Genomic DNA, 69,487 nt, shown 5'->3' on the forward strand with positions numbered 1-69,487 from the left:
TGATTTGCTGCGGTCCATTCCCTGTGAGTGTCACTCTGAACTTCCTGAAAGATCTAGAAACACCAGTGGTGTCCCCCGGGGCTGGGTGCTGGGGCCGGTTCTCTTCAACATCTTCATCGATGATCTGCAGGAGGGGATTGAGTGCTCCCTCAAGCACTTCAGAGACGACACCAAGCTGGGTGGGATGTTGATCTGCTGGAGGGCAGGAAGGCTTTGCAGAGGGATCTGGACAGGCTGGATCGATGGGCCGAGGCCAATGGGATGAGGTTCCACAAGGCCAAGTGCCGGGTCCTGCCCTTGGGTCACACCAATCCCATGGATGCTCCAGGCTGGGGCAGAGCGGCTGGAGCTGCCCCAAGGAAGAGGACCTGAGGGTGTTGGTCGACTGTGGGCTGAACATGAGCCAGCAGCGTGCCCAGGTGGCCAAGGAGGCCAGCAGCCTGTGTCAGGAACAGCGTGGTGAGTAGGACTCGGGAGGTGACCGTCCCCCTGTACTGGGCACTGGGGAGGTCCCACCTCAAGGGCTGTGTCCGGTTTTGGGCCCCTCACCACAAAAAAAGACCTTGAGGTGCTGGAGCGGGTCCAGAGAAGGGCAACGGAGCTGGTGAGGGGTCCGGAGACCTTCTGAGGAACAGCCGAAGGAGCTGTGGGTGTTCAGTCTGGAGAAGAGGAGGCTGAGGGGAGACCTTCTCGCTCGCTCCAACTCCCTGAAAGGCGGGTGTAGCCGGGGGGGGGGTTGTCGGTCTCTTCTCCCAAGGAACAGGCGATGGGACGAGAGGAGACGGCCTCAAGTTGCACCAGGGGAGGTTCAGATTGGATATTGGGAACAATTTTTCCACAGAAAGTGGAAAATAATGTTGAGGAAGCACAAGAGCCCCGCAGCACAGCCCGAGGCCCGCCGTGGCCCGTCAGGCAGACACCTTTCGGGGGGGGGGGCTCAGGTGGGGGGGGCTCAGGCAGGTGACGCACGGGAGGGGCGGTCTCTCCTCTGGCAGCCGATTGGCTGGGTGGGGCGGCGGGAGAGCCGCGATTGGCGGAGAGCCGCACTGGGGGGCGGGGCGGGGCGGTTTGAAGGAGCGCGGGGGGAAGATGGGGGCGGTGAGGGCCGGGTTCCTCGCGTTGCGGGGTGTGATGGCAAGGCGGGGGCTGGAGCGGGAGAACCAGAACCCGCGGCAGCGGCAGACGGAGCTGGGACCCGGCGGAGGGAGGCGCAGCGCTTGGCAGAGGACAAGCGGCGTCTGAAGGAGGAGGTGGAGGAAGGGGGGCGAGCGGTGGCCGAGGCCGAAGGGCAGGCCAGGGCGCTGGCGGCCGCGCTGCAGGAAAGGGAGGTGGGTCACGGAGGGGGGAGATCTCCCTGCTTTCCTCCAGCAAAATGAGGAGACAATTAAAAAAAAAGACACAACATCCGTGTCTTTTGCCGTGTGCGGCCGGTGTTGCCCGAGGAGCAGGAGCACCAGAGGGGGCTGGAGCATCTCCAGTTCCCCCCAAGGACAACACTGTGCTGGTGCCCAAATAGGCATTTCTGTCCCCAAAACAGGTGCTTCCCTCCACACCCCCCCAAGGCAACTTCAACACAGCTGAATAAATGTGGGGGTGCAGAGCCCATGGAGCATGGGGGTGTTTTGGGGTGCAGAGCGCAGGAGGATGGGGACCAGGAGGTGGTGAGTTTGGGGTACCCCCAAAGCACCCCCGGCCTGAGGGGTGGAAGGAGGCAAACATCCGGATGGGGGGGGATGCGGAGGGGTGGGTGTTAAAATGGGGAGGGCCTGGCCTCTCCAAAAACCCACAACCCTCCCATCCAAAAACAGCCTCCCAACTCCCAGCCCCTCCCCAAGCCCCTCAACCCAAACTGAGACCCCCCCTCAGTACCTCAGAACGCCCCCAGTCCTCCTACAGCCCCCCTGTGCCTCCCCAAACCTTCCAGAGCCCTAATCCCCCCAGTGTCCCCACAGGTGCCCCACCAGCAGCACCAGCCGCCGCCCCCCGCCCCAAGCGCCCCCCCTGGGACCTGAAGGGGCAGGTGTCAGACCTGCGGGCTGCGCTGGGGGACAGCCGCCGGGTGAGAGCGGGGCTGGAGCAGCAGGTCCAGGAGCTGCGCCAGCGCCTGGAGCAGCAGGAGAAGGAGCTGCAGGAACAGCAGCAGCAGGGGACCCTCCTCACCCTCCGCCTGGAGTGAGACCCCCCCCGCCCCCCACCCCGGGAATTGGGGTGTCACTTCCCCCCCCTAACACGAGGTGTGCGTGTCCCCCAGGAGCACGGAGAAGGAGCTGACGAGCTGCCGGGATGAGAGAGATCAATGGCGGAGGGAGGCGCAGCGCTTGGCAGAGGACAAGCGGCGTCTGGAGGAGGAGGTGGAGGAAGGGGGGCGAGCGGTGGCCGAGGCCGAAGGGCAGGCCAGGGCGCTGGCGGCCGCGCTGCAGGAAAGGGAGGTGGGTCACGGAGGGGGGAGATCTCCCTGCTTTCCTCCAGCAAAATGAGGAGAAAAATAAAAAAAAAGGTGGTTTTCTGCTCCGATTGCTCTCAGCCCCAAAGCGCCACCCGGGAGCGGGGCTGTCTCAGCACCCCGCAGTCGAGGCTGGTTTCTGTGTGTGTGCGTCCCCCCAACCAGGGCTGCTTTTCCACCCCTGCGGAGCCAGTCTTTCCCCCTCCTGTGTTAACCGAGGGCTGTTCTCCTCCCCCCCCAGGTCCAGCTGCAGGTGACAGAGGGGCACCTGCGGGCGGAGGCAGCGCTGGCAGCCGAGCTGCGAGTGGAGGCAGCCGCCCAGAAGCAGAAGGTGGAGCAGCAGGGGGAGCAGCTCCACGGGCAGGAGATGGAGCGTCGTCGTCTCCATAATCTGGTCCAGGAGCTCAAGGTGAAGCCGGGAGGGGGTCTGGGGGGGGGGTGGGAAATCATCTGAATCCCCCGCCCCGTACCTCCAAAATCACGGCTCTTCCCCTTCTGCAGGGCAACATCCGTGTCTTTTGCCGTGTGCGGCCGGTGTTGCCCGAGGAGCAGGAGCACCAGAGGGGGCTGGAGCATCTCCAGTTCCCCCCAAGGACAACACTGTGCTGGTGCCCAAATAGGCATTTCTGTCCCCAAAACAGGTGCTTCCCTCCACACCCCCCCAAGGCAACTTCAACACAGCTGAATAAATGTGGGGGTGCAGAGCCCATGGAGCATGGGGGTGTTTTGGGGTGCAGAGCGCAGGAGGATGGGGACCAGGAGGTGGTGAGTTTGGGGTACCCCCAAAGCACGCCCGGCCTGAGGGGTGGAAGGAGGCGAACATCCGGATGGGGGGGGATGCGGAGGGGTGGGTGTTAAAATGGGGAGGGCCTGGCCTCTCCAAAAACCCACAACCCTCCCATCCAAAAACAGCCTCCCAACTCCCAGCCCCTCCCCAAGCCCCTCAACCCAAACTGAGACCCCCCCTCAGTACCTCAGAACGCCCCCAGTCCTCCTACAGCCCCCCTGTGCCTCCCCAAACCTTCCAGAGCCCTAATCCCCCCAGTGTCCCCACAGGTGCCCCACCAGCAGCACCAGCTGCCGCCCCCCGCCCCAAGTGCCCCCTGGTACCTGAAAGGGCAGGTGACAGACCCGTGGGCTGCGCTGAGGGACAGCCGGGGAGCGACGGTGGGGCTGGAGCGGGGGAAGTGGGAGGCCCTCTGTCTGAGATGAGTCCCCCCAGCAATCGGGGTGTCGTGTCCCCCCCCCAGGAGCCTGGAGCTGGAGCTGGTGACCTGGCGGAGGGAGGCTGAAAGTTTGGCAAAGGAGAAGCGGCTGGAGGAACGCAAGGAGGGAGCTGGCGGCTGCGCTGCAGGAGAGGGATGTGTGTCACGGGGCGGGAGTTCTTCCTGCTTTCCTCCAGAAAAAGTAGGAAAAAAAGATGGTTTTTTGCACTGATGGCCCGGTTTGAGGCAAAACAGAACCAACTTCCTGGTCAGTAATTTTACTTCTCAACTCGGCCTCTTCCGACTCTCTGAAATTAACAGTGTCTTGTGGAGAAAACCGCTGGTTCTTGGAGCGCCCGGAGCAAGGTCTGTGCGTCACGCCAAGGGCCGAGGAGCAGAGAGGCTCCTGCTTCCACTTATTGCTGTCACAACCAAGGGCATCCCATTTCGTCATTGGCCCCATTGGAGGGTCAGAAGCGGGAAAAAGCGTGGAAGGGTCCCACTCCCAGGGAGGAGGGGGACAGGAGAGGTGACCCCAGACTGACCAAGGGGGTGTTCCATCCCATCTGCCCCACGCTCAGGATAAAAGCTGAGGGATCAAAGGGTCAGCTCTTTCTCCAATGGCCGACGTCCGAGGAGGACCCTGTCTGTTCATCTGCCTTTGATCCCGATCCGTGCCTTCCTGACCCCAGAGCTGGAATCCGGTTCCCACTTGTCGCTGAGTCCAGTCTGGGGCTTCCCAGGGGCAGCAGCAGTTGGGACATCAGCAGGAGTGGTTCCACGGGCTGGAGCTGGAGCTGGAAATTCTATGATTCTATGGAGCGGTGCCGCCTCCACCATGTCATGCAGAAGCTCAAGGTGAAGCCTGGGGGAGGGTCAGCAATCATCTGAATCATTCAGAAATCATGGAGGTCCTGGTGGAAAACAGGATGGCCGTGAGCCAGCAATGGGCCCTTGTGGCCAAGAAGGCCAATGGCATCCTGGGGGTCATCAGGAAGAGCGTGACCAGCAGGTGGAGAGAGGTCATCCTCCCCCTCTCCTCTGCCCTGGGGAGGCCCCGTCTGGAGCACTGGGACCAGTTCTGGGCTCCCCTGTTCAAGAAGGACAGGGAACTGCTGGAGAGGGTACAGCAGAGGGCTACAAAGATGCTGAGGGGCCTGGAGCATCTCTCTGATGAGGAAAGGCTGAGGGACTTCTTTAAACGTTTAAACTTTGCAGTTTTTCTACTTCAAAAGCAGCAAGCTCAAAAAATAGGATAGCTACCCAACTCCAATCTAGTACATTACCGCTCCTGCAGTAATTATATTTTCATTAACAGCCTTTATCTTGATGTAGCACAACAAAGCCGAGTTCCATCCTCTTTCCCAAGGTCGAAACGATGCACAACCCAAGCACTAAAAATAATAATTGTGTGAGCCGATGCAGGCAGGACGCAGGAACAACCACAAAAACACAGCTTAAAGGCAAAGAACAAATTTAACCTTGGCACCTCATGGATCGGGGAATCTCTGAGGCAGTCCCCGGGCAGAGGAAGGCAAGCAGGGGATGCAGGAGCAAGATGATGAGGGGCCTGGAGCACCTCTCTGATGAGGAAAGGCTGAGGGACTTGGGTCTTTTTAGTCTGGAGAAGAGAAGACTGAGGGGGGATCTGTTCAACGCCTATAAATACTTAAAGGGTGGGTGTCAGGAGGACGGGGCCGGTCTTTTTTCAGTGGTGCCCAGGGACAGGACAAGAGGAAACGGGCACAAACTTGAATATAAGAAGTTCCACCTAAACACGAGGAGGAACTTCTTTCCTGGGAGGGTGGCAGAGCCCTGGGACAGGCTGCCCAGGGAGGTGGTGGAGTCTCCTTCTCTGGAGACATTCAAACCCCACCTGGACACCTTCCTCTGGGACCTGCTCTGGGTGGACCTGCTCTGGCAGGGGGTTGGAGGAGATGATCTCCAGAGGTCCCTTGCAACCCCGTGTGATTCTGTGATTCCATAATGTGGTGACACCGTGGGCAGTTTTGCCCAGGGACTTACAGAAGTCGCTTTTGATGAATCTGGTTTTCAGGAATCCTTTCGTACATCATGCCGCTGCCTTTAGACACATTCAGCACAGGGAGCTCTCGAGGTTTCATCTGTAGGACACGCAGGACCTGGCAACGGGGTGTTCCTGCCCGGGGTCTGAGCTGGGAGCCGTGATTTGCTGCGGTCCATTCCCTGTGAGTGTCACTCTGAACTTCCTGAAAGATCTAGAAACACCAGTGGTGTCCCCCGGGGCTGGGTGCTGGGGCCGGTTCTCTTCAACATCTTCATCGATGATCTGCAGGAGGGGATTGAGTGCTCCCTCAAGCACTTCAGAGACGACACCAAGCTGGGTGGGATGTTGATCTGCTGGAGGGCAGGAAGGCTTTGCAGAGGGATCTGGACAGGCTGGATCGATGGGCCGAGGCCAATGGGATGAGGTTCCACAAGGCCAAGTGCCGGGTCCTGCCCTTGGGTCACACCAATCCCATGGATGCTCCAGGCTGGGGCAGAGCGGCTGGAGCTGCCCCAAGGAAGAGGACCTGAGGGTGTTGGTCGACTGTGGGCTGAACATGAGCCAGCAGCGTGCCCAGGTGGCCAAGGAGGCCAGCAGCCTGTGTCAGGAACAGCGTGGTGAGTAGGACTCGGGAGGTGACCGTCCCCCTGTACTGGCAGCACCAGCCGCCGCCCCCCGCCCCAAGCGCCCCCCCTGGGACCTGAAGGGGCAGGTGTCAGACCTGCGGGCTGCGCTGGGGGACAGCCGCCGGGTGAGAGCGGGGCTGGAGCAGCAGGTCCAGGAGCTGCGCCAGCGCCTGGAGCAGCAGGAGAAGGAGCTGCAGGAACAGCAGCAGCAGGGGACCCTCCTCACCCTCCGCCTGGAGTGAGACCCCCCCCGCCCCCCACCCCGGGAATTGGGGTGTCACTTCCCCCCCCTAACACGAGGTGTGCGTGTCCCCCAGGAGCACGGAGAAGGAGCTGACGAGCTGCCGGGATGAGAGAGATCAATGGCGGAGGGAGGCGCAGCGCTTGGCAGAGGACAAGCGGCGTCTGGAGGAGGAGGTGGAGGAAGGGGGGCGAGCGGTGGCCGAGGCCGAAGGGCAGGCCAGGGCGCTGGCGGCCGCGCTGCAGGAAAGGGAGGTGGGTCACGGAGGGGGGAGATCTCCCTGCTTTCCTCCAGCAAAATGAGGAGAAAAATAAAAAAAAAGGTGGTTTTCTGCTCCGATTGCTCTCAGCCCCAAAGCGCCACCCGGGAGCGGGGCTGTCTCAGCACCCCGCAGTCGAGGCTGGTTTCTGTGTGTGTGCGTCCCCCCAACCAGGGCTGCTTTTCCACCCCTGCGGAGCCAGTCTTTCCCCCTCCTGTGTTAACCGAGGGCTGTTCTCCTCCCCCCCCAGGTCCAGCTGCAGGTGACAGAGGGGCACCTGCGGGCGGAGGCAGCGCTGGCAGCCGAGCTGCGAGTGGAGGCAGCCGCCCAGAAGCAGAAGGTGGAGCAGCAGGGGGAGCAGCTCCACGGGCAGGAGATGGAGCGTCGTCGTCTCCATAATCTGGTCCAGGAGCTCAAGGTGAAGCCGGGAGGGGGTCTGGGGGGGGGGTGGGAAATCATCTGAATCCCCCGCCCCGTACCTCCAAAATCACGGCTCTTCCCCTTCTGCAGGGCAACATCCGTGTCTTTTGCCGTGTGCGGCCGGTGTTGCCCGAGGAGCAGGAGCACCAGAGGGGGCTGGAGCATCTCCAGTTCCCCCCAAGGACAACACTGTGCTGGTGCCCAAATAGGCATTTCTGTCCCCAAAACAGGTGCTTCCCTCCACACCCCCCCAAGGCAACTTCAACACAGCTGAATAAATGTGGGGGTGCAGAGCCCATGGAGCATGGGGGTGTTTTGGGGTGCAGAGCGCAGGAGGATGGGGACCAGGAGGTGGTGAGTTTGGGGTACCCCCAAAGCACGCCCGGCCTGAGGGGTGGAAGGAGGCGAACATCCGGATGGGGGGGGATGCGGAGGGGTGGGTGTTAAAATGGGGAGGGCCTGGCCTCTCCAAAAACCCACAACCCTCCCATCCAAAAACAGCCTCCCAACTCCCAGCCCCTCCCCAAGCCCCTCAACCCAAACTGAGACCCCCCCTCAGTACCTCAGAACGCCCCCAGTCCTCCTACAGCCCCCCTGTGCCTCCCCAAACCTTCCAGAGCCCTAATCCCCCCAGTGTCCCCACAGGTGCCCCACCAGCAGCACCAGCTGCCGCCCCCCGCCCCAAGTGCCCCCTGGTACCTGAAAGGGCAGGTGACAGACCCGTGGGCTGCGCTGAGGGACAGCCGGGGAGCGACGGTGGGGCTGGAGCGGGGGAAGTGGGAGGCCCTCTGTCTGAGATGAGTCCCCCCAGCAATCGGGGTGTCGTGTCCCCCCCCCAGGAGCCTGGAGCTGGAGCTGGTGACCTGGCGGAGGGAGGCTGAAAGTTTGGCAAAGGAGAAGCGGCTGGAGGAACGCAAGGAGGGAGCTGGCGGCTGCGCTGCAGGAGAGGGATGTGTGTCACGGGGCGGGAGTTCTTCCTGCTTTCCTCCAGAAAAAGTAGGAAAAAAAGATGGTTTTTTGCACTGATGGCCCGGTTTGAGGCAAAACAGAACCAACTTCCTGGTCAGTAATTTTACTTCTCAACTCGGCCTCTTCCGACTCTCTGAAATTAACAGTGTCTTGTGGAGAAAACCGCTGGTTCTTGGAGCGCCCGGAGCAAGGTCTGTGCGTCACGCCAAGGGCCGAGGAGCAGAGAGGCTCCTGCTTCCACTTATTGCTGTCACAACCAAGGGCATCCCATTTCGTCATTGGCCCCATTGGAGGGTCAGAAGCGGGAAAAAGCGTGGAAGGGTCCCACTCCCAGGGAGGAGGGGGACAGGAGAGGTGACCCCAGACTGACCAAGGGGGTGTTCCATCCCATCTGCCCCACGCTCAGGATAAAAGCTGAGGGATCAAAGGGTCAGCTCTTTCTCCAATGGCCGACGTCCGAGGAGGACCCTGTCTGTTCATCTGCCTTTGATCCCGATCCGTGCCTTCCTGACCCCAGAGCTGGAATCCGGTTCCCACTTGTCGCTGAGTCCAGTCTGGGGCTTCCCAGGGGCAGCAGCAGTTGGGACATCAGCAGGAGTGGTTCCACGGGCTGGAGCTGGAGCTGGAAATTCTATGATTCTATGGAGCGGTGCCGCCTCCACCATGTCATGCAGAAGCTCAAGGTGAAGCCTGGGGGAGGGTCAGCAATCATCTGAATCATTCAGAAATCATGGAGGTCCTGGTGGAAAACAGGATGGCCGTGAGCCAGCAATGGGCCCTTGTGGCCAAGAAGGCCAATGGCATCCTGGGGGTCATCAGGAAGAGCGTGACCAGCAGGTGGAGAGAGGTCATCCTCCCCCTCTCCTCTGCCCTGGGGAGGCCCCGTCTGGAGCACTGGGACCAGTTCTGGGCTCCCCTGTTCAAGAAGGACAGGGAACTGCTGGAGAGGGTACAGCAGAGGGCTACAAAGATGCTGAGGGGCCTGGAGCATCTCTCTGATGAGGAAAGGCTGAGGGACTTCTTTAAACGTTTAAACTTTGCAGTTTTTCTACTTCAAAAGCAGCAAGCTCAAAAAATAGGATAGCTACCCAACTCCAATCTAGTACATTACCGCTCCTGCAGTAATTATATTTTCATTAACAGCCTTTATCTTGATGTAGCACAACAAAGCCGAGTTCCATCCTCTTTCCCAAGGTCGAAACGATGCACAACCCAAGCACTAAAAATAATAATTGTGTGAGCCGATGCAGGCAGGACGCAGGAACAACCACAAAAACACAGCTTAAAGGCAAAGAACAAATTTAACCTTGGCACCTCATGGATCGGGGAATCTCTGAGGCAGTCCCCGGGCAGAGGAAGGCAAGCAGGGGATGCAGGAGCAAGATGATGAGGGGCCTGGAGCACCTCTCTGATGAGGAAAGGCTGAGGGACTTGGGTCTTTTTAGTCTGGAGAAGAGAAGACTGAGGGGGGATCTGTTCAACGCCTATAAATACTTAAAGGGTGGGTGTCAGGAGGACGGGGCCGGTCTTTTTTCAGTGGTGCCCAGGGACAGGACAAGAGGAAACGGGCACAAACTTGAATATAAGAAGTTCCACCTAAACACGAGGAGGAACTTCTTTCCTGGGAGGGTGGCAGAGCCCTGGGACAGGCTGCCCAGGGAGGTGGTGGAGTCTCCTTCTCTGGAGACATTCAAACCCCACCTGGACACCTTCCTCTGGGACCTGCTCTGGGTGGACCTGCTCTGGCAGGGGGTTGGAGGAGATGATCTCCAGAGGTCCCTTGCAACCCCGTGTGATTCTGTGATTCCATAATGTGGTGACACCGTGGGCAGTTTTGCCCAGGGACTTACAGAAGTCGCTTTTGATGAATCTGGTTTTCAGGAATCCTTTCGTACATCATGCCGCTGCCTTTAGACACATTCAGCACAGGGAGCTCTCGAGGTTTCATCTGTAGGACACGCAGGACCTGGCAACGGGGTGTTCCTGCCCGGGGTCTGAGCTGGGAGCCGTGATTTGCTGCGGTCCATTCCCTGTGAGTGTCACTCTGAACTTCCTGAAAGATCTAGAAACACCAGTGGTGTCCCCCGGGGCTGGGTGCTGGGGCCGGTTCTCTTCAACATCTTCATCGATGATCTGCAGGAGGGGATTGAGTGCTCCCTCAAGCACTTCAGAGACGACACCAAGCTGGGTGGGATGTTGATCTGCTGGAGGGCAGGAAGGCTTTGCAGAGGGATCTGGACAGGCTGGATCGATGGGCCGAGGCCAATGGGATGAGGTTCCACAAGGCCAAGTGCCGGGTCCTGCCCTTGGGTCACACCAATCCCATGGATGCTCCAGGCTGGGGCAGAGCGGCTGGAGCTGCCCCAAGGAAGAGGACCTGAGGGTGTTGGTCGACTGTGGGCTGAACATGAGCCAGCAGCGTGCCCAGGTGGCCAAGGAGGCCAGCAGCCTGTGTCAGGAACAGCGTGGTGAGTAGGACTCGGGAGGTGACCGTCCCCCTGTACTGGGCACTGGGGAGGTCCCACCTCAAGGGCTGTGTCCGGTTTTGGGCCCCTCACCACAAAAAAAGACCTTGAGGTGCTGGAGCGGGTCCAGAGAAGGGCAACGGAGCTGGTGAGGGGTCCGGAGACCTTCTGAGGAACAGCCGAAGGAGCTGTGGGTGTTCAGTCTGGAGAAGAGGAGGCTGAGGGGAGACCTTCTCGCTCGCTCCAACTCCCTGAAAGGCGGGTGTAGCCGGGGGGGGGGTTGTCGGTCTCTTCTCCCAAGGAACAGGCGATGGGACGAGAGGAGACGGCCTCAAGTTGCACCAGGGGAGGTTCAGATTGGATATTGGGAACAATTTTTCCACAGAAAGTGGAAAATAATGTTGAGGAAGCACAAGAGCCCCGCAGCACAGCCCGAGGCCCGCCGTGGCCCGTCAGGCAGACACCTTTCGGGGGGGGGGGCTCAGGTGGGGGGGGCTCAGGCAGGTGACGCACGGGAGGGGCGGTCTCTCCTCTGGCAGCCGATTGGCTGGGTGGGGCGGCGGGAGAGCCGCGATTGGCGGAGAGCCGCGCTGGGGGGCGGGGCGGGGCGGTTTGAAGGAGCGCGGGGGGAAGATGGGGGCGGTGAGGGCCGGGTTCCTCGCGTTGCGGGGTGTGATGGCAAGGCGGGGGCTGGAGCGGGAGAACCAGAACCCGCGGCAGCGGCAGACGGAGCTGGGACCCGGCGGAGGGAGGCGCAGCGCTTGGCAGAGGACAAGCGGCGTCTGAAGGAGGAGGTGGAGGAAGGGGGGCGAGTGGTGGCCGAGGCCGAAGGGCAGGCCAGGGCGCTGGCGGCCGCGCTGCAGGAAAGGGAGGTGGGTCACGGAGGGGGGAGATCTCCCTGCTTTCCTCCAGCAAAATGAGGAGACAATTAAAAAAAAAGACACAACATCCGTGTCTTTTGCCGTGTGCGGCCGGTGTTGCCCGAGGAGCAGGAGCACCAGAGGGGGCTGGAGCATCTCCAGTTCCCCCCAAGGACAACACTGTGCTGGTGCCCAAATAGGCATTTCTGTCCCCAAAACAGGTGCTTCCCTCCACACCCCCCCAAGGCAACTTCAACACAGCTGAATAAATGTGGGGGTGCAGAGCCCATGGAGCATGGGGGTGTTTTGGGGTGCAGAGCGCAGGAGGATGGGGACCAGGAGGTGGTGAGTTTGGGGTACCCCCAAAGCACCCCCGGCCTGAGGGGTGGAAGGAGGCAAACATCCGGATGGGGGGGGATGCGGAGGGGTGGGTGTTAAAATGGGGAGGGCCTGGCCTCTCCAAAAACCCACAACCCTCCCATCCAAAAACAGCCTCCCAACTCCCAGCCCCTCCCCAAGCCCCTCAACCCAAACTGAGACCCCCCCTCAGTACCTCAGAACGCCCCCAGTCCTCCTACAGCCCCCCTGTGCCTCCCCAAACCTTCCAGAGCCCTAATCCCCCCAGTGTCCCCACAGGTGCCCCACCAGCAGCACCAGCCGCCGCCCCCCGCCCCAAGCGCCCCCCCTGGGACCTGAAGGGGCAGGTGTCAGACCTGCGGGCTGCGCTGGGGGACAGCCGCCGGGTGAGAGCGGGGCTGGAGCAGCAGGTCCAGGAGCTGCGCCAGCGCCTGGAGCAGCAGGAGAAGGAGCTGCAGGAACAGCAGCAGCAGGGGACCCTCCTCACCCTCCGCCTGGAGTGAGACCCCCCCCGCCCCCCACCCCGGGAATTGGGGTGTCACTTCCCCCCCCTAACACGAGGTGTGCGTGTCCCCCAGGAGCACGGAGAAGGAGCTGACGAGCTGCCGGGATGAGAGAGATCAATGGCGGAGGGAGGCGCAGCGCTTGGCAGAGGACAAGCGGCGTCTGGAGGAGGAGGTGGAGGAAGGGGGGCGAGCGGTGGCCGAGGCCGAAGGGCAGGCCAGGGCGCTGGCGGCCGCGCTGCAGGAAAGGGAGGTGGGTCACGGAGGGGGGAGATCTCCCTGCTTTCCTCCAGCAAAATGAGGAGAAAAATAAAAAAAAAGGTGGTTTTCTGCTCCGATTGCTCTCAGCCCCAAAGCGCCACCCGGGAGCGGGGCTGTCTCAGCACCCCGCAGTCGAGGCTGGTTTCTGTGTGTGTGCGTCCCCCCAACCAGGGCTGCTTTTCCACCCCTGCGGAGCCAGTCTTTCCCCCTCCTGTGTTAACCGAGGGCTGTTCTCCTCCCCCCCCAGGTCCAGCTGCAGGTGACAGAGGGGCACCTGCGGGCGGAGGCAGCGCTGGCAGCCGAGCTGCGAGTGGAGGCAGCCGCCCAGAAGCAGAAGGTGGAGCAGCAGGGGGAGCAGCTCCACGGGCAGGAGATGGAGCGTCGTCGTCTCCATAATCTGGTCCAGGAGCTCAAGGTGAAGCCGGGAGGGGGTCTGGGGGGGGGGTGGGAAATCATCTGAATCCCCCGCCCCGTACCTCCAAAATCACGGCTCTTCCCCTTCTGCAGGGCAACATCCGTGTCTTTTGCCGTGTGCGGCCGGTGTTGCCCGAGGAGCAGGAGCACCAGAGGGGGCTGGAGCATCTCCAGTTCCCCCCAAGGACAACACTGTGCTGGTGCCCAAATAGGCATTTCTGTCCCCAAAACAGGTGCTTCCCTCCACACCCCCCCAAGGCAACTTCAACACAGCTGAATAAATGTGGGGGTGCAGAGCCCATGGAGCATGGGGGTGTTTTGGGGTGCAGAGCGCAGGAGGATGGGGACCAGGAGGTGGTGAGTTTGGGGTACCCCCAAAGCACGCCCGGCCTGAGGGGTGGAAGGAGGCGAACATCCGGATGGGGGGGGATGCGGAGGGGTGGGTGTTAAAATGGGGAGGGCCTGGCCTCTCCAAAAACCCACAACCCTCCCATCCAAAAACAGCCTCCCAACTCCCAGCCCCTCCCCAAGCCCCTCAACCCAAACTGAGACCCCCCCTCAGTACCTCAGAACGCCCCCAGTCCTCCTACAGCCCCCCTGTGCCTCCCCAAACCTTCCAGAGCCCTAATCCCCCCAGTGTCCCCACAGATGCCCCACCAGCAGCACCAGCTGCCGCCCCCCGCCCCAAGTGCCCCCTGGTACCTGAAAGGGCAGGTGACAGACCCGTGGGCTGCGCTGAGGGACAGCCGGGGAGCGACGGTGGGGCTGGAGCGGGGGAAGTGGGAGGCCCTCTGTCTGAGATGAGTCCCCCCAGCAATCGGGGTGTCGTGTCCCCCCCCCAGGAGCCTGGAGCTGGAGCTGGTGACCTGGCGGAGGGAGGCTGAAAGTTTGGCAAAGGAGAAGCGGCTGGAGGAACGCAAGGAGGGAGCTGGCGGCTGCGCTGCAGGAGAGGGATGTGTGTCACGGGGCGGGAGTTCTTCCTGCTTTCCTCCAGAAAAAGTAGGAAAAAAAGATGGTTTTTTGCACTGATGGCCCGGTTTGAGGCAAAACAGAACCAACTTCCTGGTCAGTAATTTTACTTCTCAACTCGGCCTCTTCCGACTCTCTGAAATTAACAGTGTCTTGTGGAGAAAACCGCTGGTTCTTGGAGCGCCCGGAGCAAGGTCTGTGCGTCACGCCAAGGGCCGAGGAGCAGAGAGGCTCCTGCTTCCACTTATTGCTGTCACAACCAAGGGCATCCCATTTCGTCATTGGCCCCATTGGAGGGTCAGAAGCGGGAAAAAGCGTGGAAGGGTCCCACTCCCAGGGAGGAGGGGGACAGGAGAGGTGACCCCAGACTGACCAAGGGGGTGTTCCATCCCATCTGCCCCACGCTCAGGATAAAAGCTGAGGGATCAAAGGGTCAGCTCTTTCTCCAATGGCCGACGTCCGAGGAGGACCCTGTCTGTTCATCTGCCTTTGATCCCGATCCGTGCCTTCCTGACCCCAGAGCTGGAATCCGGTTCCCACTTGTCGCTGAGTCCAGTCTGGGGCTTCCCAGGGGCAGCAGCAGTTGGGACATCAGCAGGAGTGGTTCCACGGGCTGGAGCTGGAGCTGGAAATTCTATGATTCTATGGAGCGGTGCCGCCTCCACCATGTCATGCAGAAGCTCAAGGTGAAGCCTGGGGGAGGGTCAGCAATCATCTGAATCATTCAGAAATCATGGAGGTCCTGGTGGAAAACAGGATGGCCGTGAGCCAGCAATGGGCCCTTGTGGCCAAGAAGGCCAATGGCATCCTGGGGGTCATCAGGAAGAGCGTGACCAGCAGGTGGAGAGAGGTCATCCTCCCCCTCTCCTCTGCCCTGGGGAGGCCCCGTCTGGAGCACTGGGACCAGTTCTGGGCTCCCCTGTTCAAGAAGGACAGGGAACTGCTGGAGAGGGTACAGCAGAGGGCTACAAAGATGCTGAGGGGCCTGGAGCATCTCTCTGATGAGGAAAGGCTGAGGGACTTCTTTAAACGTTTAAACTTTGCAGTTTTTCTACTTCAAAAGCAGCAAGCTCAAAAAATAGGATAGCTACCCAACTCCAATCTAGTACATTACCGCTCCTGCAGTAATTATATTTTCATTAACAGCCTTTATCTTGATGTAGCACAACAAAGCCGAGTTCCATCCTCTTTCCCAAGGTCGAAACGATGCACAACCCAAGCACTAAAAATAATAATTGTGTGAGCCGATGCAGGCAGGACGCAGGAACAACCACAAAAACACAGCTTAAAGGCAAAGAACAAATTTAACCTTGGCACCTCATGGATCGGGGAATCTCTGAGGCAGTCCCCGGGCAGAGGAAGGCAAGCAGGGGATGCAGGAGCAAGATGATGAGGGGCCTGGAGCACCTCTCTGATGAGGAAAGGCTGAGGGACTTGGGTCTTTTTAGTCTGGAGAAGAGAAGACTGAGGGGGGATCTGTTCAACGCCTATAAATACTTAAAGGGTGGGTGTCAGGAGGACGGGGCCGGTCTTTTTTCAGTGGTGCCCAGGGACAGGACAAGAGGAAACGGGCACAAACTTGAATATAAGAAGTTCCACCTAAACACGAGGAGGAACTTCTTTCCTGGGAGGGTGGCAGAGCCCTGGGACAGGCTGCCCAGGGAGGTGGTGGAGTCTCCTTCTCTGGAGACATTCAAACCCCACCTGGACACCTTCCTCTGGGACCTGCTCTGGGTGGACCTGCTCTGGCAGGGGGTTGGAGGAGATGATCTCCAGAGGTCCCTTGCAACCCCGTGTGATTCTGTGATTCCATAATGTGGTGACACCGTGGGCAGTTTTGCCCAGGGACTTACAGAAGTCGCTTTTGATGAATCTGGTTTTCAGGAATCCTTTCGTACATCATGCCGCTGCCTTTAGACACATTCAGCACAGGGAGCTCTCGAGGTTTCATCTGTAGGACACGCAGGACCTGGCAACGGGGTGTTCCTGCCCGGGGTCTGAGCTGGGAGCCGTGATTTGCTGCGGTCCATTCCCTGTGAGTGTCACTCTGAACTTCCTGAAAGATCTAGAAACACCAGTGGTGTCCCCCGGGGCTGGGTGCTGGGGCCGGTTCTCTTCAACATCTTCATCGATGATCTGCAGGAGGGGATTGAGTGCTCCCTCAAGCACTTCAGAGACGACACCAAGCTGGGTGGGATGTTGATCTGCTGGAGGGCAGGAAGGCTTTGCAGAGGGATCTGGACAGGCTGGATCGATGGGCCGAGGCCAATGGGATGAGGTTCCACAAGGCCAAGTGCCGGGTCCTGCCCTTGGGTCACACCAATCCCATGGATGCTCCAGGCTGGGGCAGAGCGGCTGGAGCTGCCCCAAGGAAGAGGACCTGAGGGTGTTGGTCGACTGTGGGCTGAACATGAGCCAGCAGCGTGCCCAGGTGGCCAAGGAGGCCAGCAGCCTGTGTCAGGAACAGCGTGGTGAGTAGGACTCGGGAGGTGACCGTCCCCCTGTACTGGGCACTGGGGAGGTCCCACCTCAAGGGCTGTGTCCGGTTTTGGGCCCCTCACCACAAAAAAAGACCTTGAGGTGCTGGAGCGGGTCCAGAGAAGGGCAACGGAGCTGGTGAGGGGTCCGGAGACCTTCTGAGGAACAGCCGAAGGAGCTGTGGGTGTTCAGTCTGGAGAAGAGGAGGCTGAGGGGAGACCTTCTCGCTCGCTCCAACTCCCTGAAAGGCGGGTGTAGCCGGGGGGGGGGTTGTCGGTCTCTTCTCCCAAGGAACAGGCGATGGGACGAGAGGAGACGGCCTCAAGTTGCACCAGGGGAGGTTCAGATTGGATATTGGGAACAATTTTTCCACAGAAAGTGGAAAATAATGTTGAGGAAGCACAAGAGCCCCGCAGCACAGCCCGAGGCCCGCCGTGGCCCGTCAGGCAGACACCTTTCGGGGGGGGGGGCTCAGGTGGGGGGGGCTCAGGCAGGTGACGCACGGGAGGGGCGGTCTCTCCTCTGGCAGCCGATTGGCTGGGTGGGGCGGCGGGAGAGCCGCGATTGGCGGAGAGCCGCGCTGGGGGGCGGGGCGGGGCGGTTTGAAGGAGCGCGGGGGGAAGATGGGGGCGGTGAGGGCCGGGTTCCTCGCGTTGCGGGGTGTGATGGCAAGGCGGGGGCTGGAGCGGGAGAACCAGAACCCGCGGCAGCGGCAGACGGAGCTGGGACCCGGCGGAGGGAGGCGCAGCGCTTGGCAGAGGACAAGCGGCGTCTGAAGGAGGAGGTGGAGGAAGGGGGGCGAGTGGTGGCCGAGGCCGAAGGGCAGGCCAGGGCGCTGGCGGCCGCGCTGCAGGAAAGGGAGGTGGGTCACGGAGGGGGGAGATCTCCCTGCTTTCCTCCAGCAAAATGAGGAGACAATTAAAAAAAAAGACACAACATCCGTGTCTTTTGCCGTGTGCGGCCGGTGTTGCCCGAGGAGCAGGAGCACCAGAGGGGGCTGGAGCATCTCCAGTTCCCCCCAAGGACAACACTGTGCTGGTGCCCAAATAGGCATTTCTGTCCCCAAAACAGGTGCTTCCCTCCACACCCCCCCAAGGCAACTTCAACACAGCTGAATAAATGTGGGGGTGCAGAGCCCATGGAGCATGGGGGTGTTTTGGGGTGCAGAGCGCAGGAGGATGGGGACCAGGAGGTGGTGAGTTTGGGGTACCCCCAAAGCACCCCCGGCCTGAGGGGTGGAAGGAGGCAAACATCCGGATGGGGGGGGATGCGGAGGGGTGGGTGTTAAAATGGGGAGGGCCTGGCCTCTCCAAAAACCCACAACCCTCCCATCCAAAAACAGCCTCCCAACTCCCAGCCCCTCCCCAAGCCCCTCAACCCAAACTGAGACCCCCCCTCAGTACCTCAGAACGCCCCCAGTCCTCCTACAGCCCCCCTGTGCCTCCCCAAACCTTCCAGAGCCCTAATCCCCCCAGTGTCCCCACAGGTGCCCCACCAGCAGCACCAGCCGCCGCCCCCCGCCCCAAGCGCCCCCCCTGGGACCTGAAGGGGCAGGTGTCAGACCTGCGGGCTGCGCTGGGGGACAGCCGCCGGGTGAGAGCGGGGCTGGAGCAGCAGGTCCAGGAGCTGCGCCAGCGCCTGGAGCAGCAGGAGAAGGAGCTGCAGGAACAGCAGCAGCAGGGGACCCTCCTCACCCTCCGCCTGGAGTGAGACCCCCCCCGCCCCCCACCCCGGGAATTGGGGTGTCACTTCCCCCCCCTAACACGAGGTGTGCGTGTCCCCCAGGAGCACGGAGAAGGAGCTGACGAGCTGCCGGGATGAGAGAGATCAATGGCGGAGGGAGGCGCAGCGCTTGGCAGAGGACAAGCGGCGTCTGGAGGAGGAGGTGGAGGAAGGGGGGCGAGCGGTGGCCGAGGCCGAAGGGCAGGCCAGGGCGCTGGCGGCCGCGCTGCAGGAAAGGGAGGTGGGTCACGGAGGGGGGAGATCTCCCTGCTTTCCTCCAGCAAAATGAGGAGAAAAATAAAAAAAAAGGTGGTTTTCTGCTCCGATTGCTCTCAGCCCCAAAGCGCCACCCGGGAGCGGGGCTGTCTCAGCACCCCGCAGTCGAGGCTGGTTTCTGTGTGTGTGCGTCCCCCCAACCAGGGCTGCTTTTCCACCCCTGCGGAGCCAGTCTTTCCCCCTCCTGTGTTAACCGAGGGCTGTTCTCCTCCCCCCCCAGGTCCAGCTGCAGGTGACAGAGGGGCACCTGCGGGCGGAGGCAGCGCTGGCAGCCGAGCTGCGACTGGAGGCAGCCGCCCAGAAGCAGAAGGTGGAGCAGCAGGGGGAGCAGCTCCACGGGCAGGAGATGGAGCGTCGTCGTCTCCATAATCTGGTCCAGGAGCTCAAGGTGAAGCCGGGAGGGGGTCTGGGGGGGGGGTGGGAAATCATCTGAATCCCCCGCCCCGTACCTCCAAAATCACGGCTCTTCCCCTTCTGCAGGGCAACATCCGTGTCTTTTGCCGTGTGCGGCCGGTGTTGCCCGAGGAGCAGGAGCACCAGAGGGGGCTGGAGCATCTCCAGTTCCCCCCAAGGACAACACTGTGCTGGTGCCCAAATAGGCATTTCTGTCCCCAAAACAGGTGCTTCCCTCCACACCCCCCCAAGGCAACTTCAACACAGCTGAATAAATGTGGGGGTGCAGAGCCCATGGAGCATGGGGGTGTTTTGGGGTGCAGAGCGCAGGAGGATGGGGACCAGGAGGTGGTGAGTTTGGGGTACCCCCAAAGCACCCCCGGCCTGAGGGGTGGAAGGAGGCGAACATCCGGATGGGGGGGGATGCGGAGGGGTGGGTGTTAAAATGGGGAGGGCCTGGCCTCTCCAAAAACCCACAACCCTCCCATCCAAAAACAGCCTCCCAACTCCCAGCCCCTCCCCAAGCCCCTCAACCCAAACTGAGACCCCCCCTCAGTACCTCAGAACGCCCCCAGTCCTCCTACAGCCCCCCTGTGCCTCCCCAAACCTTCCAGAGCCCTAATCCCCCCAGTGTCCCCACAGGTGCCCCACCAGCAGCACCAGCTGCCGCCCCCCGCCCCAAGTGCCCCCTGGTACCTGAAAGGGCAGGTGACAGACCCGTGGGCTGCGCTGAGGGACAGCCGGGGAGCGACGGTGGGGCTGGAGCGGGGGAAGTGGGAGGCCCTCTGTCTGAGATGAGTCCCCCCAGCAATCGGGGTGTCGTGTCCCCCCCCCAGGAGCCTGGAGCTGGAGCTGGTGACCTGGCGGAGGGAGGCTGAAAGTTTGGCAAAGGAGAAGCGGCTGGAGGAACGCAAGGAGGGAGCTGGCGGCTGCGCTGCAGGAGAGGGATGTGTGTCACGGGGCGGGAGTTCTTCCTGCTTTCCTCCAGAAAAAGTAGGAAAAAAAGATGGTTTTTTGCACTGATGGCCCGGTTTGAGGCAAAACAGAACCAACTTCCTGGTCAGTAATTTTACTTCTCAACTCGGCCTCTTCCGACTCTCTGAAATTAACAGTGTCTTGTGGAGAAAACCGCTGGTTCTTGGAGCGCCCGGAGCAAGGTCTGTGCGTCACGCCAAGGGCCGAGGAGCAGAGAGGCTCCTGCTTCCACTTATTGCTGTCACAACCAAGGGCATCCCATTTCGTCATTGGCCCCATTGGAGGGTCAGAAGCGGGAAAAAGCGTGGAAGGGTCCCACTCCCAGGGAGGAGGGGGACAGGAGAGGTGACCCCAGACTGACCAAGGGGGTGTTCCATCCCATCTGCCCCACGCTCAGGATAAAAGCTGAGGGATCAAAGGGTCAGCTCTTTCTCCAATGGCCGACGTCCGAGGAGGACCCTGTCTGTTCATCTGCCTTTGATCCCGATCCGTGCCTTCCTGACCCCAGAGCTGGAATCCGGTTCCCACTTGTCGCTGAGTCCAGTCTGGGGCTTCCCAGGGGCAGCAGCAGTTGGGACATCAGCAGGAGTGGTTCCACGGGCTGGAGCTGGAGCTGGAAATTCTATGATTCTATGGAGCGGTGCCGCCTCCACCATGTCATGCAGAAGCTCAAGGTGAAGCCTGGGGGAGGGTCAGCAATCATCTGAATCATTCAGAAATCATGGAGGTCCTGGTGGAAAACAGGATGGCCGTGAGCCAGCAATGGGCCCTTGTGGCCAAGAAGGCCAATGGCATCCTGGGGGTCATCAGGAAGAGCGTGACCAGCAGGTGGAGAGAGGTCATCCTCCCCCTCTCCTCTGCCCTGGGGAGGCCCCGTCTGGAGCACTGGGACCAGTTCTGGGCTCCCCTGTTCAAGAAGGACAGGGAACTGCTGGAGAGGGTACAGCAGAGGGCTACAAAGATGCTGAGGGGCCTGGAGCATCTCTCTGATGAGGAAAGGCTGAGGGACTTCTTTAAACGTTTAAACTTTGCAGTTTTTCTACTTCAAAAGCAGCAAGCTCAAAAAATAGGATAGCTACCCAACTCCAATCTAGTACATTACCGCTCCTGCAGTAATTATATTTTCATTAACAGCCTTTATCTTGATGTAGCACAACAAAGCCGAGTTCCATCCTCTTTCCCAAGGTCGAAACGATGCACAACCCAAGCACTAAAAATAATAATTGTGTGAGCCGATGCAGGCAGGACGCAGGAACAACCACAAAAACACAGCTTAAAGGCAAAGAACAAATTTAACCTTGGCACCTCATGGATCGGGGAATCTCTGAGGCAGTCCCCGGGCAGAGGAAGGCAAGCAGGGGATGCAGGAGCAAGATGATGAGGGGCCTGGAGCACCTCTCTGATGAGGAAAGGCTGAGGGACTTGGGTCTTTTTAGTCTGGAGAAGAGAAGACTGAGGGGGGATCTGTTCAACGCCTATAAATACTTAAAGGGTGGGTGTCAGGAGGACGGGGCCGGTCTTTTTTCAGTGGTGCCCAGGGACAGGACAAGAGGAAACGGGCACAAACTTGAATATAAGAAGTTCCACCTAAACACGAGGAGGAACTTCTTTCCTGGGAGGGTGGCAGAGCCCTGGGACAGGCTGCCCAGGGAGGTGGTGGAGTCTCCTTCTCTGGAGACATTCAAACCCCACCTGGACACCTTCCTCTGGGACCTGCTCTGGGTGGACCTGCTCTGGCAGGGGGTTGGAGGAGATGATCTCCAGAGGTCCCTTGCAACCCCGTGTGATTCTGTGATTCCATAATGTGGTGACACCGTGGGCAGTTTTGCCCAGGGACTTACAGAAGTCGCTTTTGATGAATCTGGTTTTCAGGAATCCTTTCGTACATCATGCCGCTGCCTTTAGACACATTCAGCACAGGGAGCTCTCGAGGTTTCATCTGTAGGACACGCAGGACCTGGCAACGGGGTGTTCCTGCCCGGGGTCTGAGCTGGGAGCCGTGATTTGCTGCGGTCCATTCCCTGTGAGTGTCACTCTGAACTTCCTGAAAGATCTAGAAACACCAGTGGTGTCCCCCGGGGCTGGGTGCTGGGGCCGGTTCTCTTCAACATCTTCATCGATGATCTGCAGGAGGGGATTGAGTGCTCCCTCAAGCACTTCAGAGACGACACCAAGCTGGGTGGGATGTTGATCTGCTGGAGGGCAGGAAGGCTTTGCAGAGGGATCTGGACAGGCTGGATCGATGGGCCGAGGCCAATGGGATGAGGTTCCACAAGGCCAAGTGCCGGGTCCTGCCCTTGGGTCACACCAATCCCATGGATGCTCCAGGCTGGGGCAGAGCGGCTGGAGCTGCCCCAAGGAAGAGGACCTGAGGGTGTTGGTCGACTGTGGGCTGAACATGAGCCAGCAGCGTGCCCAGGTGGCCAAGGAGGCCAGCAGCCTGTGTCAGGAACAGCGTGGTGAGTAGGACTCGGGAGGTGACCGTCCCCCTGTACTGGGCACTGGGGAGGTCCCACCTCAAGGGCTGTGTCCGGTTTTGGGCCCCTCACCACAAAAAAAGACCTTGAGGTGCTGGAGCGGGTCCAGAGAAGGGCAACGGAGCTGGTGAGGGGTCCGGAGACCTTCTGAGGAACAGCCGAAGGAGCTGTGGGTGTTCAGTCTGGAGAAGAGGAGGCTGAGGGGAGACCTTCTCGCTCGCTCCAACTCCCTGAAAGGCGGGTGTAGCCGGGGGGGGGGGTTGTCGGTCTCTTCTCCCAAGGAACAGGCGATGGGACGAGAGGAGACGGCCTCAAGTTGCACCAGGGGAGGTTCAGATTGGATATTGGGAACAATTTTTCCACAGAAAGTGGAAAATAATGTTGAGGAAGCACAAGAGCCCCGCAGCACAGCCCGAGGCCCGCCGTGGCCCGTCAGGCAGACACCTTTCGGGGGGGGGGGGCTCAGGTGGGGGGGGCTCAGGCAGGTGACGCACGGGAGGGGCGGTCTCTCCTCTGGCAGCCGATTGGCTGGGTGGGGCGGCGGGAGAGCCGCGATTGGCGGAGAGCCGCGCTGGGGGGCGGGGCGGGGCGGTTTGAAGGAGCGCGGGGGGAAGATGGGGGCGGTGAGGGCCGGGTTCCTCGCGTTGCGGGGTGTGATGGCAAGGCGGGGGCTGGAGCGGGAGAACCAGAACCCGCGGCAGCGGCAGACGGAGCTGGGACCCGGCGGAGGGAGGCGCAGCGCTTGGCAGAGGACAAGCGGCGTCTGAAGGAGGAGGTGGAGGAAGGGGGGCGAGCGGTGGCCGAGGCCGAAGGGCAGGCCAGGGCGCTGGCGGCCGCGCTGCAGGAAAGGGAGGTGGGTCACGGAGGGGGGAGATCTCCCTGCTTTCCTCCAGCAAAATGAGGAGACAATTAAAAAAAAAGACACAACATCCGTGTCTTTTGCCGTGTGCGGCCGGTGTTGCCCGAGGAGCAGGAGCACCAGAGGGGGCTGGAGCATCTCCAGTTCCCCCCAAGGACAACACTGTGCTGGTGCCCAAATAGGCATTTCTGTCCCCAAAACAGGTGCTTCCCTCCACACCCCCCCAAGGCAACTTCAACACAGCTGAATAAATGTGGGGGTGCAGAGCCCATGGAGCATGGGGGTGTTTTGGGGTGCAGAGCGCAGGAGGATGGGGACCAGGAGGTGGTGAGTTTGGGGTACCCCCAAAGCACCCCCGGCCTGAGGGGTGGAAGGAGGCGAACATCCGGATGGGGGGGGATGCGGAGGGGTGGGTGTTAAAATGGGGAGGGCCTGGCCTCTCCAAAAACCCACAACCCTCCCATCCAAAAACAGCCTCCCAACTCCCAGCCCCTCCCCAAGCCCCTCAACCCAAACTGAGACCCCCCCTCAGTACCTCAGAACGCCCCCAGTCCTCCTACAGCCCCCCTGTGCCTCCCCAAACCTTCCAGAGCCCTAATCCCCCCAGTGTCCCCACAGGTGCCCCACCAGCAGCACCAGCCGCCGCCCCCCGCCCCAAGCGCCCCCCCTGGGACCTGAAGGGGCAGGTGTCAGACCTGCGGGCTGCGCTGGGGGACAGCCGCCGGGTGAGAGCGGGGCTGGAGCAGCAGGTCCAGGAGCTGCGCCAGCGCCTGGAGCAGCAGGAGAAGGAGCTGCAGGAACAGCAGCAGCAGGGGACCCTCCTCACCCTCCGCCTGGAGTGAGACCCCCCCCGCCCCCCACCCCGGGAATTGGGGTGTCACTTCCCCCCCCTAACACGAGGTGTGCGTGTCCCCCAGGAGCACGGAGAAGGAGCTGACAAGCTGCCGGGATGAGAGAGATCAATGGCGGAGGGAGGCGCAGCGCTTGGCAGAGGACAAGCGGCGTCTGGAGGAGGAGGTGGAGGAAGGGGGGCGAGCGGTGGCCGAGGCCGAAGGGCAGGCCAGGGCGCTGGCGGCCGCGCTGCAGGAAAGGGAGGTGGGTCACGGAGGGGGGAGATCTCCCTGCTTTCCTCCAGCAAAATGAGGAGAAAAATAAAAAAAAAGGTGGTTTTCTGCTCCGATTGCTCTCAGCCCCAAAGCGCCACCCGGGAGCGGGGCTGTCTCAGCACCCCACAGTCGAGGCTGGTTTCTGTGTGTGTGCGTCCCCCCAACCAGGGCTGCTTTTCCACCCCTGCGGAGTCAGTCTTTCCCCCTCCTGTGTTAACCGAGGGCTGTTCTCCTCCCCCCCCAGGTCCAGCTGCAGGTGACAGAGGGGCACCTGCGGGCGGAGGCAGCGCTGGCAGCCGAGCTGCGACTGGAGGCAGCCGCCCAGAAGCAGAAGGTGGAGCAGCAGGGGGAGCAGCTCCACGGGCAGGAGATGGAGCGTCGTCGTCTCCATAATCTGGTCCAGGAGCTCAAGGTGAAGCCGGGAGGGGGTCTGGGGGGGGGGTGGGAAATCATCTGAATCCCCCGCCCCGTACCTCCAAAATCACGGCTCTTCCCCTTCTGCAGGGCAACATCCGTGTCTTTTGCCGTGTGCGGCCGGTGTTGCCCGAGGAGCAGGAGCACCAGAGGGGGCTGGAGCATCTCCAGTTCCCCCCAAGGACAACACTGTGCTGGTGCCCAAATAGGCATTTCTGTCCCCAAAACAGGTGCTTCCCTCCACACCCCCCCAAGGCAACTTCAACACAGCTGAATAAATGTGGGGGTGCAGAGCCCATGGAGCATGGGGGTGTTTTGGGGTGTAGAGCGCAGGAGGATGGGGACCAGGAGGTGGTGAGTTTGGGGTACCCCCAAAGCACCCCCGGCCTGAGGGGTGGAAGGAGGCGAACATCCGGATGGGGGGGGATGCGGAGGGGTGGGTGTTAAAATGGGGAGGGCCTGGCCTCTCCAAAAACCCACAACCCTCCCATCCAAAAACAGCCTCCCAACTCCCAGCCCCTCCCCAAGCCCCTCAACCCAAACTGAGACCCCCCCTCAGTACCTCAGAACGCCCCCAGTCCTCCTACAGCCCCCCTGTGCCTCCCCAAACCTTCCAGAGCCCTAATCCCCCCAGTGTCCCCACAGGTGCCCCACCAGCAGCACCAGCTGCCGCCCCCCGCCCCAAGTGCCCCCTGGTACCTGAAAGGGCAGGTGACAGACCCGTGGGCTGCGCTGAGGGACAGCCGGGGAGCGACGGTGGGGCTGGAGCGGGGGAAGTGGGAGGCCCTCTGTCTGAGATGAGTCCCCCCAGCAATCGGGGTGTCGTGTCCCCCCCCCAGGAGCCTGGAGCTGGAGCTGGTGACCTGGCGGAGGGAGGCTGAAAGTTTGGCAAAGGAGAAGCGGCTGGAGGAACGCAAGGAGGGAGCTGGCGGCTGCGCTGCAGGAGAGGGATGTGTGTCACGGGGCGGGAGTTCTTCCTGCTTTCCTCCAGAAAAAGTAGGAAAAAAAGATGGTTTTTTGCACTGATGGCCCGGTTTGAGGCAAAACAGAACCAACTTCCTGGTCAGTAATTTTACTTCTCAACTCGGCCTCTTCCGACTCTCTGAAATTAACAGTGTCTTGTGGAGAAAACCGCTGGTTCTTGGAGCGCCCGGAGCAAGGTCTGTGCGTCACGCCAAGGGCCGAGGAGCAGAGAGGCTCCTGCTTCCACTTATTGCTGTCACAACCAAGGGCATCCCATTTCGTCATTGGCCCCATTGGAGGGTCAGAAGCGGGAAAAAGCGTGGAAGGGTCCCACTCCCAGGGAGGAGGGGGACAGGAGAGGTGACCCCAGACTGACCAAGGGGGTGTTCCATCCCATCTGCCCCACGCTCAGGATAAAAGCTGAGGGATCAAAGGGTCAGCTCTTTCTCCAATGGCCGACGTCCGAGGAGGACCCTGTCTGTTCATCTGCCTTTGATCCCGATCCGTGCCTTCCTGACCCCAGAGCTGGAATCCGGTTCCCACTTGTCGCTGAGTCCAGTCTGGGGCTTCCCAGGGGCAGCAGCAGTTGGGACATCAGCAGGAGTGGTTCCACGGGCTGGAGCTGGAGCTGGAATTCTATGATTCTATGGAGCGGTGCCGCCTCCACCATGTCATGCAGAAGCTCAAGGTGAAGCCTGGGGGAGGGTCAGCAATCATCTGAATCATTCAGAAATCATGGAGGTCCTGGTGGAAAACAGGATGGCCGTGAGCCAGCAATGGGCCCTTGTGGCCAAGAAGGCCAATGGCATCCTGGGGGTCATCAGGAAGAGCGTGACCAGCAGGTGGAGAGAGGTCATCCTCCCCCTCTCCTCTGCCCTGGGGAGGCCCCGTCTGGAGCACTGGGACCAGTTCTGGGCTCCCCTGTTCAAGAAGGACAGGGAACTGCTGGAGAGGGTACAGCAGAGGGCTACAAAGATGCTGAGGGGCCTGGAGCATCTCTCTGATGAGGAAAGGCTGAGGGACTTCTTTAAACGTTTAAACTTTGCAGTTTTTCTACTTCAAAAGCAGCAAGCTCAAAAAATAGGATAGCTACCCAACTCCAATCTAGTACATTACCGCTCCTGCAGTAATTATATTTTCATTAACAGCCTTTATCTTGATGTAGCACAACAAAGCCGAGTTCCATCCTCTTTCCCAAGGTCGAAACGATGCACAACCCAAGCACTAAAAATAATAATTGTGTGAGCCGATGCAGGCAGGACGCAGGAACAACCACAAAAACACAGCTTAAAGGCAAAGAACAAATTTAACCTTGGCACCTCATGGATCGGGGAATCTCTGAGGCAGTCCCCGGGCAGAGGAAGGCAAGCAGGGGATGCAGGAGCAAGATGATGAGGGGCCTGGAGCACCTCTCTGATGAGGAAAGGCTGAGGGACTTGGGTCTTTTTAGTCTGGAGAAGAGAAGACTGAGGGGGGATCTGATCAACGCCTATAAATACTTAAAGGGTGGGTGTCGGGAGGACGGGGCCGGTCTTTTTTCAGTGGTGCCCAGGGACAGGACAAGAGGAAACGGGCACAAACTTGAGTATAAGAAGTTCCACCTAAACACGAGGAGGAACTTCTTTCCTGTGAGGGTGGCAGAGCCCTGGGACAGGCTGCCCAGGGAGGTGGTGGAGTCTCCTTCTCTGGAGACATTCAAACCCCACCTGGACACCTTCCTCTGGGACCTGCTCTGGGTGGACCTGCTCTGGCAGGGGGTTGGAGGAGATGATCTCCAGAGGTCCCTTGCAACCCCGTGTGATTCTGTGATTCCATAATGTGGTGATACCGTGGGCAGTTTTGCCCAGGGACTTACAGAAGTCGCTTTTGATGAATCTGGTTTTCAGGAATCCTTTCGTCCATCATGCCGCTGCCTTTAGACACATTCAGCACAGGGAGCTCTCGAGGTTTCATCTGTAGGACACGCAGGACCTGGCAACGGGGTGTTCCTGCCCGGGGTCTGAGCTGGGAGCCGTGATTTGCTGCGGTCCATTCCCTGTGAGTGTCACTCTGAACTTCCTGAAAGATCTAGAAACACCAGTGGTGTCCCCCGGGGCTGGGTGCTGGGGCCGGTTCTCTTCAACATCTTCATCGATGATCTGCAGGAGGGGATTGAGTGCTCCCTCAAGCACTTCAGAGACGACACCAAGCTGGGTGGGATGTTGATCTGCTGGAGGGCAGGAAGGCTTTGCAGAGGGATCTGGACAGGCTGGATCGATGGGCCGAGGCCAATGGGATGAGGTTCCACAAGGCCAAGTGCCGGGTCCTGCCCTTGGGTCACACCAATCCCATGGATGCTCCAGGCTGGGGCAGAGCGGCTGGAGCTGCCCCAAGGAAGAGGACCTGAGGGTGTTGGTCGACTGTGGGCTGAACATGAGCCAGCAGCGTGCCCAGGTGGCCAAGGAGGCCAGCAGCCTGTGTCAGGAACAGCGTGGTGAGTAGGACTCGGGAGGTGACCGTCCCCCTGTACTGGGCACTGGGGAGGTCCCACCTCAAGGGCTGTGTCCGGTTTTGGGCCCCTCACCACAAAAAAAGACCTTGAGGTGCTGGAGCGGGTCCAGAGAAGGGCAACGGAGCTGGTGAGGGGTCCGGAGACCTTCTGAGGAACAGCCGAAGGAGCTGTGGGTGTTCAGTCTGGAGAAGAGGAGGCTGAGGGGAGACCTTCTCGCTCGCTCCAACTCCCTGAAAGGCGGGTGTAGCCGGGGGGGGGGTGTCGGTCTCTTCTCCCAAGGAACAGGCGATGGGACAAGAGGAGACGGCCTCAAGTTGCACCAGGGGAGGTTCAGATTGGATATTGGGAACAATTTTTCCACAGAAAGTGGAAAATAATGTTGAGGAAGCACAAGAGCCCCGCAGCACAGCCCGAGGCCCGCCGTGGCCCGTCAGGCAGACACCTTTCGGGGGGGGGGGCTCAGGTGGGGGGGGCTCAGGCAGGTGACGCACGGGAGGGGCGGTCTCTCCTCTGGCAGCCGATTGGCTGGGTGGGGCGGCGGGAGAGCCGCGATTGGCGGAGAGCCGCGCTGGGGGGCGGGGCGGGGCGGTTTGAAGGAGCGCAGGGGGAAGATGGGGGCGGTGAGGGCCGGGTTCCTCGCGTTGCGGGGTGTGATGGCAAGGCGGGGGCTGGAGCGGGAGAACCAGAACCCGCGGCAGCGGCAGACGGAGCTGGGACCCGGCGGAGGGAGGCGCCAGCGCTTGGCAGAGGACAAGCGGCGTCTGGAGGAGGAGGTGGAGGAAGGGGGGCGAGCGGTGGCCGAGGCCGAAGGGCAGGCCAGGGCGCTGGCGGCCGCGCTGCAGGAAAGGGAGGTGGGTCACGGAGGGGGGAGATCTCCCTGCTTTCCTCCAGCAAAATGAGGAGACAATTAAAAAAAAAGACACAACATCCGTGTCTTTTGCCGTGTGCGGCTGGTGTTGCCCGAGGAGCAGGAGCACCAGAGGGGGCTGGAGCATCTGCAGTTCCCCCCTGAGGACAACACTGTGCTGGTGCTCTCCAGGCCAAATGAGTTTTTTAAGGACAAAAGGGGGGCTTTCCAGCTCCTGCTCACCCAGGGGACCCGAGGATGGAGTTGGGGACCCCTCAAAAAAACCCCTTTTTCCCCCCAGAAAAAGTCTCATCTGGGGCGCTAGTCCCGAGGCGACGTACGCTACGACTTCAGCTTTGACCGCGTCTTCCCCCCGGCTGCCTCCCAGCAGGAGATCGCGCTGCTGGTGCAGGTCCCAGATTCCCCCTTCCCCTCGAAATCTCCCCCTGAACCCCCACCACCCCCCCCGAAAATGGCAAACAGCCCCCTCCTCACCTCTCTTGCCACCTCCCCTCCCCCCACAGTCAGCGCTGGACGGGTACCACGTCTGCATCTTCACCTACGGGCAGACGGGGAGCGGAAAGACCTACACAATGGAGGGGCCGGAGGGGCGGACGAGCAGAGCAGGGGGGTGATCCCTCGCGCCGTGCGGCAGCTTTTCCAGGGAGCCCAGGAACTGGGGGAAAAGGGCTGGGAAGTGAGTTAAAAAAAAAAATATAGGCTCTATAGGGGGAGCCTTCGGGGACACTCTCTATAGGCAACCCTTTAGGGACCACCAGTTTGGGGTGACATTTTAGGGGTCACCCAGTTTACGGCCACTGGTTTGGGCCCCCCCCGCCCCCTCCCGGGCCACAAGTTTGGGGCCACGATCAGGGTTGAGCCCTTTCGGGGTCCCCCCTTTGGGGGCCACAGGTTTAGAGCCCCCAGTTTAGGCTGAGCCCTTTTGGGACTCCCCCCCTTTTTGGGGGGGCTCCCTCTGTGGCCCCAGCTTTGGGGTGACCCCTTCTCCCCCCCCTTTCTGGGGTGCCCCCAGCTGTGCTGAGCCTGGTGGACCTGGCGGGTAGCGAGCGGCTGGAGAAGTCGCTGTCGCAGGGGGAGCGGCTGCGGGAGACCCAGGCCATCAACGCCAGCCTGTCCGCCCTGGGGCACGTCATCATGGCCCTCTCCAACAAGGTAGGGGGCCTGGGGGGGTGCACAGGGGGGCCCCTGGGGCTTGCGGGGGGGGGCACTGGGGGTTCCTCAGGACCCCATCAATGCCAGCCCTGGGGCATCTCCTCATGGCCCTCTCCAACAAAGGGGGAGGCGAGGGGGGGGCACAAGGGGGCCCTGGGGGTTGTGAGGAGGTTGGGGGGGGCACAGGGGGGCCCTGGGGATCGGGGGGGCCACTGGTGGTTGGGGGGTTCCTCAGGACCCCCATTGATGCCAGCCTGCCCACCCTGGGGCACGTCCTCATGGCCCTCTCCAACAAGGTATTGGGGGGGTGGGGGAGGGCCCTGAGGGTCAGGGGGGGGCACTGGGGATGGGGGGGTGGGGCCTGGGGTTTGGGGGTTCCTCAGGGCCCCCCCCCCGAGCCCCCGCTGTCCCCACAGGAGCCCCACATTCCCTATCGCAACAGCAAACTGACCTACCTGCTGCAGAACTCCCTGGGGGGCTCCGCCAAGATGTGAGGGGGGGGAGGTTTGGGGGGGGCCAGAGCGGGTTGGGGGGTGGGAGGGTTGAGGGAGGTTTGGGGGGGCCTGGGGAGGCTGGGGGGAGTTTTGGGGGTGGGGGTGCTTGGGGGTTCTTTGTGGCTAGGGGTTGTTGGGGGGGTTTGTGGGGGGTGGGGAGGTGGTTTGGGGGGGTCTGGAGGGTGTTTGGGGTTATTGGGGGGTGGGGGAGGTTTGGGGGGGCCCCTTTGACACCCCACACCCCCGCGACTTCCCCCAGGCTCATGTTTGTGAACATCTCCCCCCTGGAGGAGAACTTCTCCGAGACCCTCAACTCCCTGCGCTTCGCCAGCAAGGTGGGGGGGGGAGGTTTGGATGGAGGGGGGGAGGGGGGGGAGCTCAAGGATAATTTGGGAAACAAGCAATGGGGAAATTTTCGGGGGGGGGGGGGGGCATTAATATGGCTTTGGGGGGATGGATGATTTGGGAAGGGGGAGGATGGTTGGGGGGGCAGAGGAGTGTAACTGGGGGGACTGGGGCAGATTTGGGGGTGAACTGTTTGGGTGGGGGGGAGTCAAGGGGGGGCCGGTTTGGGGGGAAAAGGGGTAGATTTGGGGGGGGGCTATTTTGGGAGGGCGGGGGTAGATTTGGGTGAGGTTGGAGCTGTTGGAGAAGGGGCAGGTGTTTGGGGGGGGGGGGGTGTCTAAGGGCCGTTTTGGGGGGGTCACTCAGGTGAACCAGTGCGTGGTGGGCACGGCCCACCCCAACCGGAAGTAACCCCCGCCACTTCCTGCCCCATCGCTGATTGGTTGTTCGCGTTCACGTGTCCCGGGGGAAAATGGCGGCGCCCCGCGAGGGGACCGCTGCTGCCGCCACCGAGCGCTGATCTGAAATAATTGGATTTAATAATTGGATTTAATAATTGGATTTAATAATTGGATTTAATAATTGGATTTAATAATTGGATTTAATAATTGGATTTAATAATTGGATTTAATAATTGGATTTAATAATTGGATTTAATAATTGGATTTAATAATTGGATTTAATAATTGGATTTAATAATTGGATTTAATAATTGGCGGCGGCTGCAGCGGCCAGTTGAGGGGCTGGGGAGGGACACGGGGGAAGGGACATGGAGGGAGGGAGGGTGGGCTCCCAGTATGGTACTGGGACCAGTGCCACTCCCCCAGCCCCAGTCCCTACTCCCCTCCCCAGTTCCCCCCCCCCAGCCCCAGCCCCAGCCCCAGTCCCTACTCCCCTCCCCAGTCGCCCCCCCAGTCCCTACTCCCCCCCCCAGTTCCCCGTTACCTGCCCTGCCCGCCGCCCCCACGCTAAGGGGCAGGAGCGGGGCGCAGCCGTCGTCCCCCGCGGTCTGGACCCGTTTCCGCTCGGGCGCCGCCACCTTCTCCCCGGCGGGGGCCGGTCTCCTGTCGGGGGCTCCACGCACCGGCCCGCGGGAAGAAAGCGGCACCCGCCGCGCCCCGCGCCCCTTTGAATAGCCCGGCACCGCCCCGCCCCGCCCCGCCCCGCCCCCGCGCGCGGCTCTCCGCCAATCGCCGCTCTCTCGCCGCCTCGCCCAGCCAATCGGCTGTCAGAGGCTGCCCCTCCTTTTGCGTCACGTGATGCCGCACCGGCCGCTCCCGCCAGGCCCGACTGCCGGCGCGGGGCGTGGAGATAGGCGTGGCTTGGGCGACGGGGCGGGGCCTGGGGCTGGCGGAGCAGCGGGGCGCGGAGCCGTTGGGGGCGGAGAGATAGGCGGGACTTGCTGGAGGGAGGCGTGGTCTGATTTTGGCGGAGCGGCCGGGGAATGGGCGGTGGGGGCGGAGAGAGGGGCGTGGTCAGCGCGGCGGGGGCGGGGCCTGGAGCTGGGGGGCACAAGCCGAGCCCCGGGGGTGAGTTGGGGGCGGGGCCTGCGCGGCGGGGGCGGGGCCGGGGCAGCCCCGGGGTGGGGGGGGGCCGGGGCAGTTCGGGGAGGGGGAACGGGGCGGGGGGGGCAGCGCCGTGAGGGGGGGGGGGGGCAGCGCCGGAGCAGCCCCGGGTTCCCCCTCCCCCGCCCCGGGGCTGGTGCCCGCGGGGGTCCCCGGGGTGGGGGGGGGGGGACCGGTGCCGCCGTCCCTCCGCGCCCCCCCTGTCCCCCCCGCTCGGCCCCGCCGCCGCCGGTAAGGGGGGGGGCCGGGACCCCGGGACACCCCGCGCCCCGCCGGGACCCCCCCGGTGCCAACCCCCCCCCCGGGGCAGGGGGGCTGGGGAGGCGACCTCCCTGGACGGGACCGCCTCCCTGCCTGCGTGAGCCCCCCCCGACCGGGACACCCCCCCCCCAACCGGGACAGCCCCCCCGCCCCCCAAATCGGGACCCCCCCCGAGCGGGATACATCTCCCCCCCCCCAAACCCGGGGAGCTCCTCCCGAAACGGGACCCCACTAAACCGGACACCCCCCCCAATCCGGGACACACCCCCCAGCCTGGGAGGGGCCCCCCCAAACCGGGAGCACTCAAAACGCACCCCACCCCCGCCCGCAAACCGGGACCCCCCCCATCGCTGTGTGAGCCCCCCCCGGACCGAGACCCCCTCCGATTGGGAACCTGCCCCCTCCCCCATTCCTCCATGACCCCCCCCAGGCTGGGACACCCCCCCCCCCCAAACTGGGAGCCCCCTCCAATCCAAGACACCCCCTCCAAACTGGGAGCCCCTCCCGTTCTTCCCTGAGCCCCCCCAGTCCGAGACCCCCCCAAAGTGGGACCCCCCCCAGTCCTGCATGGGCCCCCCCAAACTGGAAGCCCCGCCTATTACTCCATGAGCCCCCCCTCCCCCAAGATCTGGACCCCTCCTCAAATTGGCACCCCCCCTCAGCCCCATTCCTTTGGGGGGGGTCCCCCCAAATCCTGCCCCCCCCCCAATCCCCTGCGTGAGCACCCCCAGATTGGGACCCCCCCCCAACTGGGAGCCCCCACGTCCCAGCATGCCCCTCCCCCTGCCCCCACTGCAAGCCACCCCAAACTGGGACCCCCCCAAACTGGGACCCTGCCCCCATCCCAGCATGCCCCCCCCCCTAAAACTGGCACCCCCCCCAAACTGGGAGCCCCCTCCAATCCAAGACACCCCCTCCAAACTGGGAGCCCCTCCCATTCTTCCCTGAGCCCCCCCAGTCCGAGACCCCCCCAAAGTGGGAACCCCGCCCAATCCTGCATGAGCCACCCAGGCTGGGACCCCCCCAAACTGGGACCCCTCCCCCCATCCCAGCATGCTCCCCCCCCCAAACTGGGAGCCCCTCCCAGCCCCATTCCTTTGGGGGGGGGGGTGGTAAATCCTGCCCCCCCCAATCCCTCTCCTCCGATGCATTTTTGGGGGGGGGTGTCCCTAGCTGGTGGTCACCCAGCTCCAACCCCCCCCCCCCAACAGGCACCCAGGATGTGATGGCGAGCGAGGCGGGGCCCCCCCCCAGCCGCGCCCCCCGCTGCCCCCCCCCAGCCGCCCCCCGCTTTTGGGAGGGCCAGGACGTTCTGGCCCGTTGGACGGACGGGCTCCTCTACCTGGGCACCATCAAAAAGGTGGGTGCCCGACCCCCCTAAATGCCCCCCTCCCCCCAAATGGCCCCTCTCATTTTAACACCCCCCCCCCTTTTTTTTTTTGCCCCCCCCCCCCCCCCAAGGTGGACACAGGGCGCCGGGGCTGCCTGGTGCAATTCGAGGATAATTCCCAATTCCTCGTCCTTTGGAAAGACATCAGCCCCGGTAAGAGCCTCCTCCTAAATTAATGAACCTTCCTTTAATTAATGAACCCCCCCCTCTCCTTTAATTAATTACCCCCCCGTTGTTAATTGCCCCCCCCCCCCCGCTAGTGGCAGTGCCGGGTGAGGAACAATCCTGCTGCGTCTGCTCCGGCCGAGCCCTGAACCCCGAAAACCTCCTGGTTCGCTGCGAGAAGTGCGGCCATGGTGAGTGTGCCCCCCCCCGCACCTATTCCGGGGACACCCCCCCCCAAAATGTAACAGCCCCCCCCCCCAAAGCCTACCACCAGCAGTGCCACCTCCCCGCCGCCCACCCCGCCGGACCCTGGATGTGCCGCCGCTGCGTCTTCGCCGTGGCCACCAAGGTGAGCCCCAACGAGGGGGGGGGCGAGGGGTGTTTTGGGGGGGGGCACCACACGGGACGCCCCCTCCCCTTCATTTCCCTCCCCCCCCCCCTTCCTTGTCCCCGCAGAGGGGGGGGGCGCTGAAGAAGGGCCCCCAAGCCAAGGCGATGCTCAGCATGAAGGCGGTGCTGCCCTACCAGCTGAAGACCCTGGAGTGGGACCCCCCCCCACCTCGCCAACCGCCAGCAGTGCTACTGCTACTGCGGGGGGTCCGGCGAGTGAGTACAGACCCCCCCCCTACCCCCCCCCCCGCTTTGCAATTTCGGGGTGCCCCCCCCCCTTAAATTAATTAATTAATTAATCCCCCCCCCAGGTGGAACCTGAAGATGCTGCAGTGCCGGGGCTGCGCCCAGTGGTTCCACGAAGCCTGTACCCAGTGTCTGAGCAAACCCCTGCTCTACGGGGACCGGTGGGTCCGGGGGGTCCGATTCGACCTGGAGCGGGAGATCCTGCCCTTCGCCAGCGCCAACTGGGACGCGCTGCTGCTGGGGCCGGTACGGGGGGGGCCCGCACCCCAAAAACCACGGGCGGGGGTCGGGGGGGGTCGGGTAGGGGTGGTCTCACCCCCCCTACGCCCCTGCAACCCCCCCCCCCCGCAGCTCGCCGAGACCCCCAAAGGGGAGCGCTACGGGCAGCTGCTGGGGGCTCTCAGCGCCCACAAGGACAGGTGGGTGCCTCCCCCCCCCCCGAACCCCCAAACCCCTCCTGACCCCCCCACCCCCCCAGCACCCCTAAATCCTTCCTGATGCCCCTGAATGCCCCCAGCCCCCCACGAACTCCCCCCAAAGCCCCCCAGACCCCTGCCCCCATGTTCGCTTCTCAGCCCCCCCTCTCCCCCCCTCTCCCCCCAGGTTCATCTCAGAGCCCCCCCCAAAGCCCCCCCTCCAAGCCCCCAGCCCCTCCCAGACCCCCTAAAAGACCCCCCCCGACCCCTCCAAACCACCCCAAAGGCCCCCCCCAGCCCCCTCCCCAAACCCTTCCTCCTCCCCAGGTTCATCTCTCAGCCCCCCCAAAAGCCCCCCCCCTCCCCCAAACCACCCCAGAGCCCCCTCCAGACCCCCACAAGACCCTCCCCCCAAACCCAAGGCCCCCCCATCAGGCCCCCCCCCCAGCCCTCTCCAGAAGCGCCCCTCCCCCCCAACCCCCCCTCTCCCCCCCCCAGGTTCATCTCTCAGCCCCCCCTCTCCCCCTTGGTTCATCTCAATGCCTCCCCCCCAAGCCCCCAGCTCCCCCAAGCCCCTAAAAGACCCCCCCTTAAACCCCCCCAGATCCCCTCAAACCCCTCCTCCCCCCCCAGGTTCATCTCTCAGCCCCCGCAGCCCCCCCCTCTCCCCCCAGGTTCATCTCAAAGCCCCCCCCAAAGCTCCGAAGCCCCCCCTCCAAGCCCCCAGCCCCTCCCAACCCCCTAAAAGACCCCCCCCCCGAAACCACCCCAAAGCCCCCCCACAGCCCCCCCCCCACCCCATCCTCCCCCCCCAGGTTGATCTCTCAGCCCACCCCAGCAGCCCCCCCCCCTCGACCCCCCCTCTCCTCCCAGGTTCATCTCGGGCCGAGAGATGAAGAAGCGCAAGGGGCTCTTTGGGCTGCACACGCGGGCGCCCACCCCGCTGCCCCCCGCTTTCCTGGGGGGCCCCCCCCCTGCTGCCCCCCCCTCCCCGCTCACCGACAGCAGGTGAGCGGCCCCGGCCGCCCTCCGCCCAGTAGGTAACGGCGGGGGGGGGGCTCTGGGGGTTCCCCCCCCAACCTACCCCCTGCACCCCCAAACCTCCCCCCTGTGCCCCCCCGCCCGGGGGGGCCCCCCCCAAAACCCGGGCAGGATACGGAGGGTGTCTTACAGCTTCCCTTCAGGGCAGGGCCAGGGGGGGTCCCGCCGCCGCCCGCCCCCCCGCCGCCCGCAGGTGAGCCCCCCCCCTTCCCTAAACTAGCACCCCGATATTTTAGGGGTGCCCCCCCTCACTGCCCCCAATTTTTACCCCTCCCCAGGGCCCCCCGGCAGCTCCTACAACTTCCGACGCACTGACGCCCGCTGCCCCCCCAGGTTTGGGGGGAGTCAGGGGGCCTGGGGGGGGCTGTAGGAGGATTGGGGGGGCTCTGGGGGTTGGGGGGGCTGGGGGGGCTGTAGGAGGACTGGGGGGGTTCCGAGTGTCTTGGCGGGGGGCCTGGGGGGGGGCCTGCCACCAACTTCAGACCATCTCCTCTGCTCCTGTCATTATTCCCTTGGGAGAAGAGGCCAACACCCACCTCTCTACACCCTCCTTTCAGGGAGCTGTAGAGATCAATGAGGTCTCCCCTCAGCCTCCTCTTCTCCAAACTAAACATGCCCAGTTCCCTCAGCCTCTCCTCGTATGACTTGTTCTCCAGACCCCTCACCAGCTTGGTGGCTCTCCTCTGGCCACGCTCCAGCAGCTCAATGTCTTTCCTGTAGTGAGGGGCCCAGAACTGAACACAGCCCTCGAGGTGAGGCCTCACCAGTGCCCAGTACAGAGGCACCATCACTGCCCTGCTCCTGCTGGCCACGCTGTTCCTGAGACAGGCCAGGATGCCGTTGGCCTTCTTGGCCACCTGGGCACACTTCTGGCTCATGTTCAGCCGGCTGTCCACCAACACCCCCAGGAAGACAACAGTTCCCTGTGCTTGTAAGGGACTTGTAAGAGGGAGGTTCCCAATCAGCTCCTCGGAGACCGGTCCAGAGAAGAGCCGTTACGGATAGTTTTAATAAAGTCTGTGACATATGTATCCCGTGTGCCTTGTTTTTTAGAATGTTTTAATATACAAAGGTAATGTTCCTGGGGTCGGGAGGACATCAAGAAGCAATCTACTCCAAGTATTCTGGCGGAGCTTATCAAGAAAGACCTAATTCTGATTCGTCATGTTCAATGAAGCCCTCACGATCCCGGAGGCTCTAAAGGACTCCTGTGAGACTATACAGTATGTCTTGTTTCAGCTTTCATTTCCTAATCAAGAAGAGACAGAATCTCAGTCTAGAAAAGTTATCAAACTCACTAGGTGTGGGAAAAGCTAATTCAGTTAAACAGCAACTTTGACCCAGAATTACATGTGTACAAATTGCCACAAAATAGATAAGCTGGAGTTCAGGGCCATAAACGACTTTCCTGTAAGACCCACAGAAATGAGGAGTGAAGGCGATTGCATGTCATCAGCTTACAAAAGAAAAAGATGAAAGTTTATTTTAGCTATGAAGGAAGGGCACCAGATTCTGTTCTCCTGCAGCTTGCTCGGTTTTAATTTGTCAGCTTTGGGTTCTTTAGGATGGGGTAAACTCACAAATTCACTTTCCGAAGTATTACTTAAGAATTCATACACTGAAACTCAATTACTGAAGCATTCCTCTCCAAATTTATGTAACTACAATTCTAAACTGAGATTCTTTGGCTTTAAACCTGCGGCTGTACAACCACAGATTGCAGTGTTTTGAGAAGCTGTAGGTTTGTTACATGAAAAAACCCGATTCGGTTTTGTTTTACAAAACAAAGACTGAAGGAATAATTCAACTTCCCCGTTATCACATAAGGGCTCCAAGTTTCCCTGCAACCAGAAAACATTATGCGTAAGAACAATTCTCAGTGGCGCTGGGAGGTAGATAAAGAGCTTTGGATAATTATTCACACCAAAATAACAGCTTTCTAAACGTCCACAAATTTTTTATCCCGGGCTATAGACAAAACAAACCAAAAAAATGCCCCACGTTCCTAATTGATTTCAGGTTCAGCAAGATGTTTTCAGTGGAAAAACATGTCCTCTGCTGCTTCTGTACCCGAGGTAGAACCTCTTCACACCAAGCTCCATGCTGGCACTCGGTGAAGTCACTGCAGATGGTGACACTGAACCGCAGAGACCAGGGCTGGCCTGTCGCTGCCCACAAGAAGGATGCCTCGGATGTCACCCCGATGCTCCCATCGCCCCAGAGAAACAGAATGTTTTCCTTCCTTGCCTTGCCCAAATTCTTCTGAGATCGGCACTGGTGAGGCCCCACCTCGAGGGCTGTGTCCGGTTTTGGGTCCCCTACCACAAAAAAGACATTGAGGGGCTGGAGCGGGTCCAGAGAAGGGCAACGGAGCTGGTGAGGGGTCTGGAGAACAAGTCCTGTGAGGAGCGGCTGAGGGAGCTGGGGGCGTTCAGCCTGGAGAAAAGGAGGCTGAGGGGAGACCTTCTCGCTCTCTACAGCTCCCTGAAAGGAGGGTGTAGCCGGGGGGGTTCGGTCTCTGCTCCCAAGTCACAGGCGATGGGACAAGAGGAAACGGCCTCAAGTTGCCCCAGGGGAGGTTCAGACTGGACATTAGGAAAAATTTTGACACTGAAAGGGTTATCAAGCCTTGGAATGGGCTGCCCAGGGAAGGGGCTGAGGCACCATCCCTGGAGGTGTTCAAAAGACGGGTTGACATGGTGCTGGGGGACATGGTTTAGTGATGGTTTTTTTTGTCAGAGTTAGGTTGATGGTTGGACTAGATGACCTTGAAGGTCCCTTCCAACCTGGGTGATTCTATGATTCTACTTTTTGGTCGGTTTTGATCTGCAATGCAACTGCACGGTTTTTCCAGATTTTGCCTTCTCGTTTAGCAGAGGCGAGGGGGGGCTCGTGCAGTGACTGTGTGGGACACCGATGGGATGAGCACAGGTGACTGTCACATCGATGGGCCCCGCTATGGGTCGACAGGGACTATAAATGACCGTTGTGCCCCACTGCAATGGGGGACCCCTCCCCACCACCCACCCTCACCCTTGCCAAGGCCTGAGAATCGCGGATCAATGGGACGCCGGTGACTCCGGAGGATCATCGAGCCGTCCTGTGGACCCACCATCGTGGTGGTGATAGACTATTTCTTGTCTTGCAGCTCTCCCAAATTCTGCTTCTCCTTTCCTCCTTTCCTCTCCCTCTGCCTTTTCTCTATTGCTGGCATCATTTTTTAGGTACCAACAATAAAACTACAGTAAAGAGCATCAGACCTCATTTGTGTCTCAATCGCGCCCCCGGAATCATTTTGAACCCCCTCCCGGACAAAAAAATCAGACCGGGACCTAACATATTACTGGTGACGAAGGTGGGATAGGATTCTGGGGACTGGGAGTGCTGTTTTTACTATTTGCTTATTGTGTGTATTGGAGAAGTGCTGAAGTTTTTGTGAACAGTAGGAATTTATTTTTGGATTTGTTTATTGACTGTTAGTGGTCTGTGAACATACGTGTGCGCCTCTCGGAGACGTAAGGGGGTGGGAATCTGTGTTGAATTGTTTAGTGTGCTATGTGCGACCTCTCCGAGTGACTGCCCCCGACCTTTGTTGTTGAAAACCAGATTTGAGTTTTGATTTTTTTTGTTGTTGTTGAGTAAATATGAGTGAGAGCCTCTCACCCCCTTCGGGGCGAGAAGTTTTGTCTGATCTTTTGGAAAAACATAATGCGCGCCCTTCAGTACCGGGTAGTGATTGGGCACGAGATAATTGGCATAATCTGCAGAGTGTTTCCGATCGAATCAGCGCCTTACAAAGGGATGCCAGACTTTGCTTTGGAAAAGGGCAATCTATTCTATGCGCCGTTCTGGGTGCTAGTTTAGTTGCTGCCGTAGAAGCTCGGGATCAGCGACGCGGCGCCGAGTCTCAAATTGTATAGTCTCTGCAGACTCTGGTACAATCATCTTTGCAAGGAGGAGTGGAGGAGTTAAAGGGGCAGTGAGATCAAGAGCGAGCTCAGGCGAGTTGTTTGCAGTCCGCCCTTAAAGAACAACTCCTTGCGGACGGGAGCAGAAGAGATCCCTTATACCCCAGCACAGAATTAGGCGAAGCGAAAGCTAAATTGGACGAGGGGAAAGCCCCTCCTTGTTCGCTCCAGGCCTCTTGTCAAAGTGGAGTATGAGTTTGACGATGGTCAAAATGCTGCCCCTCAACTTACCATTAAGGAAATGCCTTACTCCGCTGTGGAATTAGCTAAACTAAAGAAAGAATTTAGCCGTGCTCCCAGGGAGTCAGAGACAGAGTATGTGTGGAGAGTGTCCTCATCGGGTGGAGATCAGGTACTGTTAAGTGAGAAGGAAGCTGAAGGATATTGGGCCCCTGGAATGTTCTTAACTACTGGCCACCACCGGGCTCCCTGGTCCCTAACTCAAAAAGCAGCCTATTGGGCTGGAGGTCTCAGTCCTTCAGAAGGAGGAGACCCCCTTGCTATCTCCGGGTCGGTCGATCAGATAGTGGAAAGTGTGCAAAAAGGGGTTTGCCTGCAAATGATGTCCAACCATGAGCTTAGACTCCAACGAGAATCCCCCGTGATGCTGCCAGTAGACCCCGAATGAACGGCACCGCCGATAAGAGGACTCCCTGGCTCTTTGAAACCAATCGGTACACAGCTGCGAGGAACCATTAGGGCAGCGTGCCGAGGTGAGGCAGCTGCAGCAGAGGAAGGGGAAGAAAGAGCACCCCCCGATCACAGAGATCCAAACCGGAGGGCGTGGACATGGGGAGAAGTTGCCCAAGAATTAATTAACTACGGGTGAAAATATGGTCCTGTTAGTGTCCCCTCTGCCAAACCAGACTCGAAAGGGTTAAGACAGACAGAGCTAGAAACCCCTCCGGCTGCCAGAGCCAGAGAAAAAACAATGGGTCAGTGGCGGGAGGGAGATATCCAAGAGGCGAAATACCTTGTGGACTATGGGATGGCAGAAAGGTACTCCCCGAGATCTGATGGATGGGTTACCAACTGACACGCTAGAAAAACTGGTTAAGGAGTGGCCCGAGAAACCTGTGGCTCCCCAAAATTTAACTTCAAGCTGGACAAAGACGCCGGGCAATTCTACCCCGAGTCTCCGCTGCCCCCCCGCTTTCGATCTCTCCAGCAGGAATCTGCGGGAAACTCACTGCTCCGCTTCTCAACAGCGGGCGGAGGAGCGGAGGGGCCTGGCTACGTATCAGACAGCTCCCTATGAACCAGCGAGGAGATGTTATGATTACCTGTTTTGTAGGACCTAAGAAAATCCCAATTACATTTTTGGTAGATACTGGAGCTCGAATTTCAGCCTTGAGAACTGAGGATGCGTCCCGTAGTGGCATTTCAGTACGGAAGCGAGGGTTGTTGTAGCTGATGCGGTCGGCAATGTACAAGCACAATCATTAGCCACAGTTAACTGGACACTGCCGGGAGAGGAAACAACCGTTTTAACACCAATGGTTGTCGGACCATTCCCACTTAACCTCTTAGGGCTGGGTGTCTTGAAAGATAGAAAGTGGACGGACACAGGGGGAGGGAGCTGGTCTTTTGGTGCAGTGGAGGTGCGACTTTTACAAACCGCACCCCCACTTCCCCCCTTGAAAATAACAAACATCAAACCCCTCGGGGCACGAGAGGGAATAGCCCCACTGTTAGAGGACTTAAGGGAACAAGGAGCTGTCGGTCCTACTCACTCTCCTTTTAATTCCCCGGTACGGCCAGTCCGAAAGCCAAATGGCAAATGGAGATTGACTGTAGATTATCCAAGAGTAAATGCAAATACTGGTCCATTAACAGCTGCAGTGCCAAAACCAGCTGACCTCACAGCTACTACCCAGGAGCGAGCTCACCCTGTTATGGCAACTATCGATGTTAAGGATATGTTTTCAATGGTCCCTCTGCAACCTGAGGACCAGGATCGTTTCGAGGGTACAAGCATTCTCCCGCATTAGCCCACCATGCTTTAGCAAAAGAACTTGAACTGATCCCGCTAGAAGAAGGAGTCAGAATTTACCAATACATCGATGATGTGCTAATAGGAGGAAATCAGACAGAAAAGGCTCAAAAAACACAAAATGACATTATTGTCCATTTGGAGAGCTTAGGATTAAAGATTCCACCTGAAAAGGTTCAAGCCCCCTCCAACGAGGTTAAATTCTTAGGAATCTTGTGGAAAGGAGGAATGACCTGCATTCCTAAAGATACTCTTACCACGCTAGACCAGGGAAAAATGCCCGGATCAAAGAAAGAGTTGCAGCATGTGTTGGGATTGCTCGTGTTTTGGAGAAAACATATCCCAGACTTTTCTATCATTGCCAGACCTTTGTATGACTTACTGAGAACAGGTGTGTCTTGGGACTGGACCCCATTCGTGAAGAAGCTTTGCAGCTTTTAATACATGAAGCAGCGAATCACCAGGCACTTGGCCCTGTATATCCCACGGATCCTGTGCAAATTGAGTGGGGGTTCTCTCAATCAGGATGGTCATTACGCTTTCGGCAAAAAGATCCTGAAGGTCCTCCTCGTCCTATCAGTCTTTCTGTCGGGTCCTTACAGGGCGCACTCACCATGGCCGCACTTCTCGCAGCGAACCGGGAGGTTTTCGGGGTTCAGGGCTCGGCCGGAGCAGACGCAGCAGGATTGTTCCTTGCCCGACACCGCCGCTGGGGGGGGATGCAATTAATGACAGGGGGGTAACTAATTAAAGGAGGGGAGGGGTTCATTAATTTAGGGGGAGCAGTTCTTACTGGGCCTGATGTCCCTTTACTTGAAGGGACTATTTTTACCTTAAAATTCTGGCAGGTGGCAACAGACCAAAGGAGAGGAGTAGGAGAGAAGGACGGGAGAAGCCGGGTGAAGGGTCCCTCTCGACTCCTGGTTTGACCAATGGAGGTGACACAATCATAGAACCATGGGATTGTCGGGGTCGGAAGGGACCTGTGGGATCATCTGCTCCAACCATGAACCCAACGCTGATAAAAGCCATCACTGACCCATGTCTCTAAGCACCATCTCAACCGGGCTTTTGAATCCCTCCAGGGATGGTGCCTCCACGCCTTCCCTGGGCAGCCCATTCCAAGGCTTCATAACACTTTCCATGGAAAAAATGTTCCCAATATCCAATCTGAACCTCCCCTGGTGCAACTTGAGGCCGTCTCCTCTCGTCCCATCGCCTGTTCCTTGGGAGAAGAGACCGACACACCCCCCCTGGCTACACCCGCCTTTCAGGGAGTTGGAGCGAGCGAGAAGGTCTCCCCTCAGCCTCCTCTTCTCCAGACTGAATACCCACAGCTCCTTCGGCTGTTCCTCAGAAGGTCTCCAGACCCCTCACCAGCTCCGTTGCCCTTCTCTGGACCCGCTCCAGCACCTCAAGGTCTTTTTTTGTGGTGAGGGGCCCAAAACCGGACACAGCCCTTGAGGTGGGACCTCCCCAGTGCCCAGTACAGGGGGACGGTCACCTCCCGAGTCCTACTCACCACGCTGTTCCTGACACAGGCTGTTGGCCTCCTTGGCCACCTGGGCACGCTGCTGGCTCATGTTCAGCCCACAGTCGACCAACACCCCCAGGTCCTTTTCCTTGGGGCGGCTCCAGCCGCTCTGCCCCAGCCTGGAGCATCCATGGGATTGGTGTGACCCAAGGGCAGGACCCGGCACTTGGCCTTGTGGAACCTCATCCCATTGGCCTCGGCCCATCGATCCAGTCTGTCCAGATCCCTCTGCAAAGCCTTCCTGCCCTCCAGCAGATCAACATCCCACCCAGCTTGGTGTCGTCTCTGAAGTGCTTGAGGGAGCACTCAATCCCCTCCTGCAGATCATTGATGAAGATGTTGAAGAGAACCGGCCCCAGCACCCAGCCCCGGGGGACACCACTGGTGTTTCTAGATCTTTCAGGAAGTTCAGAGTGACACTCACAGGGAATGGACCGCAGCAAATCACGGCTCCCAGCTCAGACCCTGGGCAGGAACACCCCGGTGGCAGGTCCTGCGTGTCCTACAGATGAAACCTCGAGAGCTCCCTGTGCTGAATGTATCTAAAGGCAGCGGCATGATGTACGAAAGGATTCCTGAAAACCAGATTCATCAAAAGCGACTTCTGTAAGTCCCTGGGCAAAACTGCCCATGGTATCACCACATTATGGAATCACAGAATCACATGGGGTTGCAAGGGACCTCTGGAGATCATCTCCTCCAACACCCTGCCAGAGCAGGTCCCAGAGGAAGGTGTCCAGGTGGGGTTTGAACGTCTCCAGAGAAGGAGACTCCACCACCTCCCTGGGCAGCCTGTTCCAGAGCTCTGCCACCCTCACAGGAAAGAAGTTCCTCCTCGTGTTTAGGTGGAACTTCTTAAATTCAAGTTTGTGCCCATTTCCTCTTGTCCTGTCCCTGGGCACCACTGAAAAAAGACTGGTCCCGTCCTCCTGACACCCACCCTTTAAGTATTTATAGGCGTTGATCAGATCCCCCCTCAGTCTTCTCTTCTCCAGACTAAAAAGACCCAAGTCCCTCAGCCTTTCCTCATCAGAGAGGTGCTCCAGGCCCCTCATCATCTTGCTCCTGCATCCCCTGCTTGCCTTCCTCTGCCTGGGGACTGCCTCAGAGATTCCCCGATCCATGAGGTGCCGAGGTTAAATTTGTTCTTTGCCTTTAATCTGTGTTTTTGTGGTTGTTCCTGCGTCCTGCCTGCATCGGCTCACACAATTATTATTTTTAGTGCTTGGGTTGTGCATCGTTTCGACCTTGGGAAAGAGGATGGAACTCGGCTTTGTTGTGCTACATCAAGATAAAGGCTGTTAATGAAAATATAATTACTGCAGGAGCGGTAATGTACTAGATTGGAGTTGGGTAGCTATCCTATTTTTTGAGCTTGCTGCTTTTGAGGTAGAAAAACTGTAAAGTTTAAATGTTTAAAGAAGTGCTAATAACTTCTACAGATTTACGCAACGACCGTTTAAATACCCTGAACTCAAGAAAATGGAGTAGAAAGCAAAAGCCGGAAGAGACACGTGTAAGAACAGAGAAATATAAAACCTTAAATCTTTTTGAGTTGCCTGAATCCCGGTTGACATCATTTGGAAATACTTCTTTCTAGGTTTGTCCAAAGCCTTTGCATTGAACCCACCAGCCTGCATCTGCCTTCCACTCTGCTTCTATCTACTTCTTGTCTAAATCTTACATGAGAGATGGGCAAAACTCAATTCCTCTTTCTCTTCTAATGCTTTTGTTATCGGGGGGCGGGGGAAGGGTTGGTGTCTAAGCCCAGTTGTAACCCATACGGAATTATTTTCCCTATGGCTATTTGTGTGATCCTCTGAAAGAAACCTTACTAGTCTGACACACTGAATTCTAATTAATTTCTGCAGCAAGTTACTCTGTCTTCTTGAATGATAACACTTGGTCTAACAACCTTTTACATACGTTTAAATGTGTTGGTTTTTTTTCCGTTACTGCATTTTTGGTCTTTCTGTGAACGGTCCATGAGGAAGGAGTAGGTCTGTCACCAAGAACATCAATTGCCATGTGAGCAAAACACTGATTTTATGTGGGATCTCTTTGATGACGTTTCTATGAGACATAAGGATTGTGTACAAAGTGTGATCTCTAAAGAAATAAAACAAGCCCCGAATCTTCTGTCTTATTATTTTAGCTTTTGGCTTTTCCATGCCGCTGTTTCCTCCTTTTTAAATGATCTAAGAAGTTGGGAAAAGAAGGGAGATCGGGCTTTTTCTTTTTTTTTAGAGCTGCAGAATGGCTGAAATGGAGGTACTTCCGGCAGAATTATTTTTAGGGTGTTCTTTTTTGCTGCTTTTACAACCTGATAAAAATATGCCTGGTCTGTCCCGGAAAACCAAGAAAACTTATTAAAAAAGCCAGCTGGAAAGTTGCTCTTTTGTGAGCTTCAGCTGAACTTTTGGATGCTGCAGAAGTCTGTGTTAAAGAATGAACTTCTGTCTTGTTTTCTTTTTCACATGAAGTAGTAAAAATTTAGGTCTCAAGACCTCTTTCCCTTTCCCGTCACCTCCTCCCAAAATCTCATACAACATGATTTCTGTTTGGTTTTTGCTCTAATTAAACACGAGGGTCTTAGGAAGCTGCGTAAACCTTGTCACTAAGCGTTCCTAGGGAGATAAAGCTTTAAGTGCTTTAATTTGTGTGGTTTAATACTGTCTCTCTGTCTTCCAGCACCGAGCCCTTGGATGCGTTCGCCCATGGAGACGCCTTCCAGTGAGTCCAGTAAACGACGTCGTCTTTACCGGTCCATCAGACGGTGTCCGGCTTCTTCCTGGGGACACCCGAGAGTCTTCCCGCGGAGGTGAGATCTCTGGGTGGAAAAGAGAATTGATCATAGAATCACTCAGGTTGGAAGGGACCTTCAAGGTCATCTAGTCCAACCATCAACCTAACTCTGACAAAAAAAACCATCACTAAACCATGTCCCCCAGCACCATGTCAACCCGTCTTTTGAACACCTCCAGGGATGGTGCCTCAGCCCCTTCCCTGGGCAGCCCATTCCAAGGCTTGATAACCCTTTCAGTGTCAAAATTTTTCCTAATGTCCAGTCTGAACCTCCCCTGGGGCAACTTGAGGCCGTTTCCTCTTGTCCCATCGCCTGTGACTTGGGAGAAGAGACCGACCCCCCCCCGGCTACACCATCCTTTCAGGGAGTTGTAGAGAGCGAGAAGGTCTCCCCTCAGCCTCCTTTTCTCCAGGCTGAACGCCCCCAGCTCCCTCAGCCGCTCCTCACAAGACTTGTTCTCCAGACCCCTCACCAGCTCCGTTGCCCTTCTCTGGACCTGCTCCGGCCCCTCAATGTCTCTTTTGTTGTAAGGGGCCCAAAACTGGACACAAAAATAGTCCCTGAAGGATAAGGCAGTGCTCAAGTAGGAGAATTATTGGCTGTGTGCAATGTCTTTCAGCACGAGGATCAATCTACCTCTCCTGCCTATATCTACACTGATTCTTTCGCTGTCTTTTAAGGGTGCACTGAGTGGCTCCCATTCTGGGAACAGAACGGGGGGGAAGTTAAAGGAAAAGTGGCAAGATATTCCAGCAATTGCTAAACAAGGGAGCTTTGCAGTGGCATGGATTGCCTCCCACCAGACCCACGAAACTCCGGCTAGCCGATGGAACAATGAAGCCGATGAGATGGCCCGACTTGCCCCCTCGCAAAATGAACCAATAGGGGAGAATTGGGAACGACTTCTGGAATGGTTACATGTGAAAAGGGGGCACACTGGGGCAAAAGATCTGCATGGAGAAGCTCAAACAAGAGGTTGGCCAGTCACCCGAGGAAATTGTCAGACTTGTATTCCAGCTCGTGGCCGATGCCGCGCGCCATTAGGAAAACATCCTCTTAGGGAAGACCCACTACGTATTCGAACGGGTGAAGGACTGTGGGGTGCCTGGCAAATAGATCACATGGGTCCATTCCCAAGATCTAATGGAAAATATTATGTACGAGTAGGGGTAGAAATAACATCAGGCCTAGTGCAAGCCGAGGCTTTTCCCCGTGCCACAGGAGAGAACGCTGTTAAAGCCTTGCAACTGTGGCTTAGTACCCTTCCTAAGCCTCAGGCAATTCAGTCGGACAATGGCTCTCACTTTACAGCTAAAATTGTTCAGGACTGGGCCAAAGAGAAAGGAATTCAATGGGTATTTCACACTCCGTACTATCCTCAGGCTAATGGAACAGTGGAACGTACTAATGGCCTCCTCAAACCCCATGAATCAGAGTGGGACAAACAGCCTTTCGGAAGCTGTTGCCCACGGTAACAGCCGGTGGGGGGTGAATGGATGCCCCAAAATTACAGCCTTTAGCCCACAAGCTCCTACCATAGTCCCAACAGCTCCTGGCCCAGACCACCCCAGTAAACCCTCGCATTACCCTGGACAACCAGTCCTGGTGGAACTACCTACGATAGGAGCAGTTCCCCTAGCATTGGGTACACCCCTTAACAAATATACCTGGATTGCAAAAGATGCCCTAGACAAAGAATACAAAATTAATACTAGATGGACCGTCCCATCTTTTTAGTATCTGTAATCCCGCTTCCCGTTTTGAACCGAGGATGGCTTTTCTTTCATCTTGTCTTTCCAGGAACAGTCCACCAAAAACCAAAGACTCTACTGCAAGCTGTACTGAAGATATATGTAGGCTTTAATGCTTTAATCCTTTGCATCGTATTGGTACAATTGCTTTGTTTCGCTTATGCTTTTAGGATGTATTGTGTATCATCACAGAAACTGTTTTGGGCAACTCTTTACCCTTAGCTCTTGGGGAAGCTGTAGTCTCATAGATGTTACTGAATAGAAAAATGAGTTTGTGACGTTAGGGACCTCTGTAGCCCGGGCATTCAACCTCACTAATTGTTGGGTGTGCGGAGGACCACTTGGTTCAGCGACCTGGCCGTGGACCTCGGTCCCTGTTTCCCCTAATGGCTAGTGAGCAATTACAGCGAGGAAAAAAAGGACATCTGTTGGGAAGAAGAAAGCTCACCATCTCCTTGGCCAATCCGATACCCAGCTCGAGGCCAATACTGTCTGAGCCGCACTCAACCAGGTGGTACCTTTGTAGGGATCAGCACTTGTAATTGGACCTTCACACGTGGGAATCACGCGTCTCCCCCTAATGATCTTTTTGTGGTATCCGAAAGCAATTTAACTTCACTGCCAAAGGTCCTCGATAGGTTTGGGTGAATGAATCGGGGCACGTGAAGCTGTTTTCTGGCTTCTGGTCTCCGGTAAATATAACTGTCCACACAGACTGTTGGTATACACCAGAAAAAAACATAAGTTGTAACTGGAGGAATAGCACGGGTGCTTGGTGTTGCAGTGTTATAGATAGAGCCCACCATTCCAGTCCATGGCAAAATTTGGCATTCCATACCCCTTTAGGATTGAGTAATTCGACCTATTTTTCAGGTGCCCTAGACTCCCACTGGTCTATTTGAAAATGGCACCAGAGCACCGCAAGGCCACTATTGGATCTCTGGACACCATGCACACGAAATGCCACCAGCAAATTGGACAGGAACAGGTTACGTTGGAGGAATCCACCCTTTGTTTGTCCTCCTTCCCGAAAGCGGTGGTAATGATCTAAGTGTTAAGCTGTACGATGATCTCACACGGAATAAGCGATCTATTGACACCAGTCTGACACCTGGAAGTAGCCAAAAATGGGGAAAAGATGGCTGGTCCCCCGCAACAAACCATTGAACATCACGGGCCAGCCACCTGGAATCCTACTGAGTTAATTAGCGGTGCTCGAGAACCCATCTATAACCTAAACCGCATAATTCACCTTCAAGCTGTTTTAGGAATCGTTACTAACGAAACTGCTCGCGCCCCAGATCTGTTGGGGGGCCAGGCCACGCAAATGCAAACCCCAATTTTGCAACACCACGTGGTTCTCGACCACCTGCTGGCTGAAGGAGGAGGTGTTTGTGGTAAATTGAATGACTCAAATTGTTGCTTAAAAATTGATGATAACGGCCAGATTGTCAAACAAATAACCTCTGGGATAAGAAAGTTAGCCCACGTCCCTGTCCAAACCTGGAAAGACCGGGAAATTGATCCCTTTTCCTGGCTTCTAGGAGGTCCATGGGTCAAACGAATTCTGTTCTACTTGCTGTGTGGAACTGCAATGCTTTTCTTCTTACCGTGTATAATTCCGTGTTTAATACGATGGATTCAAAGTGCGGTACAAAATACGGAGTTTGTACCTACTGTCTCCCCTAACGGCGTGAAGTGTGTACGGGCCGTCCCAGAACCTGTTTCTTTGCCCCTAAATATTGTGTAAACTCCTGCCTAATTCTCCCTCTTTCCCTCCCCCCTCCTCACCCACCACGGGTCCTGAAGAACTCCTCGGGGACCTTCGAGCCGCGGGGTGGATGTAAGAGCCCGACAGACCGATAAGATGCCTCAAAGCCCGCTCGCCGCAGGACTTCTATCGCCGGTGTACCCATAACAAAGGATTTGTGTCCTTGGTTCTCAAAACTCTACCCTGTTTAACCCAAAAACTTGCCTGTTTCTCAAGGCCCAGCGCTGCTCACGAGGCAGAGGCAGGGCGGGGGGGAGGGGGCTCGTGCAGCAACCGTGTGGGACACCGATGGGATGAGCACAGTGGGAGACAGTGCCAAAAGCCTTGCTGAAGTCAAGGTAGATGACATCTGCTGCTCTCCCCTCATCCAGCCATCCAGTTATAACGTCACAGAAGGCTATCAGACTGGTCAAGCATGATTTACCCTTGGTAAATCCGTGTTGACCACGTCCAGTAACTTCTTGATCTTCAACGTGTTTGGAGATGACACCCAGAACGAGTCTCTCCGTTATTTTCCCAGGGATGGAGGTGAGACTAACCGGCCTGTAGTTCCCTGCGTCCTCCTCCTCGCCCTTTTTGTAGACTGGTGTGATATTTGCCTTCCTCCAGTCCTCAGGCACTTCACCTGTTCTCCAAGACCTCTCAAAAATGACGGAGCTGGCTGTGTGACAGAACTCAGAGGGTCATAATTAATGGAGCAGGGTCAAGCTGGAGGCCTGTAACCAGCGGTGTCCCCCAGGGGTCAATACTCGGCCCAGTCCTGTTCAACATATTCATCAATGACCTGGACGAGGGGACAGAGTGTATCCTCAGCAAGTTCGCTGATGACACCAAACTGGGAGGGCTGGTCGACACTCCAGAGGGCTGTGCCGCCATCCAGCATGACCTGGACAGGCTGGAGAGCTGGGCAGAGAAGAACCTCATGAGGGTCAACGAGGGCAAGCGTAGGGTCCTGCACCTGGGGAGGAAGAACCCCAGGCACCGATACAGGTTAGGGATGGATCTTCTGGAAAGCACTACTGAGGAGAAGGATCTGGGAGTCCTGGTGGATAGCAAACTTTCCATGAGCCAGCAGTGCGCCCTTGTGGCCAAGAGGCCAACGGGATCCTGGGCTGCGTAGGGAAGAGTGTGGCCAGTAGGTGGAGGGAGGTCATTCTCCCCCTCTGCTCTGCACTGGTGAGGCCACAACTGGAATACTGCGTCCAGTTCTGGGCTCCCCAGTTCAAGAGAGACAGGGAACTACTGGAGAGAGTCCAACGCAGGGCAACAAAGATGACTGAGGGATTGGAGCATCTCCCTGATGAGGAAAGGCTGGGAGAGCTGGGGCTCTTCAGCCTGGAGAAGAGAAGGCTGAGGGGAGACCTTATCTGTGTTTACAAGTACCTAAAGGGTGGGTTGAAGGAGGATGGAGCCGGACTCTTTTCAGGGGTTCCCAGTGACAGGACGAGGGGCAACGGGCACAAGCTGGAACATGGGAAGTTCCATCCAAATATGAGGAGAAACTTCTTTCCTGTGAGGGTGGCAGAGCCCTGGAACAGGCTGCCCAGGGAGGGGGTGGAGTCCCCTTCCCTGGAGATCTTCGAGACCCGCCTGGATGCTCCCGAGCGATGTGCTCTGGGCAGCCCTGCTTCAGCAGGGGAGTTGGACCGGATGGTCTCTAGAGGTCCCTTCCAACTCCGACAACTCCGTGATTCCGTGACTGTCACATCGATGGGCCCCGCTACGGGCCGACAGGGACTATAAATGACCGTCGTGCCCCACTGCAGTGGGGGACCCCTCCCCACCACCCACCCTCACCAAGGCCTGAGAGTCACGGAATGGGACCGGGACCTAACATGCCCCCCCCCCCACCTTTTCCAGTGACCCCTCCCAGCCCCTTTACCCCCCGCCAAGATGCAACAGCCCCCCCGCACCTCCCCCCCCCAAAGCCTACAAGGACAGGCGGGTGCCCTCTGAGACCCCCCCAAACCACCCCCAGCACCCCTAAATACTTCCTGACGCGCCTGAATGCCCCCAGCCCCCCCAAAGTCCCCCACAAACCCCCTCAAAGCCCTGAAGCCCCCCCAACCCACCCTTATGTTCATCTCTCAGCCCCTCAGACCCCCCCAGGCTCATCCCACCCCTCCCCCCCAGACCCCCCCTTTATGTTCATCTCACAGCCCCCCCCAAGGTCGTCGTTCCCCCCCCCAGCGGCTAAAAGATGCCCTCGACCACCCCCCCAAACCCTTTATTATTAAAATAAATCACCCGTTTCAGCTCTTTGACTGTTTTTTTTGTTTCAATTAACTTTATTTTACTTTATTATTTTTACATTTTTATTGATTGAAAAAAAAATCCAATTAAATCCAATTGTTCAATCCAATTGTTCAATCCAATTGTTCAATCCAATTGTTCAATCCAATTATTTTTACATTTATTTCAGATCAGCGCTCGGTGGCGGCAGCAGCGGTCCCCTCGCAGGGCGCCGCCATTTTCCCCCGGGACACGTGAGCGCGAACAACCAATCAGCGATGGGGCAGGAAGTGGCGGGGGTTACTTCCGGTTGGGGTGGGCCGTGCCCACCACGCACTGGTTCACCTGAGGGAGGGGGAAGGGGGGGGGGTGTTGTGGGACCCCCCAGAACGGCCCTTGGACACCCCCCCCCCCCAAACACCTTCCCCTTCTCCAACAGCTCCAACCTCACCCAAATCTACCCCCCGCCCTCCCAAAATAGCCCCCCCCCCAATCTACCCCTTTTCCCCCAAAACAGCCCCCCAGCCCCAAACCTACCTCCCGTTGCCCCCAAAACAGCCCCCCCTTGACTCCCCCCCACCCAAACAGTTCACCCCCAAATCACCCCCTGCCCCCAAATCTGCCCCAGTCCCCCCAGTTACACTCCTCTGCGCCCCCAACCATCCCCCCCTTCCCAAATCATCCATCCCCCCAAAGCCATATTAATGCCCCCCCCCCCCCCCCCGAAAATTTCCCCATTGCTTGTTTCCCAAATTATCCTTGAGCTCCCCCCCCTCCCCCCCTCCATCCAAACCTCCCCCCCCCACCTTGCTGGCCAAGCGCAGGGAGTTGAGGGTCTCACAGAAGTTCTCCTCCAGGGGGGAGATGTTCACAAACATGAGCCTGGGGGGAGTCGGGGGGTGTGGGGTGTCAAAGGGGCCCCCCCAAACCTCCCCCACCCCCAATAACCCCAAACACCTTCCAGCCCCCCCACATCCCCCTCATAAGCCTCCCCCCCAACAAACCCTAGCCACAAAGAACCCCCAAGCCCCCCCACCCCCAAAACTCCCCCCAGCCTCCCCATCCCCCCCCACACCTCCCCCAGGCCCCCCCAAACCTCCCTCAACCCTCCCACCCCCCCAACCCGCTCCGGCCCCCCCCAAACGACGCTCCATCTCCTGCCCGTGGAGCTGCTCCCCCAGCTGCCAGTGTCGCCTCCACCTGCAGGTGCTCCTCTATCACCTGCAGCTGGACCTGGGGGGGGAAACGGCCCCCGGGGGTGGGGGAGAACAGCCCTCGGTTAACACAGGAGGGGGAAAGACTGGCTCCGCAGGGGTGGAAAAGCAGCCCTGGTTGGGGGGACGCACACACACAGAAACCAGCCTCGACTGCGGGGTGCTGAGACAGCCCCGCTCCCGGGTGGCGCTTTGGGGCTGAGAGCAATCGGAGCAGAAAACCACCTTTTTTTTTATTTTTCTCCTCATTTTGCTGGAGGAAAGCAGGGAGATCTCCCCCCTCCGTGACCCACCTCCCTTTCCTGCAGCGCGGCCGCCAGCGCCCTGGCCTGCCCTTCGGCCTCGGCCACCGCTCGCCCCCCTTCCTCCACCTCCTCCTCCAGACGCCGCTTGTCCTCTGCCAAGCGCTGCGCCTCCCTCCGCCATTGATCTCTCTCATCCCGGCAGCTCGTCAGCTCCCTCTCCATGCTCCTGGGGGACACGCACACCTCGTGTTAGGGGGGGAAGTGACACCCCAATTCCCGGGGTGGGGGGCGGGGGGGGTCTCACTCCAGGCGGAGGGTGAGGAGGGTCCCCTGCTGCTGCTGTTCCTGCAGCTCCTTCTCCTGCTGCTCCAGGCGCTGGCGCAGCTCCTTCTCCTGCTGCTCCAGCCCCGCTCTCACCCGGCGGCTCTCCCCCAGCGCAGCCCGCAGGTCTGACACCTGCCCCTTCAGGTCCCGGGGGGGCGCTTGGGGCAGGTGGCAGCGGTTGGTGCTGCTGGTGGGGCACCTGTGCGGACATCGGGGGGGTTGGGGGCACCAGGGGGACATCAGAGGGGAGACAACTGTGGGGACACTGGAGGGGTTGGGGATATGAGGGGACATGGGGGGGCACTCGAGGGGACACTGGGAGTTGGGGGCTCCAGGGGGACATCGGAGGGGAGACACCTGTGGGGACACGGGGAAAATGGGAGAGGGGCTTGGGGACGCCAAAGGGGCGCCTGTGAGGAGGTGAAGAGGGACTTGGGGAACACCGGGTGACATGGGAGGGGTGGCCCCGGGGACACCAAGGGAGTTGGGGGACACCAAGGGACTGGTCCCATCACTCACCAGGCCGTGGGGCGGCTGCAGCGGCCAGTTGAGGGGCTGGGGAGGGACACGGGGGAAGGGACACGGGGGAAGGGACATGGGGGAAGGGACATGGAGGGAGGGAGGGTGGGCTCCCAGTATGTTACTGGGACCAGTGCCACTCCCCCGCACGCACCGGCCCAAGGAAAGAAAGCGGCCCCGGCCCCCGGCGCGCCCCGCGCCCCTTTGAATAGCCCGGCACCGCCCCGCCCCGCCCCCGCGCGCGGCTCTCCGCCAATCGCCGCTCTCTCGCCGCCTCGCCCAGCCAATCGGCTGCCAGAGGCTGCCCCTCCTTTTGCGTCACGTGATGCCGCACGGGCCGCTCCCGCCAGGCCCGACTGCCGGCGCGGGGCGTGGAGATAGGCGTGGCTTGGGCGACGGGGGCGGGGCCTGGGGCTGGCGGAGCAGCGGGGGGCGGAGCCGTTGGGGGCGGAGAGATAGGCGGGACTTGCTGGAGGGAGGCGTGGTCTGATTTTGGCGGAGCGGCCGGGGAATGGGCGGTGGGGGCGGAGAGAGGGGCGTGGTCAGCGCGGCGGGGGCGGGGCCTGGAGCTGGGGGGCACAAGCCGAGCCCCGGGGGTGAGTTGGGGGCGGGGCCTGCGCGGCGGGGGCGGGGCCGGGGCAGCCCCGGGGTGGGGGGGGGGCCGGGGCAGTTCGGGGAGGGGGAACGGGGCGGGGGGGGCAGCGCCGTGAGGGGGGGGGGGGGGCAGCGCCGGAGCAGCCCCGGGTTCCCCCTCCCCCGCCCCGGGGCTGGTGCCCGCGGGGGTCCCCGGGGTGGGGGGGGGGGACCGGTGCCGCCGTCCCTCCGCGCCCTCCCTGTCCCCCCCGCTCGGCCCCGCCGCCGCCGGTAAAGGGGGGGGGGCCGGGACCCCGGGACACCCCGCGCCCCGCCGGGACCCCCCCGGTGTCAACCCCCCCCCCCGGGGCAGGGGGGCTGGGGAGGCGACCTCCCTGGACGGGACCGCCCCGCTGCCTGCGTGAGCCCCCCCCGACCGGGACACCCCCCCTCCCAACCGGGACAGCCCCCCCGTCCCCCAAATCGGGACCCCCCCGAGCGGGATACATCCCCCCCCCCCCCAAACCCGGGGAGCTCCTCCCGAAACGGGACCCCACTAAACCGGGACACCCCCCCCAATCCGGGACACACCCCCCAGCCTGGGAGGGGCCCCCCCAAACCGGGAGCACTCAAAATGCACCCCCCCCCCGCCCGCAAACCGGGACCCCCCCATCGCTGTGTGAGCCCCCCCCCGGACCGAGACCCCCTCCGATTGGGAACCTGCCCCCTCCCCCATTCCTCCATGACCCCCCCCAGGCTGGGACACCCCCCCCCCCAAACTGGGAGCCCCCTCCAATCCAAGACACCCCCTCCAAACTGGGAGCCCCTCCCGTTCTTCCCTGAGCCCCCCCAGTCCGAGACCCCCCCAAAGTGGGACCCCCCCCAGTCCTGCATGGGCCCCCCCAAACTGGAAGCCCCGCCTATTACTCCATGAGCCCCCCCCCCAAGATCTGGACCCCTCCTCAAATTGGCACCCCCCCTCAGCCCCATTCCTTTGGGGGGGGGTCCCCCAAATCCTGCCCCCCCCCCAATCCCCTGCGTGAGCACCCCCAGATTGGGATCCCCCCCAACTGGGAGCCCCCACGTCCCAGCATGCCCCTCCCCCTGCCCCCACTGCAAGCCACCCCAAACTGGGACCCCCCCAAACTGGGACCCTGCCCCCATCCCAGCATGCCCCCCCCCCTAAAACTGGCACCCCCCCAAACTGGGAGCCCCCTCCAATCCAAGACACCCCCTCCAAACTGGGAGCCCCTCCCATTCTTCCCTGAGCCCCCCCAGTCCGAGACCCCCCCAAAGTGGGAACCCCGCCCAATCCTGCATGAGCCACCCAGGCTGGGACCCCCCCAAACTGGGACCCTCCCCCCATCCCAGCATGCTCCCCCCCCCAAACTGTGAGCCCCTCCCAGCCCCATTCCTTTGGGGGGGGGGGGTGGTAAATCCTGCCCCCCCCCATCCCTCTCCCCCAATGCATTTTTGGGGGGGGGTGTCCCTAGCTGGTGGTCACTCAGCTCCAACCCCCCCCCCCCCCCAACAGGCACCCAGGATGTGATGGCGAGCGAGGCGGGGCCCCCCCCCAGCCGCGCCCCCCGCTGCCCCCCCCCAGCCGCCCCCCGCTTTTGGGAGGGCCAGGACGTTCTGGCCCATTGGACAGACGGGCTCCTCTACCTGGCACCATCAAAAAAGTGGGTGCCCGACCCCCCTAAATGCCCCCCTCCCCCCAAATGGCACCTCCCATTTTAACACACCCCCCCCTTTTTTTTTTTGCCCCCCCCCCCAGGTGGACACGGGGCGCCGGGGCTGCCTGGTGCAATTCGAGGATAATTCCCAATTCCTCGTCCTTTGGAAAGACATCAGCCCCGTTAAGAGCCTCCTCCTAAATTAATGAACCTTCCTTTAATTAATGAACGCCCCCCTCTCCTTTAATTAATTACCCCCCCGTTGTTAATTGCCCCCCCCCCCCGCTAGCGGCAGTGCCGGGTGAGGAACAATCCTGCTGCGTCTGCTCCGGCCGAGCCCTGAACCCCGAAAACCTCCTGGTTCGCTGCGAGAAGTGCGGCCATGGTGAGTGTGCCCCCCCCCGCACCTATTCCGGGGACACCCCCCCCCAAAATGTAACAGCCCCCCCCCCAAAGCCTACCACCAGCAGTGCCACCTCCCCGCCGCCCACCCCGCCGGACCCTGGATGTGCCGCCGCTGCGTCTTCGCCTTGGCCACCAAGATGAGCCCCAACGAGGGGGGGGGCGAGGGGTGTTTTGGGGGGGGGCACCACACGGGACGCCCCCTCCCCTTCATTTCCCTCCCCCCCCCCTTCCTTGTCCCCGCAGAGGGGGGGGGCGCTGAAGAAGGGCCCCCAAGCCAAGGCGATGCTCAGCATGAAGGCGGTGCTGCCCTACCAGCTGAAGACCCTGGAGTGGGACCCCCCCCACCTCGCCAACCGCCAGCAGTGCTACTGCTACTGCGGGGGGCCCGGCGAGTGAGTACAGACCCCCCCCTAACCCCCCCCGCTTTGCAATTTCGGGGTGCCCCCCCCCCCTTAAATTAATTAATTAATTAATCCCCCCCCCAGGTGGAACCTGAAGATGCTGCAGTGCCGGGGCTGCGCCCAGTGGTTCCACGAAGCCTGTACCCAGTGTCTGAGCAAACCCCTGCTCTACGGGGACCGGTGGGTCCGGGGGGGGGGGCAAGGGGGGGAAAAGGGGTGACACCACCCCCCCCCCCCCCTCCGGCTTCCTAATGGGGGGGGACACACTGTTAAATCCCCCCCTCCCCCCCGCTTTGAAATTCTTGCCCCCAGGTTTTACGTCTTCGAGTGCTGCGTCTGCACCGGGGGGGTCGAGAGCGTCCGGCGGCTGCCGCTGCGGTGGTGAGGGGGCGGGGGGGCCCCAACTGCACCCCCCCCAACTGCACCCCCCCCAACTGCACCTCCCCCCCCCCCCAAATCGCACCCCCCAAACTGCACCCCCCGGCATCCCTCAATCTGCAGCCCCCAAACTCCACCCCACCCCCCCAGCACCCCCCCAATGCACCTCCCCCACCCTGTACCCCCCCCCAAACTGCACCCACCCCCCCGCACCCCCTCATTTTTGGGGTCCCTCCACCCCCCCTCATTTTTGGGGGCCCCCCCAGGGTGGACATTGCCCCCCCATCACCCCCCATTTTTGGGGGTTTCCCAGAGAACCGTTCCCGTCATCACTCTGTATTTTTGGGGGCCCCCCCAGGACACCCTTCCCTCCACCCCCCCTGATTTTTTTTGGGGGCCTCCCCCTTATTTTCGGCCCCCCCCCCAGGGTGGACATCGCCCACCTCATCCTCTACCACCTGAGCGTCTGCTGCAAGAAGAAATACTTCGATCTGGAGCGGGAGATCCTGCCCTTCACCAACGCCAACTGGGACGCGCTGCTGCTGGGGCCGGTACGGGGGGTGCCCGCACCCCAAAAACCACGGGGGGGGGTCGGGGAGGGGTGGTCTCACCCCCCCTATGCCCCTGCAACCCCCCCCCCCCTGCAGCTCGCCGAGACCCCCAAAGGGGAGCGCTACGGGCAGCTGCTGGGGGCTCTCAGCGCCCACAAGGACAGGTGGGTGCCCCCCTCCGAACCCCCAAACCCCTCCTGACCCCCCCACCCCCCCAGCACCCCTAAATCCTTCCTGATGCCCCTGAATGCCCCCAGCCCCCCACGAACCCCCCCCAAAGCCCCCCAGACCCCTGCCCCCATGTTCGCTTCTCAGCCCCCCCCTCTCCCCCCAGGTTCATCTCAAAGCCCCCCCCAAAGCCCCCCCTCCAAGCTCCCAGCCCCTCCCAGACCCCCTAAAAGACCCCCCCCGACCCCTCCAAACCACCCCAAAGGCCCCCCCCAGCCCCCTCCCCAAACCCTTCCTCCTCCCCAGGTTCATCTCTCAGCCCCCCCAAACGCCCCCCCCCTCCCCCAAACCACCCCAGAGCCCCCTCCAGACCCCCACAAGACCCTCCCCCCAAACCCAAGGCCCCCCCATCAGGCCCCCCCCCCAGCCCTCTCCAGAAGCGCCCCTCCCCCCCAACCCCCCCTCTCCCCCCCCAGGTTCATCTCTCAGCCCCCCCTCTCCCCCTTGGTTCATCTCAATGCCTCCCCCCCAAGCCCCCAGCTCCCCCAAGCCCCTAAAAGACCCCCCCTTAACCCCCCCCAGATCCCCTCAAACCCCTCCTCCCCCCCCCAGGTTCATCTCTCAGCCCCCGCAGCCCCCCCCTCTCCCCCCAGGTTCATCTCAAAGCCCCCCCCAAAGCTCCGAAGCCCCCCCTCCAAGCCCCCAGCCCCTCCCAACCCCCTAAAAGACCCCCCCTAGCCACTACTACCATAGCTTGGCTGGGTGCACCCTTCAGGCCACCAAGTAACATTGAGATATTTGTCTGGAGACGCGACTGGCCATCTGGCGGTGGCTATGGTTTCGCAACCCCAATAGGCACAATAATGATGATTAGGGTGATTACAGTAACCTTTTCCCGGATTTGAGCTGGGACACCAATAGGTAGCCCTTACATTCACCCAGGGTTCACACCCTGTGCCCCCAGGAAATCCCACTGCAGCTCCTATTAGTTCGCAATTGGTTAAATTAAAAGAGGGTGCTCCCGCAGTAATATTCATTGGGAGGATCCTGGCTTCATTCCAACTGGAGATAGTCCAATTAAAGGGCTGATGTGGATACCCTAATATCCTGGATATTAAAAGACTTAGTAAGATAACAGCCTTCATTTCCCCACAGTTCAATACCTCTCTGCCTTCCTCGTCTACTCTTTTGCGGAGAGCAACGGGATTTCAGTATCTTCTCGGCAGCAGCAGGTAGTCTTCAGGGGAACCCAGCTGGTATCCTGTCAACAATTTAAATATTTCCACCTGTTTGGCTGTTGTGCCCGTTTCCAGACAAATTCTATGGCACACAGTCTTAGAACTTTATACCAGTCCGTTTCATATACTTCCCAAAGTTCAGGTATTGACAATTCCCATCCACAAAATAATTTACAGATCTCCACTGGATCATCTGGTTCCCGGATATACCTTAAGTCTTTACGATATTTCATGCAATAATTTTGCCTGTTAAATGAAACACAAGACCATTTTCTGTTACAATTTAAACGCTGGCATACAACCCAACATAAGTGCCCAGAGGTAGGGTGTTTTAGACAGGGTATTCCACGGGGACCTCCTATCCCGGATGACACATGTATTTCTGTTTCTGTTTCACAACAAAAGGGAAAAACCTGGGGAGTTCCAGTGAGTTTATATAGCCCAGACCCCCCCGTTTGGTCAGGGATCCTCTCTTCACTCCAGGGTGCAAAATATACTCTCCGCAGATTATTTCCGGGTGATAGTTGGAACCATTGATATAAACTATTTCTTACTTCTCTCCTAGAATGATTCATTTACCAACTTCACTCCGTCTGATTGTTACCCGGAGATCCCCTGGTTGCGTCGTTACTGTCCACTTTTCTGGAAAGATAGGTCCCTTAATTCGGCTGGCATGAGTCCATCCTTTTTCCGCTGTCCGTACAGCCGTATCTGTAGTAAGTAAAACAACAAAAGGTCCCTCCCAACAGGGTGTTAAGGAGGTTTCTTTCCAGGTCTTAATTAATACCTGGTCTCCAGGCTGGACTCGGTGCAAAGAGATGTCCAAGGGGGGTCTTTGTACTACCAAGCCCTTCCTTCTTAGTTCCTGTCTTCTTTTTGTGAGTTCCAAAATGTATTCTGTTAATATTTTATCTTCAACCTTTGGATGCTCTACTAATAACCCAAAATCATAAGGCATCCCATACAACATTTCAAAGGGGGATATACCAGTATCTGTTCTTGGTTGGGTCCTAATATAAAGCAAAGCCAACGGTAAACATTTAACCCAATTCATTTTTGTTTCCACCATAAGTTTAGTTAAGTGTTTCTTTATTTCCCCATTCATTCTCTCTACTCTTCCAGAACTTTGTGGGTGCCAGGGGGTATGATACTCCCACTTTGTACCGAACAATTCAGTTATTCCTTTAATCACTTTAGATGTAAAGTGTGGGCCTCGGTCTGAGTCTATTACTGCAATAGTTCCATATCTCGGGATAATTTCTTCCAACAGAATTTTAATAACTGTCTTGGCAGTAGCCCTTACCACTGGAAAGGCTTCTACAAAGTGTGTGAGGTGATCAACCAAGACTAATAAATACTGATATCGCCCGACCTTCGGCAATTCGGTAAAATCCACCTGTATTTTCTCAAAGGGTCTCTTAGCCAGTTCCCGACCCCCTTGAACCTTTTCCCTCAGTTGTCGTTTATTCACTCTGCGACACGTTAGACACCCTTCTAAAATTCTCTTGGCCAGATTGTAGATTCCAACACAGGCATAGTTCGTTTCGAATTGATCTACTAATGCCTGAACCCCCCAGTGTGTTTTATCATGCAACTTGTTTAATACTTTTCGAGCTAGTCCTTTTGGGAGAATCTCTCTGCCATCCGGTAGCAGCCACTTATCACCATTTCTTTTTGCTCCAATTTGTTTTAACTTATCCAATTCTTGGAGGGTGAATGTCTTATCTAATTTTAGCCGTTCAGGTTCTTCTCCCAATGTCTGAACTATTAACAATGTGGCCTGTTTCGCCTCTGCATCGGCTAGATTGTTCCCTCTTACTGTATGTGTTAGTCCCTTCTGATGTCCGTTTACATGGACTATAGCTATCCTTAGTGGACCTCGTAAGGCCTTTACAATCTCCTGGATTAGTTTTTCATGGACTAATCCCTTTCCTTGGGTGTTGATTAAACCTCGCTCTTCCCAAATTTTTCCAAAAGTATGTACCACCCCAAAGGCATACTTTGAATCTGTATAAATAGTTCCAATTTTATTTTCTAAGAGATTTAATGCTCTTAACATGGCATATAGCTCGCACGCTTGTGCGGACCATGCTTTACTTAATGGTCCTGATTCTTTTACCTCAAAGGTATGCCCATCCACAATAGCATATCCTGATTTCCGTTTTCCTTCGACCACTCGTGAAGAGCCGTCCACAAATAATTTTTCTCCTTCATCCAGTTCATATTCTTCTAAGTCTTCCCTTATCTTAGTCTGTAAATTTATTAGTTGGAGGCAGTCGTGGGTCAAATTTTCTTTAGGTTCTCCGTACAAAAATTGGGCGGGATTTTGAATAGCAGTGGTTTCCATTTCTAGCCTAGGGGAGTTGATTAAAATTCCCTCATATTTTAACAATCGACTGTCTGTAAGCCACTTATCAGCCCTTTGTTGTAATACTCCCCGAATGTTATGGGGGGTGTATACCTTTAGTTCACCTCCTAAGGTGACTTTTCCAACCTCTTCTACCAGTAATGCAGTGGCCACTATGGCCTGCAGGCAGGTGGGCCACCCGCGGCTTACAGGATCCAGTATTTTAGAATAATATCCTATAGGCTTTCTTTGTCCTGCCCACCCTTGGGTCAGAACCCCATAAGCAGTCCCATTATCTACATTGATAAAAAGTTGAAAGGGTTTTCGGATATCGGGTAAACTGAGGACAGGTGCTTCTATCAGATCTCTTTTTATATTCTCCCAGCGATTGTCATCCTCGATGGACCATTTTACTAATCCGTTTTTAGTTAATTTTTCATACAAGAATTTTACTTTACTACTGTAATTTTCTATCCACTGTCGACAATACCCTAATAATCCCAATAACTGTCTTATCTGTCTTTTATTAGTGGGCGCTGTTAGAGACAAAATTCCTTTTACTCTTTCAGGATCTAATTTCTTATGTCCCTTTGTGAGCCAATGCCCTAAGTATTTTACCTCTTCTTCAGTGAACTGTAGTTTGGATTTAGCAACCTTTAATCCTTTGAGGCCTAAAAAGTTCAATAGCTTGATGCTCTCATTTCTGACTTCTTCCTGAGTCTTTCCAGCAATTAGTAAATCATCCACATATTGTATTAGGATTTGTCCCTGACCTAATTCGTAAGATTCTAATAACTGTTCCAGAGCCTGTCCAAACAAATTTGGGGATTCTGTGAATCCCTGGGGCAAAACGGTCCACCGTAACTGTTGTTTCCTATGCGTCTTGGGATTCTCCCACTCGAAAGCAAAATAGTCTCTGCATTTTTCCTCTAATGGACAGGCCCAAAAAGCATCTTTTAAATCTATAACACTATACCATTTATAATCGGGACTTAACCGATTGAGTATAGTGTGAGGATTAGCCACCACAGGGAACCGGGTAACGGTTTGTTCATTTACAGCTCTCAGGTCCTGTACTAAGCGATAAGACCCATCTGATTTCTTTATGGGCAATATGGGAGTATTATGGGGAGACATACAGGGTTCCAGAAGCCCTTGGGCTAAAAGTCTCTCAATTACTGGCTGCAACCCTTCCCTCCCCTCTCTAGAGATGGGATACTGTTTTATCCTAATTGGCCGGTCTGGGTTTTTTATGGAAACCGTAATTGGTTTGATATTTAGCTTTCCCACCGACCCTGGGCTATACCAAATTTCTGGATTTATCTTGGCTTCATCTTCGGCGGTTAATAAACATAATTTTATTTTCAATTTATCTTGGTCTACTTCTAAATTGATTCCTAATTCTACCATCAGGTCCCATCCCAAGAGGTTATATTCAGCTTCAGGGACCAATAAAAAGGTTCCCACCCCGTATTTGTTTGGGGCTTCTATTGTTACATTCCTTATCAGGGGTACTTTGAAAGGTTCCCCCTTTGCACCAATTATTTGGAGTGTATCTTTTGATTTAACACATCCAGATGGTAATCTTTGGACGGTTGATCTCTCGGCGCCTGAGTCCACAAGGAACTCGAACACCTCATGCTGAGGACCCAATTTCAGTTTTATCAAGGGCTCTGTGTTTCTCTGGGTCCCCAGCAAATAGAGCCCCTGACCCCCCTAATCCTCCTTAAAAATCCTTTCATCCTGCGCCCTCTTCCGGCAGTTTCTCTGAATGTGTCCCTTCTTATGACAATAAAAACATTCCATGCTTTGTGTATCAACCTTCTGTTTCCTCAGCTCCACTGGACCCCTTTGGGGACCTTCCCTTCCCCTGACTTGATTTTGCCCCTCTCTCACCGCTGCCATCAGAATTCTGGCTTGTTTCTTCTGATTTTCTTCTTCCCTCCTTACGTATACCTTTTGAGCTTCTCGGAGTAGCTCATCTAACCCTCTCCCCTGCCAGTCCTCTATTTTCTCTAACTTCTTTCTGATATCTGTCCACGATTTAGCCACAAATTGAGTTTTTAATAGAGTTCGACCCACTGGGTTATCAGGGTCTAACCCCGGAATACAACTGCAAACTTTTCCTTAATCTTTCTAGCCATTCAGTGGGGGTCTCATCTTTCTTTTGTTGCTCATTAAAGGCCTTATTAATGTTCTGCCCCCGGGGTACAGAGTCTCTAATCCCCTGAATTACCATATCCCGGAGGTCAACCATGTTATTTCTATGTGCAGGATCCTGGTTATCCCAGTTAGGCCGCTGCAGGGGCCATTTAATATCTCCATTGGGACCATTCAGATGCCTCTGATCCCAGTACCTCATGCCCGCCGTTCTAATCATTCCTCGTTCTTCGTTTGTAAACAAGATTTTTAAGATAGACTCCATCTCGTCCCAAGTATAAATGTTAGGCCCGAGGAATTGATCAAAACGCTCTGCTACCCCTAATGGGTCCTCTAACAGGTGTCCCATTTCTTTCTTAAACTCCCTCACATCCCCGGAGCTGAGAGGTACAGATACAAATCCAACTCCGGGTTGTGGTCCCCCCATAGCAGTCTCCCTTAAGGGATACAATTGATTTTCCTCCCTCCTTTCTCTGGTTTGACTTCTAGTTATTCTTCGATTAGAAGGAGGAGTCTCTTCCTCAGGTTCTGAGGGGGCTGTTGGAGGGAGATTTTGCTCAGGACCTTGCGGTGGGGGGGGAGGGGGGACATAGGGTGGGGGGGACGCTGGAGGTTCGTTTACTTCCCACCTTTTCTTTTTATCATTTTTCTTTTCTTTTAATGGAAACAGATTAGCGGCCTGGGATGTGCCCAGGATCCACAAAAAGGCATATTCACTCTCCTCCTTATTAAATGGTCGTTTGTTGTTAACGTATATGTTTAATTGTTGGCATATCCAATCCTCTAAGGATCCATAAATTGGCCAATATAAATCTTTTCTTATCTGTTTTCCTCCCCATTTTTCCATACAATAATGGATCATTTTCTCCTTAGATTTTCCTTTCCGACACGGGGAATTATCCCAATATTGAATCATCAATCCTAGCGGGCTGTCTTGGGGTATATCAGGGAGCCCACCCCCGCCCCGTATCTCCTGCATGGAACCAGAAACCTTACTTTTCTTCTGGCCCATCTTCCGAGAGTGCCTTCTTTCACTCAAATTTCACTCGCTTCCCTCCGTTCGTGGCCCACGTCCTCGCGGACAATGGGAACCGCACTACTAGGAGCACGACACTCACTTCGCCCGGTGGGCTACTAAGCCCAGTGGACGTCTCAGTCACTCACACCCCGGGTACCCAATCCCCGACCGAACGGAACCGCAATATACTCACTCACTCCCGAGTCTTCGTCCGGCTCTTTGTGCACAAAAATTACGGGGAACTGCAGTATCTCCTTTCTCTTTCTTTTTGCTTTCCTACCTCAGTTCGGAAAATCCAGGTGAGCTAGGTCGGAATCTCCTCCGGGACCATCCGAAGATGGGGCGCCCTCCCAGAGTTGAATTCCGAGTCAGCTGTCTGGATCCGAGTCACGGCACCAAATTTGTTATAGTTTAAAATAAAAAAGGCTAAGTCCGAAATAGATTCACTAAATGTTTATTAAGGTAGGAAAGCAAAAACAGCGCTGGGCGGCCGGGGAGTCACAGCTCCACCAAAGGCTCGCAAATTCAAGCAAACTGAACATCTCTTTTTATCCTCACAGAGGTCGGGTTCGACATCTTCAGTACGCCCCTCTGCTTCTTCCGTTATCTTTACTCCCTCTGGTCTGTCTTGCTTCACAGCGGTTTCAAGGCAATGTTGGTTGTAAATTAGTTTACACCCTTCCCCTTCTACACGATTGATTAGTTACAAAGTTAAAACAGGGATAACATTGGGGTTAAGCTTATCTTGTAAAAACAGGACATTCCTATACAGTTTAGTAATATAATATAGTGGACGTCTCTTCTTGTTAGGGAGTTCTCAAGACTGCCACAATAAATTACAATCCAGCTTCAGGGGAGTTTTGCAGGTGGTGGTGGCATAATTAGCTTGTGCCATCTCTTACATACATTTGGTTAATACAAAGATAAACATTCGCTTACATGGACACATTTTGATAGCATTGCAGTTTGTGTAAGTCAGGACTTTCTTACAACATTGTTACATGTTGTTCTGTACAACAGAAATGGATAATCCTACGATTTGATCAGCAACAAATCTTCCTCAGTTATCCATTACACCCCCCTGCCGCCCCACCCTCCCCGCTCACCGACAGCAGGTGAGCGGCCCCGGCTGCTCTCCGCCCAGTAGGTAACAGCGGGGGGGGGGCTCTGGGGGTTCCCCCCCCCCAACCTCCCCCCTGCACCCCCAAACCTTCCCCCTGAACCCCCCCGCCCGGGGGGGCCCCCCCCAAAACCAGGACAGGATACGGAGGGTCTCTTACAGCTTCCCTTCAGGGCAGGGCCAGGGGGGGTCCCGCCGCCGCCCGCCCCCCCGCCGCCCGCAGGTGAGCCCCCCCCCCTTCCCCAAACTAGCACCCCGATATTTTAGGGGTGCCCCCCCTCACTGCCCCCAATTTTTACCCCTCAGCAGACCCCCCCGGCAGCTCCTACAACTTCCGATGCACTTGTGAGAAATGAGCTGAATTTTGCTTCAGCTACTTGGTATATTTCTATTTGTGTGCTCGGTTATAGCATCTAACTAATCCTTACAAGTACCCTGGAATGGCCCAGAGACTCTGGTTTACAAGAAGCCATTTAGGTAAAGAGAACCGAATTGATGGTAGACTGATAAGCGAACAAAGGACGGTGGAAGGTGATAAGTGGATAAAGGCCACCTGGGGGGTGACTGAAGAAAAGAAGGATATGGACACTAGGTCAAGAAGATGACCACCGGGATGTTTGTAACTACTAACATTAGACAGTAGATATTAGCAGAGACTGTGAAACAATGTATTGTTAATTAAAGGTTTGTGTCTGTAGGCGGTCGGGAAGAATGTGAGCTCCAACTTCTCAGCCAATGAGAAGAGAGACAGGTATTCAGGCGGCCGGGAAAGAAAGGTATAACATTTCTAAAAAACTAAAGATGTGTGTGCCTCTACTTTGAGATGCACCCGATTCAGCGCTGCTTCGTACAATAAACCTTTGCTCCAGTGACTTCGTCCTCTTTAAAATTTTAAGTGTGAGCCGGTGTTTCTCACAATTTGGGGGCTCGTCCGGGATCCAGCGCTCCTGTTCCTGCGAGGTGAGACAGCGAAGAGGGGACGGCGCGCCCCGCTGATTTCAGTGGTCTCCAACCCACTGTCTCATCCCGTGAGGGGCAGCGGGTCCTATCCGGACAGAGGACTCCCGGAGCAAAGGAGGGGAAGGGAAGAATTGAGTTAACGGGATTGAGTTACGCGCGGCAGCCGATAATTTCTGTGCACGGGACCCGGGTAAGAAAATTGACTGTTAAGTACTACTCGGGCGGCTGGGATAGCGGGATTGGGACTGTGTGTGTGAGACGCAGAATTGTCTGCGGAGCGAGTGTGGAGCCCTTCTAACTGCGGTTCCGTTTCTCCGCGAGGAGACCGGCCAGTGAAGGGGCGAAGCGAAACGGTTCCAGGTGAAAAAGTCCCACGGGAAAGTGAAATGGGAAATAGGCCTAGCAGAGAGAAGGCTATAAAGAATCAAGGACTTGAAAGTCCTGGTGCGAGCATTCCACCCGACAGTCCTTTAGGGGTGATGCTCGGGAAGTGGGGGCAGGGTTGCACCCGGGGAAAAGAGAAAAAAACAATGATACAGTACTGTATGTTTGAGTGGGTGAAAGAACCTATTAGATCTGACCCACTGTGCTGGCCGCAGTTCGGGTCAATGGAGAATTGGTTGTGCCAGGCTTTGAATCTCTACGTATGTAGTAAGACTCCAGTAAACCAAGAAGAAATTGAATATGCTTCATGTTGGAGGAGGTCTCACTCCTTATTCATGACAAAGGACCTTGGGGGAAAGAAGATTAAGAAGAGAGAAGAAAGTTGGGAACCTCTGGATCATTTGCCACCCCCATACAACCCTGAATTCGACGAAACAGAAGAAGATTGGGGGGGGGAGGAGGAGGATAATGAACGGGAAGGGGGGGGACTCTGTGAGACCGGGTGCCCCTCTGCTCGGGGAGACTCGGAGAACCCGGGTCACTGAATTAGATCAGATAGTAAGGGATGTTCGGAATTTTCCTTTGCCGTCTTGTAAAGGGGAACATAAGGAGGGTATGTTCCCTTTGAGAGAGGTACCCATGCCGGGAGCCCCGGGGGGGGTAGGCTTTGTGAATGTACCTCTGACTAGCACCGAGGTGCGGGAATTTAAGAAAGAGATGAAAAAGTTATTAGAGGACCCTTTAGGGTTGTCAGAGCAGCTCGACCAGTTTCTGGGCCCTAATCTTTACACTTGGGATGAAATGCAGTTCATTTTAGGAGCCCTGTTCACACCGGAAGAAAGACAAACGATCCAGGCTGCGGGTATTAGAATTTGGGAGCGAGAAAATCCTCCCGATATCCCTGGGGGAGTCCTAGGGGAACAGAAATTCCCTGTGATCAGGCCTGCCTGGGATCAGAATAATGCGGAGGGGAGGAATAATATGTCTGATTACAGAAGATTAGTAATCAGGGTGTAATAAGTAACTAAGGGTAATTTGCTGATCAAACAGGTTAAGCAAGAGGAACGAACCCATTGTAGCAGTCTTGAGAACTTCCTATTTAACCAGAAGATACACGTCCACAATGTTATCTGGCAACACCAAACATGGGAACACCCTGTTTGACAAGAAAGGCTTAACCACAATGTCATCAGAATGTGTTACCTTGAGCGAATGTTAAACCGTTAATGTCTTGCTAACGTGTGCC

At 58.0% G+C, this 69,487-nt stretch overlaps 1 protein-coding gene and 2 pseudogenes across 1 annotated transcript; all 3 read left to right on the top strand.

The window, feature by feature from the left end:
• Window positions 1–18,723: 18,723 nt before the first annotated feature.
• LOC141476089 (carboxy-terminal kinesin 2-like) lies at window positions 18,724–31,442 on the top strand (annotated as a pseudogene).
• A 2,640-nt stretch (window positions 31,443–34,082) lies between these two features.
• Window positions 34,083–59,047, top strand: LOC141476091 (PHD finger protein 1-like). Its single transcript, XM_074164697.1, has 9 exons — window positions 34,083–34,217; window positions 34,319–34,400; window positions 34,508–34,603; window positions 34,676–34,761; window positions 57,760–57,908; window positions 58,002–58,097; window positions 58,230–58,298; window positions 58,723–58,846; window positions 58,943–59,047. The coding sequence occupies exons 1-9, from the start codon at window positions 34,083–34,085 to the stop codon at window positions 59,045–59,047; spliced, it is 942 nt and encodes a 313-aa protein (XP_074020798.1).
• LOC141476059 (uncharacterized) lies at window positions 40,150–41,774 on the top strand (annotated as a pseudogene).
• Window positions 59,048–69,487: the final 10,440 nt, after the last annotated feature.

This window comes from Numenius arquata, chromosome 28, assembly GCF_964106895.1.
Source record: "Numenius arquata chromosome 28, bNumArq3.hap1.1, whole genome shotgun sequence".
In the NCBI taxonomy this organism is placed as follows: domain Eukaryota; kingdom Metazoa; phylum Chordata; class Aves; order Charadriiformes; family Scolopacidae; genus Numenius; species Numenius arquata.

What these genes read in the sequence shown, in the direction of transcription:
- LOC141476091 (XM_074164697.1), top strand. Translation starts at nt 34,083, where the DNA reads ATGGCGAGCGAGGCGGGGCCCCCCCCCAGCCGCGCCCCCCGCTGCCCC. An exon ending in TCTTCGCCGTGGCCACCAAG is followed by an intron (nt 34,762 to 57,759) that starts GTGAGCCCCAAC and finishes TTGTCCCCGCAG; the next exon opens with AGGGGGGGGGCGCTGAAGAA. An exon ending in TACTGCGGGGGGCCCGGCGA is followed by an intron (nt 57,909 to 58,001) that starts GTGAGTACAGAC and finishes TCCCCCCCCCAG; the next exon opens with GTGGAACCTGAAGATGCTGC.